Source organism: Acanthochromis polyacanthus, chromosome 5 (genome assembly GCF_021347895.1).
Source record: "Acanthochromis polyacanthus isolate Apoly-LR-REF ecotype Palm Island chromosome 5, KAUST_Apoly_ChrSc, whole genome shotgun sequence".
In the NCBI taxonomy this organism is placed as follows: domain Eukaryota; kingdom Metazoa; phylum Chordata; class Actinopteri; family Pomacentridae; genus Acanthochromis; species Acanthochromis polyacanthus.
The window spans coordinates 15,655,273-15,714,248 of NC_067117.1; the positions used below are offsets into that span (position 1 = coordinate 15,655,273).

Consider the following 58,976-nt stretch of genomic DNA (forward strand, 5'->3'; position numbering starts at 1 on the left):
TTAAAGAAGCATAAACAATTCGCTCTCTGATGGAATTATGAGGTGCAGCCAGACTCTGTATTGTAGAATGGTCTGTCTATGCGAGACGACCTATAAATTAACATCACTCACATTGAAACTCTTATCAAACAAGTCTGTTAGCGGCGGGTGAATCTTTTTGTTTTTTGCTGTGTACCAGCTTCTTAAAATCTGGTGGCAGAGCCAATAAAAAGTCCAAAACAAGAAAAGCACTAAGAGACCACAGTATTCCACCAAGGCTGCTCATTCTTTGTATCATTGATGACAGATGAAGTCTTTCATAAAAATAGCATTGCGCTGAGCCCAGGCATGTGTAATGCATGTGTACGAACTGAATCACGTGACCTAAATATGTAGCGGGCAGTTTGATGGGGCTCAGAAACACCCCCCACAAGTTAGTCAATTGTTCCTTGTATCATTTCCGACTGATAAATCTGCAATGGAGGATGTGATCATCAGCATGCAGCTGACGTGGCATTCACTTGTTGTCATGGTTACAGTGACTCCATGCCGCTATCTCACAATGGGAAATCTTTAACAAATCCCTAGATCCAGACTATAAGCTGCATCACTGCCAAAATCCAATGAGGTGGTTCTTGTGTCATTTCTGACTTTCCCTGAAAGTTTCATCCAAATCCGTTATACTGTTTAGTAATGTTGTGTACAGACGGATTCACAAACGTATGCCAATCGTCATATAACTCTGCTGCGTTCCTTGGCAAAGTAAAAATCTTCAGATGCTCAAGATTAAAAAAAACAATAAACAAAACATTTGCAGTTGAAAGGACGTGTTACAATTTACAGATTACAGAAAACAATCACATTGAAAAGTGTCTTTACTCTAATACAAAGCGAGACAAAGCGAGACACCGTATACATTTGTTTGTAGCAAGGTAACTCTCTTTTAATATCCTAAAATTTCTTTTGCCGTGGTACAAATTCAACAAAAATTCAGAATCACATGTATTAGTCATGTAGCCATGTATTAGTCAATTGAATTATCGTAATTGTTAAATGGTGAGACAGTCAGCAACCAGCCCTTCATCTTACTTTAATTCATGAACAGATTCAAGAAAACCATTACATTTTCATTCGACACATAGTACAGTCTTAATCCTGCATTAACCTTTTGCTTTTTGTAAGCAGCGATATTCACACATAATTTACAGATACAAACATATTAATCCATCCGATCATTTGGATTCGTGTTTCTGTCCCTCAGATAAATAAAAGTCTTACACTGGCAGTCTTTACCAACTCCTGAGTAGCTAGCTGTGTTTTTTTTCAGAGCTCTTAGGCTGAAAATCTCTGCCTGCTGCTGCTGAAAATAATTTTGATAAGGGCGGTGAAAGTGACTAATCACAGTAAAGTTGTGGGCTGTAAAATCACAGACATTTAGCCGAAAGATGCTCAAACGCTCCTTAAAGCTGTGATGAACTGCAGAGCTGGGTGATAATTCTCTGCGGGGTCATCACTTCAAGCTTCTTCTGCCACATTTTGTCCTGGGTTTTGATCCATTGATAATATAAAAATATAGCTTTAAATGAGAGGTTTTGCATTTATTGCCCGCTCATAACAGTCGCCATAAAGCTCTGTCATTTTATGTTTTTATTTCCTGCTAATGAGGTCTTCTCTCTGGGCTGCCATACGTCCCTCCAGACATTAACCAGGTGATCAAACAGATCTTTACGCTGTTAATCATGTGCTTTAATTTGGCTACAGTAACGAGGGTGTAGCGTTAATGAGGAAGCACTAATCTTCTCTGCTTGTGCAGCTTTGCTTGCGTTTTTTTCCCCCTCCTGACATCCCAAAGCATCAAGCATCAGGAGGTAAATTTTACAGTAGGTGGCCTCCTTTAAAATGCTGATCCACCGCAAATCCAAAACACTCCCAACCCCTCAGTCAACCCATTACGCAGTTCAATTTGTCACCCGGAGGAACATCCAAAGTGAAGTGCCGGGATAGCTGAGGTGATGAAATTAAATGTGGATGGCAGCGAGATGAACACAGACACACAAAATTTACAAACATGATACTGCAAGTCTCTTGTGTGCGAGCATGTTGATTCCTCCCCGCTGCCAGTTAAGGTGTAGATTCAGATCGGATATCCTAAATGTGCTTGCAAGTGTCATTTTGAAGAGGTAGGGCGGTATTAAATGGATGAGCAGGAGGCAGGGGCTGAGGTGAGATTGACGCATGGCGCAATGTCGAGTAAATGTCAGTCTAATTCTGATATGCTAAACGGCCTGACCTCTATTCTGCCTGGTGCATTACAAGTCATTTGCAGGATATGGAGAATAAATGTGCAGTTAAGGGCAGTCTATCAAAGCAATATGAAGAGTTTAATGACACTCAAGTGTGCAAAGTGCACTTGTGTAAATGAGTCAGGCTGTTTTAAAACGCCAAGTGTTTAATGCGAGCTGTAAAAGCAGTAACAGCGCCGTCCTGTCAGGCTTGGCAGAGTCCCTTTGTGACATTTCTAGGGATGTGCCCAAGTAAACTCATATCCCAGTTTAATTTAAGGCACACAGCTTCACTTTTATTTCATTTGCATAAACCAGACACACACGCACACAAAAACAGACGCACTAACACCGTCTGGCAGCATGCCATTTAGGGGTTAGGTTAAGGGACAGTGAGGAAGGACAGCAAACTGGAGCAGTAAGCACATTTCATCAGGAGATACAGTTACACACACACACACACACACACACACACACACACACACACACACACACACACACACACACACACACACACACACACACACACACACACACACACACACAAAGTCCTGTTACCATCACTGCAGAGGGCATTACGACATTTCCTGGTGACTTACCCCAACCATAACCACCACCTGCCTCATCCTCACCCTCATTCTAACCTTAAACCAACTACTCATACTGTAATTTAATGATTTAGTTGCTTTTGTTCACATCTGGGAGGTGAACTTCTCATAAAAGTGACCACATAAACAGTTTCATGTCCTCACATTGGGAGCAACAGAAGCACACACTCTCTCTCTCTCCTGCCTCTTCACCGTTCTCTCTCGCCGCCATAAATTTTTTTTTTACAAAAGCGCTCACCGTTACATCCTGCAGAGTAATGCAGGGCGATGCATTCCCCTCTCCCTCTGATCTATATGTGGCTCATCAATGTTTATGTACATCTCCACTCTCCTTGATATGTGGAGCAGTTTGGGCTGACGTAAAAAAAATCCCTCACCTGCAAACTAAACCACTGCTGGACAGTTTTTTAAAATCTCTGTTCACCTCATGTGTTGTATAAGTTGGCAAATGGTCTTTGATAGTTACAATGATTTATGTTTCTGTTTCTGTCATCGGAGGGAGATCGTAGAAGACAAGCTGCTCAATGATTTCTTTAGAAGGTCAATAAGTCATTAAAATACAAAAGTATACTGTCCATAAATTCTGACATTTACTAAGTCCATAACTGACAATTGATTTGTATGCAAATACTCAAGAAAAATCTGTTTTCCTGGGGTCTTCTTTATCAAAATCTGTTATGTTATATCTATTTTTTAGTTTTTATTTGACAAAAATAAAGGAATGAATCTCAGATGTTTGACTTTTGTCATGCAACTTGCTGCCTGAGTTCACTTGCCTAGCACCTAGTGGAGCTTCTTTTCAAACTAATTTTGCATTGATGTAGGAAATATTCACATATATTCATGAAAATGTTATTGTAAAAATGCTCCATTCCAAGTCAAACTAATCCATTCAAGTACAAAATTTAGGGAAGAATACAGAGGTACTATGAGCAGTAATCAAAAATAATGCTCCCTATACATCATTAACATGTAAGCACCGTTTTATTCTAGCCAGTCAGAACTGAGTGGATAAACTTCACTACTGCACAAGTTAGTCTTCTAAAATCACATCATGTATCACATCATTCTTTCAAATGATATTCACTCGTTTAAAATTTTGCTGATACTGTAGAGAACACTGTCTATCATGCTGGTCCAAAATCTAACACAGGCGTTCAGTTGGGTTCAGATCTGGTGACTGCGAAGGCCGCAACGTATGAGTCACATCATTTTCATTCTCATTAAACCATCCAGTGACCCCTTGTGCTCCTTGGATGGAGGCATTGTCATCCTGGAAGTACCCACTCCTAGAAATGTTTCATCACAGGATAAAGATGATCACTCAGGACAACTTGGTTTGCAGTGACTCATCCCTTTAAGGGGGGAAACAAGCCCAAACAATGTCAGCAAAATGCCCCCAACACCTTAACAGAGCAGCCAGAGCCCCCCACTGTAGGGTTCAGGTTTATTCTTTCATTTGTCACCCATCTGTGCTCTGTAGTGCCCTCATATGCTTCATATATTAAGTCCTGTCAGATAAATACTGTACAATACTTCATTCTGAAATATAGAAGTGTATGAAGACAATGAAAATACGAAACTCCCATTGCCTCAAGTACAAAACATAATTAAATGCATTTCCACCAATGAGACTGCCTGTTTATTTTTTCTCTTCCTTTCATTCTCCAACAAAAAATAAATCAATATATTTGACAGAGCTGTCAGTTAATGTCTCTGCTGCTGACTGTGCCCTTTGACCAAAACTTTCAATTAACTTGCAGGCTGAAGGCTTTCCTTTATTATGTAGCTAATGCAATTTTGTGTTTGGTGCTACATTTAGCACCCACCTACATCTGCATCATTAGAACACATAATTTGCCTAAATATCTGTGAAGGGATTATTGCATAATATCAAATAGGGGTTTATCAAACAATAACAGTCAACCCAAATAACACGTTTCTTTCTAGCTGTGCCAGTTGTCTTGTTTTTTCCTGCATTGTTTTTTCCTGATCTTTCCTTCCAACCCCAGTGTGCCAGCAGTCCTGGAGAGCACTGTCTGTTTTTGTTCATTCATTTTTCCACCTCAAGGATAAAAGCACCGACTACATCCCTCTTCCCTATTAGCCCTTGCACTTCAGTTCTGCCTTTGAAGATTTAATCAGTCAGATTGCCTTGATTAATCCTTTTTCATGTCCTTTCACAGTAAATAATTACAGAGTCTGATATGATCGCTTGCTGGATGGAGAGGACAGCATGCAGATTTCTGACAGAGCGGAGTCCCCAGGTATCTTCATTAGCCTGATTATTCTGATCCAAACACTCCATCAACCAGTTTACATGTAAATAGGTTAATTCTATTCCCACTCCTCACTCACTCTGCTGGCATGCTGTGTATAACAGGCGAGATCTCACCAAATGTTGCCTGTTTTGTTCTGTCTCTGCCTCCACAGTCATCATGCTGCAAATATGTGACACAATACTAACAAATATTTTGTTTGCACAATGTGAAGACTGTGAGAATTCCCAAATGACTGAGTCTCTGTTGCTCCTTATCTGCAGAAAAACCAAGCAGTAAAGGGTTGTTCCACTCTGTTTCCACTACAGTATTTTCAGAAGGTTTCATTTTGGTGCCACAGTTCCAGCAGGTTGTCTAATGTTGACACCTAGTGGACAAATTCTCTTCTCTCATCCAACCGATGATTTGATTTAAGCAAAACACTTCCACCACTTGATGGCAGTGCAGTTCTTCCCTTTTAGTTTCAAACTTTACCTCTAAGAAATGCATCTCATGGTAGCCAAAGCAGCAGGCAAATACATAACAAGATGCTGCTTCCTCCTTGAATTTCCGATGAATTCGGATACATTTTTCGGCGCATCAGATGCTCTGCCGTTGCTGCGTAGCTTCATCATCGTGTCGTGCAGCTCAGGAGATGAGGAGCTGACTGCCCCTCTCTGCTCAGGATTAGTGAATTAATGCAACCATTCAGACACTGAGCTCTGATCAGCTGCTTAATGCTGTTTTATCCCAAATAACACAGCCATCATACACGCACGATGTGTGCACTTTCACAGACACACACACACTGCACAAACAGAAGCATGCATGTATCAGACACACTTTATAATTTGTATAGCTGCAAATAAAATTCAGGCTGTAAAATGCCACAACTACATTTAGCCCAAGTTGATATTGATTTATGAATCAGTTGATAGTGAAAATGTTGAATGTGAAGGACATAACTGTAGAGAAATATTCTACTAGACTTACTCCCAAGCAGTTAATCTCAGTAATTTGGGCTTTTAATAGTTTCTTTTTGTTTGTCATATAACCGTATCACAGTTAATTCATTCGAAATCATGGAGTTACTGAAAAATGACAGACCAGTGAAATAAGGCATTTATAAGAAGTTCTGCTTTTATCTTTGAAAGTGTGTCATTGAGATTAAGCATCTGAAGGGTCATGGGTCAAAGAGGGTGGATGCAGCACTTTCTTTGTCATGGCCGCAGAAGTGCCCCCTTTTTTTTTACTTACAAAGACACTGGTCTATCAAGTGCACCATTTATCATATGGATAAACAGGGATTACCCAGCATGTTCAGTGTCAGATGTCCTGTCTGTGTCTCCCGCAAACCAGAGAGACGCCCTGTTTTTGTTGTTTCTTCCCCTTTTGCAAAGTTAGTAGCGCAAATGCTTCACAAACACACATACAGGCTTATACTAATCCTAGTGAAAACAAAGCGATATACAGTGTTCCTCTGAGCGTAGGTCAAGCGGGGGCTGTTCATCAGCGTGTTTATCAGGATTATGAGAGTTTCATCCATAATGTAACCTCTAACGTCATACTTACCACTCTCTGCTCTGAACGGAGAGCTGAACACTGACGATGACCACTGAAGTGTTGATGCAACTGGTGACCATGATTCTTTCAGACCATTCCCACCAGCGAGCCATGACCCACTGTGACCTTGTGACCCCTCCAACTGACCTCTCAGTGGGTGGCCTTTGGACTGACCAGCAAGGACGATGAGCTAACAGAAGTGGCTGCTCTAAGAACAGATCTGTGTATTATCTGTTTATCCTTATTCATTTTCCACATGTCCTTAGATTTCAAGCTCAATGATTCTCCATTGCTCACTGATCTGTAGATGCTTACAGCAAAAGCATGAAGTCATAGATATGGATTAGGTGTTCTGATTATGTCTCTTCTTCAATGTCAGTGTGTGTATATGAAGGGTCAGCAGCACACATGTACAAACATGTATTTATTACATATGTGAATGTTTAGTTGTGAACTGAGATGTCAGGGTGGGATTATGTCGACCCAGTGTCAGTGAAGAAGGAAGTCTGCACAGACGGGCAGCCACGTTAATCATAAATCTTTATCTTACAATCCTGCCTCACAGGTCCGCCCCTCGTTAAACTACGGCACAGGGATTAGTGCAGCTAAACCACTGAGATCCGGAGAGAAAAATGAGAAACAAAGTAGCGAGTAAACAGGATCACTGCTGATTGTGGTGCAGAACTGATGAAATCTATCTATCTATCTATCTATCTATCTATCTATCTATCTATCTATCTCAAAAAGTAAACACAAACACTGACTTGATTGAATTTTTGAAAAATTTTAATAACATCAATTTTCCAAAAGAAAGAAAAATCAAAAACTACAAATAAAACATCATATCCAATGCAAAGTTTTCACAATGTTAACCTGAGAAATATTATTTTTTGCTTCTTTGCCATCATCCCTCATGTAAACTCCTCAATTATTTTTCACTTGGTTTAAATTTTTCCATAAATTGAAACACATTCGTCTCTTCTCTCAACTCCCACAACAGATCAGCTACATTGTGCTCACAGATCTACCTCTGAGTGTGTTTTGAGTGCAAAATATTAGATGCAATACAACAAAAGGAAGCTGGACACAAAAGAAAGATAAGAGATTAACTATTGGTCTAAAGAGTAAACAAAGAGATGCTCTGACTACAAATATATACAAAAGGAAAACCGTCACATTGACACATCAGACCAAACTACAAATAGACTGTATTAAATTAATGAATAAATAAAAAATACTTTATGAAGAATATCTGATGTTGCCAAAGCTAAATTAGAAGTGCTTGTCTTACAGGACCAGGGCTCCCTGTTAAAAATGGTCAAAGTAACATTTCCTGGATAGGACCTGCAAGATCCTTTAATCATTTGGTTCATCAGTTTTGAAGAAAAATTATTGGTTTAAGTCAAGTATTCTCTAATATTAACAGTGTTGAGCAGTGCTAATCTACTGTGCAAATGCACCACGCATGTTTAAAAAAAGAACAGAAATTCTACAGTTCTTCTACTGGCAGTCTGTCTACTGAGGGAGATTGATCCACAAGACATCACTCAGTGTTCAGGACGGATCAAAGGCTGGCCTCAGTCATTCAGGTTTTATTGATGGTTTGAGGCTGAACTGACTATTCCGATCCTTCTTAGTCTCTGTAGACGGAGGTTATCTGTCGGGGGGGCATGTGTGGTGGATGATACGAGTCATATGGCCCCTCTAAGTGTACGTCATAGCCGGTCTGAGTCTGATACAGGACCTGATCAACAGGGGAGGGGGAGTAGTGGTGAGGTGGTGGGTAGTGGGGTGAAGGCTCCTGTTTGGGCACCAGGTTACTGCTGATGCTCAGAGGGGGAGTTGGGGGGCCGTCGTACGGAGGGGTTCCCACTCCTCCAGCATTGTACTCATTTGGCGAGTGATTCTCGTACGGTCCTCCTTTCATGGCCCTCAGGTGAAGCAGGTGAGCCGAATCAAAAGTACCGTATGGAGGGCTTGGCAGGCCTGGAGAGGAGTAGCTCACCATCCCTCCCAGAGGAGCAGGTGGAGGATGCACTCCATGTCTGTCTTCAGGCCTCATCCCAGCTCCAGGAGTCGGTCCCAGCTGTAAGCAGCCAGCCACCAGGTTGGTGGTGGGCTGTGACAGGCCTTTACACAGCGTCTCCATGAAAGCCCTGCTCTCCGTGGACAGCCCCCCCTCCAGAGCCTCGGACAGAGCGCAGATGTAGTTGCGAGCCAGTCGAAGTGTCTCGATCTTGGATAGTTTCTGTGTTTTGGAGTGGCAGGGCATGATGCTGCGCAGGTTCTCCAGTGCATCGTTTAGGCCGTGCATACGCGAGCGCTCCCTGGCATTGGCTTTAACACGGCGCGCACGGAAACGCTCCTGCCGGGCCTTGGTCATCCGCTTTTTCTTAGGGCCTCTACGTTTGGACTCATTTTCATCCTCCTGTCCTTCCTCTATTTCCTCCTCGTCTTCCTCTGCATCCTCGCTGCCCATTTCCCTGGTCTGCTGGGTCACTCCTCCTGCTCTGTAGCGGTGTGATGGGATGGAAGTGTCTCCATCGGGTGAACTCATGTCTCCATCCATCCACTGCAGAGGGCTGATGACCTCCTCTCCCTCCCCTTGTCTCACATAGGGCTTAATCATCATGGTAGTCTGAACGAGAAAACAAGACAACAAAAACACTCTTTATCACGCATGTGCTGTTGACAGGTTTACAGATTATACCTTCATTTTAGAATAAAAATGTTGGCACTGCTGGAGTCTTTTACACCTGGAAAACTACCATGATTTCAGATGACCCCATGTATTCCTCACACAAACTTCTCAATCTTCTGACATCTGGTAAAACATACTGAAGTACTCGAGCCAAACTGTGCTGTCAGACCTCTAAATATCTAGAGCCTAGTCTGTTATCCCCCCCTTCCTCTCCACCCCTCACCTCCCCTCTCTCTTCTTTTGCATTTATTAGCACTAAAACATTGCTAAAACATCATAAACAAACTCTCACTGTCTTTATCATAATGAATACACAGTGTCATAGCATGTTGTGTTTACAATTACAGCATTTTACTATAATACTTTTATATCTTTTGCACACTAGAATTACTTCACACTAGGCCTGTGTACTAGTCGGTGCTGCACGGTCCTTCGTTGTACCTCTTGTCCAGTTTTAACGGTGATACATCTTTGCACAAATGCACTTAATATCACCATGTTCAGCTCTTAGTTCTGTGCAGTCTTGTGTATTGCTGTTTTGTTCCATGAAGCACTGTGATCCTGAAGCGACACTGAGCTGCATACAGCTGAGATAACAATAAAACTACTACTTACTGCATAATATACTTTCAGCGCTTCAATCAGAACAGTAAATCCTTCCTATTGTTAATCTGTCTTTACTGCCGTTTGTGATCTCTGCATTTTGTTATTGCTCTGGACATTATGAAAAATATCATGCTGCGTATCTCGCTAGAGCTTAACTTGGTTTCATATTTTTGTGGAAACGTACCCAGTCTTTGTAATGGCTAAACTCTGTACAGCATTGTAATAGTCTAAGTGAATGATTGCCAGCTTCTTGCCATAATCAGATTATGCAGGTTTTGTCTCAAACAAAACCTTTTCTTCAATCATTACTGCACTTACAACCACAGAGGAAGAACAGTGATGGTGAGCACTGTGCATTGTATTTCCATTTTTGTGATACTTTACACTCCATAGAAACATATGAGATATTAAAATGTTGTGTATTTTTATTTTATTTTATTTTACTGAAACAACCTCTCCAACTTGCCCATGTTCAATAAAATGTGCTGCATAAAATAACAACATCCATGTTGAAATATTACTAGTAATCATCTAGGATGACTAAAATACGGTCAGTTCTGCATATTGAATACTTTTGCAGCTACATTTTACTGACAATACCTCTGCACCTTCACAGTTTTAATCGACGGCCTTTGTTTGTAATTTGCAGGTCTTTAGCCCACTTCTGCTTGAAGTTGTGTAGAAGGGATGCAGTCTAGTCAATGTGTAATGATATTAAGATTATCTAGCAAATCAAAATGTCAGCTTTACATTGATGTAAAACCCTGGAAATAATCAGGTAACTGGTCATAAGCCAGCGTATCTTTTCTTACTTGATATTAAGGTCTTAGTACTAGTGTTTGATGATGACAACCGAATTACTACCAACAATGCCACTGTTCTCCTTTAATTTGGTTGTTTTATTCAATTAAAGACCACACAAAGTTGGCAGGCAGTATTTAAGATTCATGATGTTTTTATATGACTAGACCAAAAGAATATCAAGGAGTTAGTGAAACAGGAGCATTTATGTCATGTGGGACATTCAGTTTGATGGAAATTGTTATTTACTTTTTAATCAAAATAATAGTTACAATAATACAAAGCAAATTTTGAGATCGTCTTTTACATGTCTGGTGAGTTAAAGAAGAGGTGAAATAAAGGGAGTTCATGATCACACTTTTGTAAATGCCTGCTCTATAAATGAACTAAATTGTAGCCATTTAGTACAAGCATTCATTCAGTAGTTAAAAACAGCAGTAATACCCTAATTATTTTGTGACCTGTGCCTGTCAGCAAACTGTAAACGCTTTCAGCACCGGACAGTTCCGTCCTGACACGCCACAGGTGCCTCCATTTGGCACAAAACGCGTCTTTATTACATTTATCATGAACACTGTGATGCTTATTTGTTTCTTCTTCTTTTTTATCTTCTTCTTTTTTCTTTATATAAGCATTATATGTTCTGCCCGTCTTCTTCCCCCCACCTCTCTGGGTAATCCCGGTCAACTTGTGAACTGGTAATGCCCCGCCAAGATAAAGTCACTGTCAGGACTTCAATCTGGGGCATGGCAGGATTTACTCCGTGGATGAAGCAGCGACCATGGGATTAAATGAAAGATCGACATCCCCCAGATCAGTCGCCTAACAGAGGGCTCAGATTGAATTGAAATAGACATTTTCAAAGGTACCAATACTCATGTCTCTCCACGAATTTCGTGCTTGAGCACCCCACCCCCACCCCCCACTGAAGGATAGTTTAAACATCCTTTACACATTTTTCATTAAATATATGCAGTGCCTGTGTGTGTTGTACCAGAAATCAGGTCTGCCTATCAAATATTAAACAAACAAGCATTCAAAATGGATAATAAACTGATTGGCACGCATGCGCTCAGAACCCAGTAGAATTGAGACATACCGGTGCTGACGCGTCCCGGGACAGTCTGGAGAAGTTTGACCGGTGATTTTTTTTTCTTTTTTTCCTCCACGGATCACAGTTTGGTCTCTTCAGTCCATCAAGCAGAGCTGGAGCTCCGTGCTGCCGGCCTGGTCCTTGGTGTGTGCGGGTCAGTGTGCGGGGCTCCGGGTTTTAACCTCCGCAGTGAAGCTCCTCCTCCGACCGACTCCTGGTGACGCGCTGCAGCTCCGCGCGTGGCCGGCCCGTGGCTCGAGCCCCCTCGTCGTGTGCGTGCGTGCGTGCGTGCGTGCGTGTGTGTCAGAGAGATGTGCATAAGCTCAGTCCAGACAGGCAGCAGAGGCCCGGGCTCTTTGTTGGCCGCCAAATCCGCAGCACGTTTGCATTGAGCGGTGGGGAGACGCGCTCAGTCGCCTGAGCCTAACTGTATGTGACAGCTTGAAGTTGCATGTGAGCAGGTGTTTGCGCCATCCCTTCTTCCAGCCATCCATCCCCTTCTACCGCCGAGATATGCTGCTGAACAAGTTCATGTCACCCAGGAGGCCGCTCTGACCAGAAGGGGAAACTTTGGTCACATGAAGTGTGTAGTTAAACGTGCAGCAGGGACTCGTTCCTCCCCCTCCTCCTCCCTGCAGGACGGAGGTGTTGGGCTTCTGGATTGTGAAGCTAAGCATCCATAACCCACATAGAATGTTTCTTGTTGGACACCCTGAATGAGTATCTTTAATTGTCAGCATTTTCTAATTGCTGTAGGTTAATTCTTAACCCTCCTGTTGTCTTCGTTTACAAGCAGCAAAAAATATTGTTTCCTTGTCTGAAAAAAAAATCCAAAAATTCAGCAAAAGAATTCCTTTTCTGACAATTTGCAAAAACCTTCAGGAAGAAAATTCCAATAATCCCTTAAAAATTTACCTTAAAAGTTTTATTTAAAATAAATCCCCTAAATATGGCAACAAAATTCTAGTAACTATTTTCAAAAAATTAATAAAAATCATCCAAAAAATTATAAAAATATCTAAAGTGATTACATGTATATCAGTAAAACTTCTAATATTTTCTTGAAGAGCATTGATTTTTTTCTGAATACGCTTTAAAAAATTTTACCTTTCTTTTATCCACACCAAAAAACGTTCAAAAATTCTCAAAAATATTGAAAATGTGGAAATTTTCACTGTGAAAATATGTTTTTTCCACATTTTCAAACGGGTCAATTTGACTCGCAGGATGACAAGATGGTTAAAAAAGTGATTCAGTCTATGGCAACTTAAGTGTCTCTCTTCTTCTTGGTTCTTGAAGACGTTTCACCGTCATCCAAGAGTTTTAACTGACTGATGGGATATCCTAGATATATACAGTATTGTCTATCAGAATCCAAATAGCTGCATTGATTCATCTACTTTTTGTTTTCTATTGAGGAATCTCAGGACTGCATTATAAGTATCTGATGAGTTGTAGACCCTCTTATCTTTACAGACGGCTGTTTCAGTTTAACAATGATGCCGTGCTTCTCTCCTCTCGTAAACTTTGTCTTCTCTTTTCAGAATGTGAACATTGTTTTCCTCAAATGATTGATAATCAACTATAATTAGCTCATAATTAAGAGCTATTTATTCTTAAAATTTCTGATCATTTCGTTTCAGCGAATCACTACCTTCTAGATCCACAAAACATCCTTTACAAATAAGATCCTCATGTTTTAACACTGTAAAATGTTAAATATTAGCCTTCGTTCATCTCAACGGTTCAGTACCAAACTTGTACATGGCTGTAAAACACATTGACTTCAGCCACATCTCTCCATCGAGAGATAAATCCATAAAATGTGACTGAAAGTTCTGAAACCGTTCCAGTAAGTTGATCTTGTGACATTTTTAGTTTTTCTTTTTCTTCAAACAAGGACAATGCTGGGGGGCATGGCTCAGTGGGTAGAGTGGCCGTCTTGTAACTAGAAGGTTGCCGGTTCAATCCTCGGGCTCATGTCGAGGTGTCCCTGAGCAAGACATCAAACCCCTAATTGCTCCTGGTGGGTCGTGGTTAGCACCTTGCATGGCAGCTTCCACCATCAGTGTGTGTGACGTATCATGTAAAGCGCTTTGGATAAAAGCGCTATATAAATACAACCATTAACAAACACGTCCTATTCTCACAATGACACACAAACACACGCTTAAGAACAGCTGACTGGACTGTTTACAACATTTATATGAGAAATTAACTGCCACCCCACACTGTAGGCACTTTATATTTAGTTTTACAATGTCATAATGTTATATCTGTATTGAGAATATCTTATTTATAGACAATCTTTATGTTTTAAGTCAGGGTGTGTTTTCAGAATTTCATTGTATTGCTGTCTTTTGCACTGCAGTATAATGACAATAAAGCTTCTAATTCTAAATTTACAATTATAAAGTAAGCCTAATCTAAATGGTTAAAAGTGTTACACCAATAAATGTGTACATGTTGTTGTTTACTAATCAATTTCAACCAAACCAAGACAGCTAAAATAGGGAATTCCACGCATTAATTTGTGGATGAATAAATGCAAAAGGTTTACAGAAGTTTAAATCAAAATGCCGCCACCCAAAAAAAACATAAAAAGTTATTTTAGGTCAGATTATGTCAAGTAAAAAAATGAAGACGTGTGTGTTGCTTTAATGACAGATTTGAGTGCATATGTAAATGGACACGTCTTCATAAGGATGTCTAAAAGGTGAACAACATGAAAATCTGTAGGAAACTGAAACAAACTGCCGTGATGACTGAAATGAGAACAGAGAGGGAGAATGAACGAGATGCAGGAACAGAGCTCCACATGCTCTAACAGAGAGGCTTAAGGTAGGTCACAGGGTAAACTGCCGACCCAAGCTATGTGCCTCTCACTTCCTCTTCATTCCCAAGCCGACCACCTTGCCCACTGCTCCTCCCCCTGCATCTTTTCCTGTCCTATTCCACACCTGCAGCCTGAGATGGGAATAGCAGAGTCGGGGCTCTTGCATCCCCAGAGTGGAGCCAGCAGGGGAATATGATAGCTGTGGCCTCGTGTCCCGGTTGCGTATGCTCACAGCACAGTTTTTAACAATTACATAGAATAAAATCCATTCATTAGTTTGCTTTAGAGGTGCAAGTTGCTTCCCATCTTTCTAAATGACACGTCTTTTTATGATAAAAGTGTTCTTGTTTTTTAGTTTATCATCATATTTTAAGTTTGGCCTACTTGCGGCATTTCATCTAATCTTTATGTTCCACAAGTAGTGCTCCAGTGTAACGCTGTATGTATGCCATGCCGTCCCCTGGTCCCTCCGTGTTGGCCACACATGATGAAGTCCTGCTACAGATGGTCTTCGCTTAAACACCTCTCTTATTTTAACAGTCTGTGGCTCAGATGCTCATCTATTCTCCACTGGCTGCTCAGCTCACTCAGCATGTTCACATGCTCAGAGGACAGTCCCCTCCTTACCTTTTCTAGGTATGTTTGTGAGACATAAATTTAGTTTATTAGAAAAAAATGAGGGACAGATAAAACTTCACTCCAGTTCACACACAAACATGACCTTCCTCTGAATCCCCAGTGTTTCAGCGTGTGACAGTGGGGGAAAGTGGGTTTTGTCCATCTGTCATAGTGGAAATCCTCGGAGAGATGCCAGCACCACAGCGTGAAGAGTGTGTTTGTGTACGTTAGTGTGTGTTAGTGTGTGCAGTCATATTTGTGGATCCATGAGCAGCAATCAGAAAGTTTTACTTCATATATTGCAGCAGCCTCTGATATAGATTCACTGCAGAAACAATCTAAGGTCACTTCAGAGGACTAAGATTGTATCTCTAACTCTGCATATGTCTGCATCCACTTCAAAATGTATGCCAGTGGTAAAAGCAATGGCAATACGGTCTTCAAATTGTTCCAAAAGCATACAAAAAAACACCAGAGAATGAACGTTGCTCTGTATTTCATGGTCCCCCATCAACTTTAGAAATGGCCAGCATCTAAGCCAAACTTGAACCTCCCTCCAGCCCAGCACCGACCCTGGGGAGACAGGGGTGATGTTGACCATGTGTCCTTCTACTAACCATCTCATTGATGGACCCCACTAGTGGGCAAAATAGACACCCCCTCCGCCTGAACCCCTAAACCCCCTTAACCCTTTCCTAAACCCTCTGTTGGCCCCCTGTTGTGCGTGCTCATTGGCTGACCGCCTTCAGGCGTCCCTTTTCCACGAGTCCATTGTCTGGCCCCATAAGCAGCTTTGTTTCTGCATGTGCAGCTGGGCTAGCCCGCTCAGCCATTAGCCCCAACACGCTAAAGGGAGAGCGGGATAATATAATTACAAAACAAAAGTCAGGTGGCTCATGAGATCTGCCAGGAGAAGCCCATTTGGGGGAGATGCGAGGACACGCTGGCGGGTGGCCAGCTATAATTTGATTATGAAGTTGTGTGAGTGACAAAAGAAACAATTGAATCTTTTTTTCCTTTTATTTGCCCCACTGTGATTTAATTTGATTCCATTGGGGCTTTAAAAAGAGGGCAGTGTGAAAAGAGAGAAGATTTACTCTTCTAATTTCTAGAATCAGCAGCTCAGAAAATGCAATATGCTCTGAAAAAATAGCAGGAGAAATTCCTCCCTGGGCTAACTTCATTGTCATGATGCTGCAAGCCTTTTGGCTGCATGTGAGCCCGAGTCAGATGAATCGCTTAAGGCTGGAGTTTTCCTGCGAACTGACTGGTCTTGTGCTCTTGTTTTGCATGAATGCACACAGACTGGTGGACAATGGGATCAGTGGCAGATCCATCTCCTGTAATACTTTCTTTAAACAGGGCAGCAAGTGTGTCCCCCTGTTCTGTCGGCAGACCCGAATTTATCCTGTTAGTCACCCTAGATGAGTGAAAGAGTAAAATCAACCCCCATCCCAGCTGGACACACACAGACACACACATAAGGATGCACCCATTCATAGAAGCACACACACACACACACACACACACACTTAACCCCACACTGGGGAGTTACACACACACAGTTTTATGGACAGCTGATAAGAGCAGGTTTAGCTGGTGGCTACTGTTCAGAGCAGGTCAAGCAGAACAAGATCTGTTAATGTCTTTTTGTTTCTATAGCTCATTCTGGGAAAAAAAAGAAGTGCTGCATTTTGTTTTTGTTTTTATGTTTTGTTTTGCTGTTACATAAGACAATAAGTAATTGTGTCAAAGGCACACATGCTCTTACGACTGAAGGGTTAGTGTCAGCATTGTGCCCTCTCGGGGTGTGTAAACGCCCATTTTTTGCCCCATTAGGCACAGCTTGATCGTGCCCCTGGGAGAGCACCGCATTCTCATGCTCTGCTCAGGAAGGTTTCACTGCAGACTAATCAACGGTCTGTTTTAACATTTCATTTATGCCACTGAAGGGCCGGAGAGCGCACATCAGAAAGAAACCAATATTAGAAGATAAATCAGTTTCCCTCATTTGCTCTGGATTGCTTTAATGCAGCATGAAGGTAATAAAGAAGCTTGTGTGATACATTTATGTTATCTCATGCATTTTATTTGACTGAAAATAGTGCTCAAATTTAGGAGTACTTCTCACTCAGAGAAGTGTCTCTGTTGGGAATCAATTTGATTATTTTAAAACATTTTTATATCAGAAGTGTAATGAAATACTGGCACACTTTCAGTTTCAGGGGGTTGCAGGAAAGGCAGAGCCGATGTACTTCTTTCCATTACCATAGCTAGAGTTATCCCACGTGTAGGTCTGGATAATGAGCTCCTTTCCTGCCAGGCTCAGACGACACCTGAGGGGGATGTGCAAAAGAAATCAGAACAGATGCACATACAAGAGGACATTACAGGAGATGCAGGTTTACTGACTGTTTTCCAGGCCGGGCGATGTAGCACAAGCTGTAGATGGCAAAGTCGAATTCAGGGCTGCAACCAATGACTGCAGAGCCGACCTGCTTGAAGTAGCCTTCCCACATGAACTGCATCCCCAGGATATCAGGATATGAGGTCCACTGAGAGCAAGAGAAAGAAAAATGAAGGCAGTGCTGCACATATCACATAATAAATCAGTGTGATGCATCAGGCTTGCTGTGGATGCGTACAGGCCCATTGAAGCTGTGGCTGTAGTAGTTCAACTCTCCCCTTTTCTCAAGAAGATAAAACTGGATCCAGTTGTGGAAACCAGACACCTTTCCTCCCTTGATCTCTCCTGTTACAGAAGCTACGTGTGAATAATCATAAAGAAGACATCTGTGGTGTTTAGGAGAAATCTACTCTGTCCGAACCTGCAAAGATGTGTTCAAAGCCGCTGGAGTCCAACTTGCCGTTGTTGCGGGAGTACAGACCAAACCACATTGTCTTCAGATCCTGAAGAAACTCTTCCTCTGATGCATAAACCCCTTAAAAAAAGAGAATAACATCCACTGCAAACATGACTGGAATGGCCTTTGTATGAGCAGGATGTGTCAAGACGACCTGTTACGAAAGGATCTAATTACCTTTAGTGTAGAGGAAAGTAAACAACTCTCTCCCCACCTCAGTTCTGGACATAGTTTCTTTGACGAAAGTTTCCTGCTCAGTCAGCTGCCGAGAGCTGAAGTTCTCCGTCGTTCCAGTCATCCTGTGGTAGTTGTCCAGCACAGCCAGCAGAGCAGCGTATGTGGGCTTGGAGAAGAGAGCGTTCTCGTTCACGTAGCTGAACAAGCTGGAAGCACAAACCAATATACAGAAAAATGGATGAATGACATTAGATCAAGAATGAGAGTCAGAGAAAATGATGTGCTGTTAAAATTGTCTCCTTACGGCATAGAAGAGAGATCTTTCTCTAAGCTGGTCTGAGAGTCAGACACCAGAGTCTGAGGGTTGATGGACAACTGTGAAGCTGAAGCCTTGTTGGAGTCCAGAGCATAAAGAGCCTCAGAGACAGACTTGAGCTCAGCATCAGTGATCGTACCAGCGCCTCCTCCACTGGAACCTGTAGGACACCACAAACACACACATAGATAATGCCTGACATCACTGTTAATCTAGTAATACATCTGCTTCTGTGGGCGAAATGTGGCATCACCAGTAACAAAGCACATTTATTTAAGTCCAAATGAGGGTTATATTCATTTCCACTGCTGTTTAGAGGAGAAAACACAACTCCACTGCATGTATTTTGCAACTATTAGCTGCTTGTTATTTGCACATTTCATTTCACATAAGTTGAAAGCATAAAACATGGAAAATAAATTAAAATGTCATGTGAAAAACTAGGATATGATAGATTCTTACTTTTGCTTTGAACATCAGTACAGTACATGAAATAGTTCTACTGACCTAATCCTCAATTATTCATCACAGTCAACATGCTGTTTACATCAGTAAAAATCATGTAGAACACTAATTTACTATTAAAAGAATCTAAATGCTGGACATAGCTCAACATGGAGGCAACAGATGAAGTTAAGACAAGAACAAACAGAACCCGTTTTTCTTGCTTCAGTATGTTACCTCACACAACAGTGACACCTGCTGGTCATAAAATTAAATTTTAAAAAAGACCGAGAGAGGCTGAGCCACACAAGTCGATAGTAGTGGAGGAAGAAACATTCAGATCCTTTAATCAAGAAAAAGCACCCATATTTATATATATATATATATATATTAAAAAAACTACCTAGAGTTTTAAACGTAAACATTCTTATTTAGCAGACAAGCAACCCCTTTTATTGATTACTAGTTACTATTCACAAAACTAGTATGTTGTGACAAACTGAACTGTTAATACTAATGTGTCAATGTATAAAAGGCCTTTTAGTGTTGTAAAGTTGGTGCATTTACTCTTTAAAACTTTACATATGGTACACTGTGCCTGTCTCATCATATCATCGTCAAAGATCCAAGAAAAACTTGTTTTTCTATACAGAAATAAACTGACTACACTTTCCATGTTTGATCATGATGCAGTTCATAGATCAGCTTGTAAAGAAAACACATCAAAAGCTTGTCTCAGTTCTTAATTCTACTACTTGATCTGCTACAATTTCACAATTAACCACTGCCTTCTGCATTCTATAATCAAGTGGTTTGTTGTAATTTACGCTGGTTTAAATTGATTTCCAAAAAGGTTCTTGGATATTAACGCTCTTCTTTAAATCTGTTACATCAAACATTTGTGACCAAGTACAACGCTTGGAACGACCTGATTGAGGAGATAAGGCTCGCCGAATCACTAACTTCTTTTAAATTGCTTCTTAAAACACTCTAAAGATTTGTTCGCGTTTTGTTTTAGTTTCTTCCTGCCCCCTGTTTCCCCTTCAAGTGTCTTCTGGCCAGATTGTTATTGTGATGTCAAAGGGCAGAGCATCCCCAAACACACCAACTAGTGGATGTAAAACACACTCCAGGCCTGAAGGGTCAACATCAGCAGAGGAGTGGAACTAAAAAACGGCAACCAGTGCTTCCACAGGGAAACAATTTGCTTGGGCATCGTCTCATCCAGCATGCTTTAAAATGTTTGGTGATCAGTTCAATCAGTCTTCCTTTGATTGTGGTCATCATATGAAGTAAGACACAGCTGCTGTTTGGACCGTGAGGACGCAACTGGTAGGACTAATAAAGAGAACTTGAAATGTTTATTTTGTATAAAGAAATTGAGGTTTCATTTAATTAATTTGGTTCACACTCAAGACTATTAAGTTGAAAGTCAATTTGTAGTTTTTTAGTAAATGTGTAAATATAATTTCTTTGATTTAAAGAACACATGATGTTTGAAAATACAAATGTCTTTTTTTTTAAATTCATATTGAAGGTTATCAGCCTGTCAACTCTCATTCTACTTTTAAACCAAAATCAGAAATAAAACAAAGAAAGAAAGAAGACCGAGTTGTCCCTTTGTGACCATCATGGCCAAACAGGCTTTTTACAAGTTTGAGCAAAGCTGTGTCGAAACACATACCGAACTTGACAGTTATTGTCAATAAGAAATTGCTCTTGATGTTGTTCCTGGTAAAGTAACGATTAAATGAAAAGAGAAAAAGGTTTGATTGTTAAAGCCAGTCAGGAGTGGGTTGCAAGTTAAATCTGAGTGGTTATAAGAGGAATAAGAGATGGTCAGCATTTCTTTTTCAAAACTAAATGTTTCATTGGCATTTGACGTACTCTAAAATCATATTTTCTCATGTACAATAAAAAAGAACTGTGATTGAAAGTTGAGAATATAATGGAGTCAAAACTACACTAACTGCCTTTTAAATGCTCATCTTAAAGAAGCAGAGAATGAAAATGCTAAGTATGCATGATCAAAATGTATGCTTAATTACAAATCAAACCACAGCTACATAAACTGGAAGTTATTTTTTAACAACTACAGATGAAGAATTAAAGCTTTTGCAGCACTGAGTTTTCACACGTCTGTTGCAGATTGTTTAGTCGGGACGTCCAGCGTGTGAAAGTGACCATGTGTCATAAACAGAAGCTGACAGCTGATCAAAAGCAAACAGAAGCCGACAGCAGTGAGATATTGTGATGCACGTGAGCCGGAGCGACCAGCAGCTAACACGTGTTGAGTCTTACTGTCACAGAGGTCTGTGTAGTCATTGCAGCAGTTGTTGTACTGGGGACACTTGGAATTGCAGTGACACTCGTTCTGAGAGTTGTAGTTCTCATTACATCTGCCTTTACAGGATAAGGCTGAATCTAGAAGAAAAGGAAGTAGAGAAAGGCTACAATTTCCCTATTTGTGTTTTGACAGCTATTTTGTCCCTTACCTTTACATTCTGCATAGTAGTCCGAACAACAGTCTCCGTAGCGTTCACAGGACGGGTTGCATTGGCAGGAGAAGCCGCTGTCTGTTCCATAACCACAGCGACCCCGACATGAGTCCAAGCTGTCTGGAAACCAACGGCACAGACTCAAATCAGGCAGCAGTCCATTCGTATCCGGGTTTTACCTACATTATATTAAAGATGCAAAGATTGTATGACAATAGAGTTAACAAAAAAGTCTCTTACTGCTGTTTCCCTGACAGAACAGGGTCACGCAGAGCACGAGGACGGCAGCAAGCTTCATCTTGACTCGGCAGCAACCTGAAAAACTGGCTGTTATCACGGCCTTTCCTTTTTATAGCAACTTTGAGCTGACCAATCTAAATACAACACTCCCACTGACCCGGCCCATGAGTCAGGATGCCAGTCACCTTCATCAACATCATATCTGCTGGAAGAAAAAAACCCTGTAAAATGTGTGAAAACTGGTGTGGAAGCCCTGCTGGGTCTTTTTAGTCGTCATAAACAGGTGTTCTTTGGATACTTCAGGTTCACAGTGCAGGGCTCCTTGCATGGTAGAAAATGGTCTCAACACCACAAAATAAAATACTCTTACAAAAATGATCCGAAGCACACTGTAAGATTATTGTGCTATTGAAATGTCATTCCTTAAAATAACAATATATTTCTTCTTTGCACACTGATAGAGAATTTTCCTCCAGCTGAGCTCATTTAGCACAAGTGTAAGGCGCTACTAAAAAATGATCCTGTCACCGCTGTTGGTTTGCAATGTGTTGGATAATTTAAATGCATATTGAAATTTTAAAAAAGGGCATTTTAAGTTTTCAAACACCCCTCAGTGCGACTTGGAGAATTTTTGTAGGAGATTTACATTTCAATTTTTGGTGCTGAGACCATATAAAATCATGCAAGGAGCTTCCAAAATGGAACAAACTCTGTTGACTCCACTGTTTGATTTATTTATGGGTCTATAAAACATGTACAATTTCTTGACAACCTCTGAATAAAGCAGGAACTTTGAAACTCTTGATCTCTTGTCTGTGAACCTGCACACCTGCTTAGAACAGAGGCGGCGCTTTAATGTATTGAGATAAAACAGTGCAATTTTATAAGGTATTTTTGTGTTTTTACAACTAAAAAAACATGCAAATTCTATTACATTTAAATGTCTTTGTCATGGCTGATTGCTTTCTGCAGTGAAGAAACCAAATCTAGTATAACAACAAACTATTTAAAATTCAGTCATGCATTTTTTAGGACTCTTTCCTTTGCCAGATGTTGTATTTCGCAGGGTTGATGATAACCTGGATGACCCAGAATAGCTCACACCCCTCAGTGTCCCTGATCATGTTGAGACTACATGTCCTGTGTAACTGCAAATAGTATTTGTTGAAGAAATTTACCCCAAATCCTCATTTGAAGCACACAGGAATCTTTATTAGCATATGGTGGGCTTAGCAACACAGAGACTGTAAAGGTATGCTGACCCAGAACACTTGCTGAGTAAAATGTGCTATACAGTTGGGAGGAAACAGTATGTAAATCCAAAAAGAATAGAGGTCAGTTTGCATTTAGTTGCTAATTAATGACAAATGGTGTTGGAGTCGATGGGTCTGGTAGACAACAAAGGTAAGAGAATGATGAATAACAGTTGGTAATGGAATGAAGGAGTGCCACTAGAAGGTATCGGTAGCAAAAGATGTACAATTTTGTTCATAATATATAACAATAATAACGAAGGGGTGTAGAACAGCAAACATAGTTTATGCACAGGTTTGTAGAAATAAAAGACCGTGTTGAAATAATTAATGGTTTTAACTGAAAGTTTTTCTAAAATAGATCTATTCATTTCACATAACAAGAGGTTCTGAGTCTTTCTTGGGATTTGAATTACAATGTAGTATTTTCCTACCCCAAATTACACAGTAGATTAACAGGAAAAGTGAGACAGACAGAAAAACACTCTAACCAGTTATGTGAGCATTTTCAGGTTTAACTGGGTGGTCATTGTAATGATGTGACTTTAAATTGTGAAATTCCACAACAGTAGTAACAGTTTACCAGCTGTCTTTGTTTAAGTTTCAGTATATGTCTGAAATAAGTTTTTTAATGTAATGAAACTGCTGTCCATACCTGCAGTCACGTGTTAAAGCTAGTTGATCAAAAATGTTGGGATATTATTTCACTTATTGTAAAAGTCTGAACTGCTTACTTAAGTTAAAAACAATCACAAGTCACATCAAACTTTTTATTCTCTTCTCTTGAACTATTTAAATGCTCAATCACCCAATTTACGAGTAAAACATTAAATAAAATTCATGATTATTTTTACATTTAATTGTAGCTGTAAATAATATAAATAAGACTAATTTCAAATTTGATGACATGTATTTAGTCTGTACTCACAAATAGCGTTTACTGAGCGTAGAGGAAAGAGGAATGACTTTGGTGATTTTATTCATTTTACAGTGAAACCTTTGAAAAAGGTCTAGTTATCAGGTTAAAATCTAAACACTGCTGGATTGGACTGAGTCACAATAACCCCCCAATGTTAAAACATGTGTTAATTATTTTTCTTTCAAGAACAAAAAAACAAACAAACTGCAGAACAGTCACATCCCATGTAAACGATAAATTAAAATAGTCAATCTTCAGTCAATGCAGTTATCCTCCTGAACTACAGGCGGCGCTCAGCTCTGGAAAGTACCTTCGCATAAACAGTTTAGTCCCTGTGCGGCTTCCGTCCACAGCGTGGATTTCAATGACATTCTGGGCTTTCATAAGACACTTCAGTTCTCCAGCGTGCGAACATGTCGTTAACCTTTTTATTCAGAACAGTTACTAGAGACGTAGCAAAGGTGAGCAAATGAAGCTTCGTTTTATATTACTTTTAATCCAAAAACCGAACTGTCACGAGTTGATTTGAGTGTTAGCTGTTAGCTTCCTCAACTTCTGATTTGCTGTCCAGTGTTAATGGGCCAGTGCCTTGTTAATTCATTCTCGTCTCATGTTCATTGAGCGTCATTATAGCGGTAAATCTTTTGCTTAAAAATAGCATTTCGTGTGACAAGTGTTTGTTAAATCTGAGAAGCTAAAGACAGAGGAAATGTGATCAACTGCGGTTTAAAGTTTAAACTGTTTGTCCATCATCTGTCATCTTCAGGTCAGCTTCTACCAGCATGTACAGGCTTTACACACAGGATGTCAGCTCCTGGCGGCAGAGAAAGCCCTGCTGATGAAACTACGGAAAAGCACCGGCTACACTTTTATTAACTGCAAGAAAGCTCTGGAGAAATTTGATAATGACATCGTCCAGGTAAGTTACTGTCCTAATCTAATAATATGTCCAACAATGCATGTATATCTTTGGAAGCTCTGAGACTGCTATTGATGTAATGTTTCAAATGTCCAGGCAGAGTCGTGGCTCCATGAGCAGGCCCAGAAGGAGGGCTGGAACAAAGCAAACAAGCTGGAGGGTCGTAAAGCCAAAGAGGGTCTTATCGGCTTGTTTGTAGGAGATACAGCTGCAGTAATGGTGGAGGTGAGGCCACCTGCCATCATTTCAGGTGATCTGTCTGCAGTTTGTGAGTTGTGTTGACCTTCCCTGATATCACCTGCCTTTATTCTTGTCTGTCTGATGCAGGTGAACTGTGAGACAGACTTTGTTGCTCGCAATGAGAAGTTCCAGCAGCTGGTGAAGGACGTGACGTTTGCTACTTTGGCTCACCATCAGAATAAAACTCAGAACCAAGCAGGATATGTGAAGGTAAAGACACACACTGAGAACAGGAGGTAGAAAACAATCTGATTTAATTTCATCTAAATATGTATTTAAGAGCACCTTACTGTCCCATATGTGAGGAACAAAATGCACTTTAAAATTACAATGTTCTTTTTAATGTTGTTTTGTCTTTTTGTGTGTAACTGTGTGTCTAGCTTGGGTGTCCTTTATAAGCTACTTGTATGCCCTTTTTAATTGCCCCTTGGGGACAAATAAAGTTAATTGAACATGTAATTAGCCGCTTAAAGTGACAGGATATTATCAATCTTTTGACAGTTTTCTATTCGAGTAAATCGAATTTAATCTTTTTTAATTTGCACCTTTTATTATTTTTGATTACAATGACCATGACATATTCATAAAGCTGGATTATGAAGAGGTTGTTGTGCATAATTTATCAGCTTCTATTTGCACTTCAAAATCATTATAGCTTGCTTAATATGTAACAAATTATTTTAAAGAGACCTGAACATAGTGGAAAACTGCATTTTGCATCAGTGATCTTTTTTTTCTTTGCTAAAGAAATTTTAAAGTAGTTAAACTGAAATTTATGCCAAATTAAAGTTAAAACTTTAACACTTAAAATATTCAATTTACCTACAACCACATTTACTGTGCTATAATGCATTAACTTCTGGTTTAAATTCTGCTCATATATCCTGACTGCGGTTGGGGTTGTTTAAGTGTTACTCACAGTTGCTGTGTATGGCTAACATTGTACTAATTCAGGTCAAAAATGTAGTTTATGAATAAAAGGAAGATTCTTAAAGTATTGCAAAGTGGAATTGCACATAACTTGCGGTGTATGATGCCACGTTCATGTTATTCTCTCTGTAGGAGATCTGACTGTTGACTGCTGATGGGAAATAATATACACACGTGGACAAAATTGTTGGTACCCCTCAGTTAAAGAAGGAAAAAACCCACAATTCTCACTGAAATCACTTGAAACTCACAAAAGTAACAATAAATAAAAATTTATTGAAAATTAAATAATCAAAAACAGCCATTACTTTTGAATTGTTGATTAACATAATTATTTAAAAAAACAAACTAATGAAACAGGCCTGGACAAAAATGATGGTACCTCTATAAAAGATTGAAAACTATTTGACCAGAGTGACATGATTAACTCAGGTGTGTCATTTAATTGACATCACAGGTGTTTCCAAACTCATAATCAGTCAGTCTGCCTATTTAAAGGGAGACAAGTAGTCACCCTGCTGTTTGGTGAAAAGGTGTGTACCACACTGAACATGGACAACAGAAAGCGAAGGAGAGAATTGTCCCAGGACATCCGAAAAAAAATGATAGACAAACATCTTAAAGGTAAAGGCTATAAGACCATCTCTAAACAGCTTGAAGTTCCTGTGACAACAGTGGCTCATATTATTCAGAAGTTCAAGACCCACGGGACAGTAGCCAACCTCCATGGACGTGGCCGCAAGAGGAAAATTGATGACAAATTGAAGAGACGGATCGTTGGAATTGTATCCAAAGAGCCCAGAGCAACCTCCAAAGAAATTAAAGGTGAACTCCAAGGCCAAGGTACATCAGTGTCAGATCGCACCATTCGTCGTTGTTTGAGCCAAAGTGGACTTCATGGGAGACGACCAAGGAGGACACCACTGCTGAAAAAAACTCATAAAAAAGCCAGACTGGAATTTGCAAAAATGCATGTTGACAAGCCACAAAGCTTCTGGGAGAATGTCCTTTGGACAGATGAGACCAAACTGGAGCTTTTTGGTAAGGCACATCAACTCTATGTTCATAGACTCAAAAACCAAGCATACGAAGAAAAGAACACTGTCCCTACGGTGAAACATGGAGGAGGCTCAGTAATGTTTTGGGGCTGCTTTGCTGCATCTGGCACAGGGTGTCTTGAAAGTGTGCAAGGTACGATGAAATCTGAAGACTATCAAGGCATTCTGGAGAGAAATGTGCTGCCTAGTGTCAGAAAGCTTGGTCTCAGTCGCAGGTCATGGGTCTTCCAACAGGACAACGATCCAAAACACACAGCCAAAAACACCCAAGAATGGCTGAGAGAAAAGCGTTGGACTATTCTAAAGTGGCCTTCTATGAGCCCAGATCTGAATCCCATTGAACATATGTGGAAGGAGCTGAAACATGCCATTTGGAGAAGACACCCATCAAACCTGAGACAACTGGAGCTGTTTGCTCATGAGGAGTGGGCCAAAATACCTGTTGACAGCTGCAGAACGCTCATTGACAAATACAGAAATCGTTTAATTGCAGTGATTGCCTCAAAAGGTTGTGCAACAAAATATTAAGTTATGGGTACCATCATTTTTGTCCAGCCCTATTTCATTAGTTTGTTTTTTTTAAATAATTATGTTAATCAACAATTCAAAAGCGATGGCTGATTTTGATTATTTAATTTTCAATAAATTTTTATTTATTGTTACTTTTGTGAGTTTCAAGTGATTTCAGTGAGAATTGTGGGTTCTTCCTTCTTTAACTGAGGGGTACCAACAATTTTGTCCACGTGTGTACAACTATTTATGTAGGATGCCAGACTGCACCAACCCTTTTAACGTTACTGTGCTTTTACTTTAACATTCTTGCCTCTGTTTTCAGAGTGTCCTGGTAGGTGATGACTTGAGCAAACTCCGTGTGGGTGAAGGAGCTTCACTGGCTGACCAGGTGGCTCTCACAATTGGTCAGTAAGATTGTGTGTTTTTTTTCCTCTTAAGTTTAAGTGCTCAGTTTTCTTTTAAAATGCTGCTGTTTTACTTTGAAACACACATCCTCCATGCATGTATTGAGTGTACGCATTTTGCTTGTATTCTATATAATAATCAACAAGCATTTTTAAAGTTACTTGTTTAAATCACTAAAGTCTATTTAAATCCTTTTACCTACAGTTTGTTTCTGCTGCTAGTGCGAAGACATTATGTTTTAGAGTTTTCTTGTGATTATCGTGAACGTGATATCTCTTGAATACTTTGATTGGCTTTCTCCAAGTTTGGCGCAGAAGGTGTATACTAATTATGACAAATGTCTAATAGGATAAAATGATAAAGTAATGGAGTTTTATATCGAAAAGGTTGAAAGCCATCTTCACTGTGAGCTCACGATGTTCTGCAGAAACACTCCTGGACATTATTTAACATCTTGAGATTGTGAGTTTGGAGAGACTGTGACTGTATTTCACATTTGTTTGGATAGACATTTGACACCAATCTTGGGTGTCACCAATTTAGCAAAAGGCCACTGTAAACGCACTCATCAGCAGCAAACAGCTGTCAATCACAGTTAGTGATTACCTGCTGAATGTAGAGCAACCTTTAGCCGCTAAACAGTCGGATATTGACTGATACGTGCTGGCTGGACTCTTTAGTTTCCTAGAAACGCTGCAGGAATGATTCTGTTGCTCTGGAAGTGCTGCATTTGTAAACAGGCAACTGTTTGCTGATAAGTTTGCATATTATCTTACATGTTAGTTCTAACATTGTAAGTGAATGAAACATGATTTAATTTAATAAAATTCTGAATTTTTTATACATAATTGTCAGTTTGTAAGCTAACAACAAAACAGTTTTTATAGCTCATTGGATGCAGCAGGAAATGTCACTACTAACTTTATATAGATTTTTTTAAAAAGTCAGTTAAAATGAATCATGCTGATTTGACACCAATTGTTTATCACCTAAGGAATGAAGCATCAGTTGTTGGTTAAACAGGTTTCTGTCTTTGTTCTCAGGGCGCCTCGGTGAGAACATGTCGGTGAAGCGGGCGGTGACAGTCGGGGTTCCTGCTGAGTGGCACATCGGTTCGTACATTCACGGCAGTGTGAGCGGTCAGACTGAAGTGTCCATGGGTCGTTACGGTGCCCTGGTCGTATTTCAGGGTGGAAAAGAGGAAGAGCGGGAAACCTTAGGCCGTAAGCTGGGACAGCATATAGTGGGAGAGGCTCCTCTGTCTGTGGGCAACATGGACGACCTGCCCTGTGGTGAAAGTGAGACACGCCTGCTGCCCCAGACGTTCCTAGCAGACCCCAGCAGGACGGTGGCTCAGTTCCTCAGGGGCAACCAGGCTCGAGTGCTAGACTTTGTCCGATTTCAGTGTGGTGAAGCACCGAGTGAAGAGGCACAATGAAGGAAGAGAAATGTTTTATCCAATTGAATTGATCAAGTGTCTATATTTCATATAAGGATAAAATGCAAGTACTTGTTTGTCATCTAACATTCAGACAGTCACACAGAGTCATCATGAATTGAAAACAGAATACGTGGACCTCCCAGCAATGGTGTCTGCTGAAACGAAATTCTCTGTCCAAAAATAAAATGTTTGTCCTGAAAATGTTTTTTCAGTTTACTACAATGCGATACAGATTGTAAGGTTCACTCTTTTCAACGAATACTTCACATTGTGAATGAAAACAAAATGCTACATAGTGTTACATTAATTATATTGTAACACTATGATGACAGCATTTTTTTTTCATTCTTTTCAGATTCATATATAAATATATGAATCTGAAAGGAAGAAAATACAGTAACATGATGATGCTTGACTTCTGCCCAACTTTATAGGGGAATTAACCTAACTAAATTAAATGTTAAGGAGAGTATTACTAATTATTGAAATGAACCTGACCGATTTAGAAAAATGAAAACTCAACAAATCCAAGGATTACCTGGATCTTCTGTGACCAAACTGGGATTTTATATTTATTTTTATGTGTATTATTATTTTTGTTAGTAATGAAAGAGAGGTCTGGGTGAGCATCTAGCTGGGTGTCCTGAGCAAAACGAGGACATTTGCCCTCTGAAAGTGTTTTACTTGTGCTTATCTTGTGTAGTTTAAATTAAAAATATCTTACGTGCTTTGTCAGCAGTTTCAAAAAGGATAATTTAAGCAACCACTCCAGCTTTCAATCAATTTAGAATTGCATAAGAAGACTTATTATAGGAGCTCTAATGTGCTTCTTCATGGCATTTTTGCCTTCATAAGCAAATAACAATAACTAAAAAAAAAACAACTAAGCCCTTTGTACCCACAAGCAAATGGTCAGGCTGAAAAGGGAGTACAAATCGTCAAGAGACTGCTGAAGAAAGCCAAAGATGGTAAGACTGACCCTTACCTTGCTTTACAAAGTTACAGAGCTGCACCTCTGGAGTGTGGAGCATCACCTGCTGAGCTACTCATGTGTCGTAAACTCCGCACCACACTTCCACAAGTACAACCAGGACGTAACATCATCTGGATGGACAACAAAAAGAGGCTCAAACTCAAACAGAAAATGGCGTATGACAGAGCTACAAAACATCTAGAACCGCTTTATGAAAAGGACACTGTAAGGATCGAAGGACCTGATTGCTGGGACAGGAAAGCAACTGTACTCAGTGAAGTTGGACCTCGATCTTACATTGTGGAAACCGAGAATGGACAAAAAGTGAGGAGAAACAGGAGGAGTCTGCTAAAGACTCAAGAGGACACTAACAAACATTCTGCAGAGGCTGAACCTGAAAAACGAAATGATACACCAGTTGCACACCAAACGGAACCTCAGACAACTTCTGAAATGACTGAACCTGTCAGAAAATCTGCAAGAGCTAGAAAATCACCTGACAGACTTATTGAAAATGTTTAATGTTTGTTAGCTAAAAGTAAAGTACCTTGTTATTTGTTAGGCATTTTGGTAATAGGTATGCAAATTTTGCACTTTGCAATTGTTTGTTTAAAAAAAGAAAGAAAAATATGAAGTTGTAAAACAAAGAAAATGGAATGAGTTTAAAAACAAAATGTTATAAAATATGTGTTGTTAAAACTTTGGAAGGGAGATGTAATGATAGCAGTACTATCAAGTATCCACTAGTAGGCAGTATAGCCTTAAGTGTGTTATGAATTGTGAACAGCAGCACAAATGTTCATGCATGACTTCTTGAATAACAGAAGGCAGAACATTATAGGTTCAAGACCTGCCACTGGCCTTTTTCTGTGTCAGGATTTTCAAAAAAAAAAAAACTTAAGAAGGGTCTAGTCTTGAACCAACAACCTACAGATCCATAGGCAAACCCTTATCTCACTGAACTACAGATCCAACTAAAACAATTAATTTCGTCGTCCCTTTGACATCGTAGTTTCCGTTCCTAATAAAGTGACCCCATGGGTGGAGTCAAGGCGGAGTCAGGGCGGAGAGTAGGAGGGGCGGTGGGTGGTTGCCTCCCCCCTCTTCCTCCCACCTCCCCCCAGCGCCCACCACACCTTCCCCTCCCCGATGAGTTTTTCGAAAATCCGAGTCTCGATGGGTTTCCCGAGTTTCTGGAGTTTCCACCAGGTCAGAGGCAGAACAAGTTGTCATGAAGAGGTTTTGAAGTCGGCGAGGATGGAGTAACTTTTTACAGCGACTGGAAGGAAGACGACTAGAAGAGCACGTCTTTAACCAGCATCCATAAAATCCATGGAGTCGGCTCCAGAGAAATGAAGGAAGGTTAACTTTTATCAACCTCCATCCAGATGTTCAACTTGATATCTTTACTAGCACCACAAACCTTTAGTATCACACTTTATTATCATTTAATAGGACTTTAATGGAATCCACCAGCAGATTTAGTTTTTGTTGGAAAATGTATTTTTGTCGTCATGGGACTGCAGGATTTAAAACTGTTCCTTCTATTTGGCCTCATGTTTATTAGTTTTAGTGGAGAAAGTTATTTTGTCAATTAGTCTCTTAAAAACCAAATAATAAATTTGATTAGTCAAGAGATTTAAATTTCTTACTTTGTCATATTTTAAATGTGACACAAAAAAACTAAAATAAAGCATCTTGAGACAATTTGACCTGTAATCGGCATTATACAAATAATATTTAATTTAAATTGTATGTATCTTGTAATGTTAGAGGAATTCAGCCATATATGTTGGAAAATACATTTTCTTTGTCCATTAATCTGTTGATTGTTTTCTCCAGTAATTCATTTCTTGTTTTGGTTTATAAAATGTTAAACTCAAATATATTCAGTTTACTGTCATAAAAACCAAAAAGATTCACATTCATGATGCAAGAATCAGACAGTTTTTCACTTTTTATCTTAATTTAGTCAGAAAGATAGTTGATGTGTGAATTGTTGCAACTTGTGAACCGTAAAAGGTTTTAATCTTTGGGGCCGAGCATCAAAAAACATTTAGAAACCAACATCAACAAACTCAACAAGCTTTTGAAAGGGAAATCCAACTTTTGCATGACAATGTCTAATAAAAGGACATTTATTTCCAACGTAAATGTGTGATATTCATCCTCCGAAGCTTCTCTTTACATCATCTTCCACCTGGACTGGTTTGGTCGGGAGCATGTGCAGCAAACATTTGAAAAACTGCACCTTAACATCAATGAATGACACTGAAGTTTAATCCCTACATAAATGAGACTGAGTCTGGATGTGCTGCTCTGTCATTAACTCCTAAGTTTAGGGAAAGTTCAAACAAAAAGAGGACAGTTCAGATAAGACTTGAGAATGAGTTTAATTTCAACAAACATCTCAGACTTTCTGAATTTCAGCACCTCTAGCACGATATTTTAACAACCAGCAACTCAACAGATCCAGAAGTTGCAGAGAGTTAGCTTCAGCTGAGCCAAAGAACATGTGGGACACTAACCTAGCAAACATTTTAGACTTTTCTCTGTGAATTCTGAGAAATAAGTTACCATTTAATGACAGAGCTACACATCTGAACTCAGTCTCATTAAAACAGACTCTAATTCAGTGTCATCCATCCATATTAAAGTGCAGTTACCCAAAATGTTTGCTGCATGAGCTCCAACAAAACCTGTCCAGGTAGAAGGCCACTTTGACAAACAGGAAGTGGAAGATTCCAAGCAGATTTATAGAAGGGGGAACCGGACTGTACTAAGTGTGGTCGAGTATAGAGGGGTGTTTTGTAGGTTTTTAAGGCTGATAATGATCACTAGTGAGACATTTGGAGGAGATATTCATTTGCAGTAAATGAAAGTATTTAAAATCTTGGAGTTAAACTTAGAAGAACACAAACTCTAACAGAAAATGTTGTTGGTACGTTTTTGTTTTGTTTACAGATGTTAAGTTAAAGGAGTTTTATTCGTGATGTATAACCAATCAAATCACTCCAGAAGACAGAGCGACCACAGGTAGATAAAGGTTCAGAGCCAAAGTAGCGCCATTTATAAATTTATTACCGTAATTCAGGAAAAAATAAAATACTGATAATCAGTAAATCAGTCAGCCCACAATTACTACAATTCTACAATGTATGTCTCTTTCTTTGACTTGTTATTTGTACAATACACAATGTATATGATGGCGTTCTTTGAACCAAAGGCTATACAATGATGTTTTCTCAGAGACATACTATGCTACTCTGTTCTGGCCCTGGGCCGCTGCACTCCTCCTCTGTTGTTTTCTGGATTGTACTCAGCTGCATGCCTTCGTCCACCCAGCCTCCGTTGACTCGTCCCGCCTGCCGTCTCTGGAGCTGAAGCTGGACTGGATCAGACCGAAGTACCGTCCAATCACGATACCAGCTGCCTCTCAAAAGGCTCCTTCATCTGGCGGCACTTCTTCTGAGGAGAAGCTGAGCTTCAGCAGAACTTTGGAGATGTGTTCCAGTGGTTGGTGGATGCGTGGGGAGATAGAGAGGGACCTTTGAATTGTTCAGAAAGGAAAACAAGGAACCCGTTGGTAGTTTTAGCTTAGGGTGCTACTGTGGTGTGTTTTGGGGTTTTAAGAGGTGAAAAGGATTTTTTTTTCATATTGATGATCTTTTACTTTGTTCCTGGTTGGAATGCCCATCAATGTTACGTGAAGTTCACTTTTAGTTCTGTTTATTTATTTTTATTTTACTAACACCCATTTGATTTTAACCCCCTCACATGTTGTGTTGTTGTAAACTTTCTCTTTCAAATAAATACTTGTCTAACCCTCGAGAAAACCAGCGTTTGGACTGTTTTTGTGTTGCTCCTCACCTACTTCAGACAGCCGGGACAGAACAACGTTTTGTGGACCAAAGGCTATACTCTGATGCTTTTTGGACGACATGCCATACTGTGGACATTTTTAGAGCGACATGCTATACTTTCACGTTTTTTGGACGAGATGCTGTACTATAACGTTTTTTGGGCGGCATGCTATACTATGATGTTTTTAGAGTGACATGCTATACTATGACATTTTTTGGACAACATGCTATACTATAACATTTTTTGGGCGGCATGCTATAGACCCTTTAATGACCCACGTCACAAATGATGTCACAGCTTTAGCTGGAGGCAAAAGAGAAACCCGCGGCCGTGACCGAAAGGCGAAAGACTGAGGGACTAGGCTCTATCAACTTTTCTAAAATGTCGTCCTGCTGTGTTTTTGGATGCCAGAATAGGAGGAATGACATTGGCGAACGCAAATTAAAGTTTTATAGGATTCCACCGCACTCGTGCTCAGAGGGATAGAAGACAGTTGTGGTTAAATGCACTGAGGCGAAAAGACTGGACAGAGACGATCAGCTGCAGTCAATTCCAGCCATTTTCAGTACAAAAAATCGCTAATATTGTATTTGTAAATAAAAAATATGACGAGAAATACAGGGAATATTGGACGCGCATCGCGAGGTGCATTTCCTTGAAAACGACCGATTCGTGGATTTTATACCGACTTCAAGACATGTTTTGGACAAAATAGTTTACTGACTTGTGTCGTCTGGATGTCCAAGGTTGGATTATGGCCGTTTTTTGAGGAATATTTTCATCTGTGTGTAATAATGAACCTGGAAATGTGAGTCGCGCTGTGTACGTTGAAGCCGTGTATAGAGAACGGATGGATGGATATTCGTTGTTTGTCGGACAAATGTGTTTATATTACCCGCTGTGGTAATCACATCTGAAAGTGGTTTATACCGGCGGATTCATGAGAATCTAAGCTTTCCATCGGCGTATAGTGTTTATATAATCGCGTTTGCAGCCTTCGGACATTCTTTAAATTCCTATGCAAATTAGTAAGTGCACCGCCGGCGGTACACTGAAGTTTTACGGGTTAAAAATGCTCGAGTTTGCAGCGCAAATTCCCAGCGCAAACTAAATACTCCCAGTCCCGCTTGACTTCTCACTCCGCTTTTGCCTCCAGCATAAGCCCCGCCCACAAAAAACGTCACAATGTTTGTAAACAAATAAAGGGTCTATACTATGACATTTTTTGGGCGACATGCTATACTATGACGTTTTTTGGACGACATGCTATACTATGACATTTTTTGAACGACATGCTATACTATGGCGTTTTTAGAGCAACATGCTATACTATGACGCTTGTTGGGCGATAGGCTATACTATGATGTTTTTTGAATGACCTGCTATACTATGATGTTGTTAGACTGACCTGCTATGCTATGATGTTTTTAGGGCAACATGCTATACTATGACATTTTTTGGGCGACATGCTATACTATGATGTTTTTTGGACGACATGCTACATTATGACGTTTTTAGAGTGACATGTTATACTATGACGTTTTTAGAGCGACATGCTATACTATGACATTTGTTGTGTGACATGCTATACTATGACATTTTTTGGGCGACGTGGTATACTATGACGTTTGTTGGACCAAAGGCTATACTATGACGTTTTTTGGACGACATGCTATACTATGATGTTTTTTGGATGACAGGCTATACTGTGATGATTTTTGGACGACATGCTAAACTATGGCATGATTTGGACGACATGCTATACTATGATGTTTTTTGGATGACATGCTATACTATGTCGTGTTTAGAGTGACATGCTATACGATGTTTTTTGGGCGACATGCTATACTGCGACGTTTTTGGGACCAAAGGCTATACTATAATGTTTTTGGACAACATGCTATACTATGATGTTTTTAGAGCGACATGTTATACTATGACGCTTTTTGGACGACGTGCTATATTATGATGTTTTTGGATGACATGGTACACTATGACGTTTTTAGAGTGACACGCTATACTATGACGTTTTTAGAGTGACACGCTATACTATGACGTTTTTTGGACAGCATGCTACACTATGACGTTTATTGAATGAGTCATTTTCTCTAGAAACCTGTGTGGATCCTCCTCTGCGCTCAGGCTCCTGCAAAATATTCCAGTAATGCGGCTCTGAATTCGAGGCCTGTGATTGGCTGTTGCTAATAAATCTCGGGTGGCAGCATCACCAAAAAAACCGGAACTCGCTGAAGTCCTCAGAGCTCAGCGAAGATTCAAGCGTCTCAGCTGTCTGTCATCTAAATACCAAAACCAGACATGGTAAGTCAAGGTGTTCTGCCACAGTGTTTTAATGAAACAGCTACTTTTTGAAAGGTTCACGGTAAATTTCTTCATTGTAAGATTTTGAAGCTGTCTAACGCAGGTAACGTTAAGCTAACAGTAGCTTTGTGTCTGTGCTGGCCTGCTTCTCTCATCCCAGCTTTACCGTCGAGCCTTTAGCTCCAAGCCTTTTCTTGCCTATAATCACGCTTTAATAAGGACGACGCAAGTTATTAATCACACTGATACATTCTTTCTTTTTTTTCGGCTGCTTTATCTCCATCGTACTCCCTCTTCCTTTTCTTTGCTTCGTCCAGTCTGACTTCTCAGAGGATCAGATCATGGGTGAGTTAACGCTGATATATGCTTAATTGCGTTACTGATTCGTGCCATACCAGCACAGCAATGCAACTAGCACATATTTGAAATAGCTTTGTAAATTCTGACCCTGTAGCTCGACAGTTATCCCTACAAACCCCTGGATCCCTGCAGGTAAATGAACATAGCGATCACAGACTGAGCCTTAATATTTTCTACCAGTGTGAATTTCACTTTGTGTGTTGAGTCCTATAATCATCACGAGTGCTACAGAGTGCTGTACTAACCTGCAAAACAGTCATTTGGTGAAGCATGTTGATATGTTATCATGACAGGATACCTACCACTGCTGCAGTGTTTGGAGCTGCTCCTGCTATGCTCTTGTGTTAACTGCATGTTTTTACTGTAAAATGACAGATCTGCTGTCCTACCACACAAACAAATGTGTTCAATAAATATTACAGTAGTACGATTATTCAGGTTTCAAAACCCTTTGGTGGTTAGTGTATGTGTTTGCTTGTGTTGTGAAAATGTGTCTATAATGTTTTGTTATCCCGATGTACTGTGCACCTGAACCTCAAGTCTGCCTCTCTGTCTCCCTGTCAGAGTTCAAGGAGGCCTTCCTGTTGTTTGACCGAACAGGTGAGGGGAAGATCACCTACAGCCAGTGTGGTGACGTGATGCGAGCCCTGGGACAGAACCCAGTCAATGCCGAAGTGCTCAAAGTCCTCGGAAATCCCAAGTTAGAAGGCAAGCCGCTGATTCATTCGTCACACAATGCGAAACTTTTCTCTCATTTACTAATTTTTCCAACAAGATAGCTGTGAGGATGAATGTAGATAAAGACAGACAACACCAGAACCAGAATGCACAGGATTGTAGAACAGGTGTGTTTATCTGCAAACAATCTGTTAACATCTTATCTTTGGTGTAGTGTCTGTTCTGTAAGAGGATAATTTAATGTTGGTAAATGTGCTATGATGCCCCTAATTACCAAATGGGCCTGGAAAGGATTTGCTGTACTGAAAACTGCATTTGATTATTTTTGTGGTGGGTAAGGCTGGGGTTGAAGAGTTGAAATTCTAAATCCAGCACAAGCTTCCTGGCACCCAGGCGAGTCTCTTCCATGTGATTTCTGGTTGACCATAAAATAAAGCGACTTCCGTCTTATGTTCTTATTTGTTCCCTGCAGAAATGAACCACAAGATGCTGGATTTTGAACAGTTCCTGCCAATGCTTCAGGCCATTGCTAAGAACAAGGACCAGGGCTCCTTTGAAGACATCGTGGAGGGCCTACGTGTCTTTGACAAGGAGGGAAATGGCACAGTGATGGGAGCAGAGCTGCGTCACGTCCTCACCACACTAGGTGAGGCCTGAAAGTGCAAAGACCGCTTGTCCTCATCTGGTAATCACAGCTTATCTGTCTGTTTGCTCATCATGCTTCAGGCTGTTTTCCATACCAACAAGTCTGGTGTCTCCTTTGTTTGATAACCTGTTTGTCTTGTGTTTTAAAATGCTTTGTTTTCTTTTGTCCTCCAGGTGAGAAAATGACAGAAGAAGAGGTGGAGACTCTTTTAGCGGGACATGAAGACGCCAACGGCTGCATTAACTATGAAGGTAAACGAGCAACAAAACCAGATTGTATCTCATACTCAGCAGTGTCACATGAAAAGATGTGGAAAACAACACTACTGCCGGTGATGATTAAAACAACAGTAGTCCTTGTGTTTTGGTGTCACATGCTCAGTGTTCCTGTCTCTCAGCTTTTGTTCATCGTCTCTGGTTAAGCAGAGGGTTTGAGCAAATCTGTAAAAAAAACATCCCTCTCTGCTGTTGATGCCCTGCCTCAGTGTTGAGGCGTCTTTCAGCCACCTGGAGGACAAACAAACAGTTCAGAAACTCATCGCTGCACTGAGACTCTTTTTGAGGAGATAGTGAATGAAGGACAAGTCCCACAATTATATATTGGCCCGGATACTGAGCTACAATGGAGAATTTTCTTTCCTGTGTAAAAGTTCTGCTGTAAAAATGATATTTATATTTCTGTTTTGGACTTAAAGTCATAAATTAGCTTATAAAAAAAAAAGAAAATTAAATGATCTAAAATGCTGCTGATAAATATTTAAAAGTATATATTACCCACGTTCAGTTGCTTTACACTGCTGCCAGCTCTGTTTCCTTGCTACAGTTTCTATTCTATTCTGTTTCCAAAACTGTGATGTCCTGTTCTAGGTAGATACTCGTAGCATTTTCCAGGTTCCTTTCCTGCTGTCATGGCTGTTTATGTCATGTTCTGTCATACCCGCTGACAGCTGCTGCGTCTGTGCTCATCTGACAAGCTTCATGCTGATGTTGTTTTCCTGTCGTCTCCTTACAGAACTCGTCCGGATGGTGATGAGTGGTTGAGGGTTCCAGAAACACACTTCCAGCTTTAACTTTATTCCTGAATATTTTTTTGTATTTGCTTGTGTTGTTTTGCCCTTCCATCCATGTCGTCCTACCTCCAACAAGTCTGTGTTTTGTTGCTGTAGACTCCTGATATTTTTTTTTTTAAGTGCCTTTTCTGTCTAATGTGAAGAGACCGTTTCATCTAACTTTCCAAACATTATTCAGCCTCGCAGGCACAATCAGCAGTAGTTCCCCCTGTCAGTCTTGTCAACAGTTTGTTTTTCTTTTGGATGGATATGATAATGTGACATGTTACACTGAATAATATTGAATAAAAATCCTGGTTTACAAAGCATCATTTGGCCCACGAGTCTGTCGTGAAATATCTCTGAACAGGTTGTCAGCGTTGTATCTATTCAGTCACATTTTAGCTTATAATATTAAAAAAAATACATTTTATTATAGAAATATTGGGTAGATGTCAGTATAATATCGCACTGATTATATTTAAATAAATGCAGAATATTTGAAACATCAGCAGCAAGTAAATACAATTTGTGAATTATTGGGAAACTCCATTAAAATATTCAGGAAATATGAAAAAATAAAAGTTAACTCTTACCAAACTCTATTAGAATCTGGAAGCTATTTATTTTTAATAAACCATCTGAAAAAAGTGTTAATTGAAATGTGCGATATGTAAATAAATATGACATTAATTACAAGAATTAGTGTGTGTACTGTATTGGCATCATCATTGGCATTAGCCCAAAATTAAGGCTGAGAGGCAGGTAATACCTGTCTGGTTAAAAGTTTAGTTTTGCTTGAAAAGATTTCATGAAGATACATTTGACATGCTTCAAATGCATAGGTTGATAGAGTTTTCCAATTGTTCCCAGTGGGTGTAAACATTTGAATAGTTTTCTGTTGTAGAGGATCGGTCTTGATGTGATCCAGACCATCTGTACATCTATTGGTTGAAACTTTCAAGAGAAACTAGTAATTCTTCTTGATATAAAAAGACTTAAAATACTATTTTAAGTCAAACTATTTTATTTCAAATCTGAAATTGTTAAATTGAAACTTAAAATTGCAAATATACACTGTATTGCCAAAAGTATTCACTCACCTGTCTTGACTCGCATATGAACATAAGTGACATCCCATTCCTAATCCATGGGGTTCAATATGACGTCGGTCCACCCTTTGCAGCGCATTTGTGAGGTCACACACTGATGTTGGACAGAAGGCCTGGCTCTCAGTCTCTGCTCTAATTCATCCCAAAGGTGTTCTGTCGGGTTGAGGTTTAGGACTCTGTGCAGTCAAGTTCATCCACACCACATTCTGTCACCCATGTCTTTATGGACCTTGCTTTGTGCACAGTCATGTTGGAAGAGGAAGGGGCCAGCTCCAACTGTTCCCACCAAACTTTACACTTGGCACAATGCAGTCCGACAAGTATCGTTCTCCTGGCAACCACCAAACCCAGACTTGTCCATCAGGTTGCCAGATAGAGAAGCGTGATTGGTCACTCCAGAGAATGCGTCTCCACTGCTCTAGAGTCCAGTGGCGGCGTGCTTTACACCACTGCATCCCACGCTTTGCATTGCACTTGGTGATGTATGGCTTGGATGCAGCTGCTCGGCCATGGAAACCCATTCTATGAAGCTTTCTGCTGAAGCACTGTTCTTGAGCTAGTCTGAAGGCCACGTGAAGTTTGAAGGTCTGTAGTGATTGACTCTGCAGAAAGTTGGCCACCTCTTGGCACTATGTGCCTCAGCATCCACCGACCCCGCTCCATCAGTTTACGTGGCCTACTACTTGGTGTCTGAGTTGCTGTCGTTCTCACACACTTCCACTTTCTTATAATACAGCTGACAGTTGACTGTGGAATATTTAGGAGCGAGGAAATGTCATAACTGGATTTGTTGCACAGGTGGCATCCTATCACAGTTCCACGCTGGAATTCACTGAGCTCCTGAAAGCAACCAATTCTTTCATAAATGTTTGCAAAAGCAGTCTGCATAATTAGGTGATTGATTTGATACACCTGTGGCCATGGAAGTGATTAGAACACCAGATTCTGATCATTTGGATGGGTGAGCAAATACTTTTGACAATATATAATGTATGTCTAGAATTTGATAGTTAATGACAATTAGTAGAAATGTATTTGAAGTAATTTTACAGATTTACAAAGTTTTCAAAATAAAATTGTTGAACAAATGTTTTTTTTAATCTGTGTGTTTTATCTATATAGCTAGAAAATGTAACTATTTTAATAATGTTTTTTAAAGGTAGCATTTCTTTCCTATTGTGAAGCATCAAAATGACCCCATTTGTGTTGCCAGTCAAAAAACGCTCAACACAATGACTCCTCTTCACATCTTTATTTTTTCCCCAAACATTTTGTAATTAAAACCTGTTTTGTTTTGACATTTTTTTTAATACAAACTGCCAGAGTAACTGTCAGCACTAATGCGATGATTTACCGAGGAAAAAATTGATTTCTACTGTATAATGATCAACGCAATTGCTGCTACCTTCAGCATAGTGAAAAACATACAGAAACTGAACAGACACTTATTTCATATCACAAAATCCACACAATGTAATAATAACACAGATAAAAGAAGTCCATTTAGGCTCACAGCTGTGGTGAGGACTGCAATACTGGCTTGACGGACATTAACTGTAAAGTTTCACCATCTGACTGGAGTATATTTCATGACACCGACGTGACGTGCCGTGTGCAGAATGATGCATGTTTTTTCTTCTCTCTCTTTTTTTTTTAAAATTCTTCAAACTCAGTGAACACACAACAGATGGCACTGAAAAGAAAAACTGAAGGGTAATATGGTTTACAGGTCTCAATGGCATGCGTTCACATACACACATGCTCACAGCCACACCTCGGACAGGTCCAGCAGAAATGTCCGAATCATACACAACGGTGGAGAGGGTAAATATAGGCTACAAAGGTAATAATACAGTTACAATGTTGACATATCAAAGAAAGAGGATGGAAAAACAGACAGTAAAAAATATAAAAATTGATAGGATAAAAAGTGAGGATATTGTTGCAGATATTAAGGACACAATTCTCCATTGTCAGCTGTTTAAGGTGCTCCCTTGTTTTTTGTTTTTTTTTGACAGCGTTAACATTTCTTCCATCTTTAACGTGAAATGCACCGGCGAAGAAACAAGCTGCTAAAAATCCTTCTCTATTCCCAAGTAACCGTAATAAAACTCACCGAGTAAACGTGAGATAAGCATGACTATAAAAACATTTTGGTTTGGCAATCAACACAAAATCAGATTCTGAATAAACACGTATGTGGTCGCTAATAGAAGTACAGTATTATTCCCAGACTTTCTTTTCAGTCATTCCTTTCGAACAAAACTACATTCCTCACAAAACTGCAGCTCGGATGCTTTGAGCTCATCCGCGCTTGCAAGACATGAAGCTCCACACTGTCGCGGGTTTCAGTAAGTGCTGTTGAAAAGTGTGGGACATGAACATGTTAAGACATTTAAAAGGAGGTCTTTCCAGGACCTCAAGCTGTCAGTACTTTCAGATAGTTCTCATATTATCATTACAGGGTAACAAATGGTGTGTTTGTAACAGAAAATCCAGTTTACAGTACGCTTTTTCTCAAACTGCATCCAAACTAAGTTCATTTAATTTCAAACTGGCTTCATTAACTTTCATCTTTTTCATTCATTACAGACTTTTCATTGGTTTTAGACATGTGACCTTCAGGCCAGACCCTGTAGAGTGACCGTTTGTCCATGTAACACAAATAAAAACAGAGGAAAAACTAAGATTCCCAATCAAGTCTTCAAAGCCTTCAGTATGAAAAAGTACTTAAGACAACAAAAGGACGATATTATAAGTGCTAAAGTTCAATTTCATGGATGCTTCAAGTCTTTCGATGAGACCTCGGGAAACATATTAAAAGTGCTTTTTTTTCTTACATATATTTTAGTACCTGGAGTACGAGAGGGGGACTGGAGAGGTTATGAAGCACGAGACTTCACAAGCTGTGACAAACTGTTGCAGGAAAATAAATGCAACAATTTCCAAAACACTGAAAACACAAGATGAGTCTTTTCTCTTCTTCTCCTTGAGTGCCAGCATGTCGGTGAGACCTCCTAAGTTTATCAGTTCTCTGGTGTTAAGCTGAAAATGATGACGTGAGATGCTGCTGTCCAGTCGACCACACAGGATGAATTCTCTTCAATCGTCGATTAAGTTGGAAAAGGACTTCTCTTTGTAACAGATAGTCAACGTAGAGGTGGACTGATTTAGATGTTTTTTTTCTTTCTCACATCAAATTGTTTTTTGGGGGAAAAAAATACTGAAAATGTAAAATGTGTTCTCTTCCTTCAATTGATGACTTCTTCATTTCAGATGATACAGGCAGGATTCAAGTGGTCAGAGTCATTCGGATTCTCAGGCAATTCATTTTTTCTCACTGGGGAGGAGGAACTGGAGCCGAAGGGTGGAGCGTCTCCCCGGGGAGAGGGGCGCTGGGCTCTGTGAGGGGTCAAACAGGAGAACAAATGTTGAAAATCTCAACAATTTGGAGGTGCCGGTGTCTGACAATACAATGCTCACTTCCCAGTCACAGCCCCCTTTGGTTCTGAGTTTGGAGCAAGGAACAACCAACAAACCACAATCAGAGGACGCCAGAGACCGACAGTGGAGATGTGAGGGCTGCAGGAGATCTCTAATGGAGGCAGAAGTCCCAGAGTGAACGCCTCTTAAAGTGTCAACAAGAATTCTGAACTGAATGAGTAGTTTCAAGTGTAAAGAGATCATCAGCTGCATTACATGAGACCTCTCTGCAGACCTGGACAAGAGCTTAGCAGCTGAAATTAGTTTAGATTGAAATGACATTGAAATATTGAAATTAACTCATGAATTGAATTATTAATACAGCTCCACTGTAAATAATGTAATTGTTTTACAGACTTTGTGACAAATGAACTAATAAATAGGAAGGTGGTCTTGAGGGTAACCTGGAAGCGACAAACTTCCAGTGTGGCCTTGTTTTGAAAAATGAGTGACTATCTCTCTTGTGGGTGTGTGATAAACGACACTGCCATCACGTAGCTGCAGCCACGGTGAGGTACATGTTGACAGAGGTGACCGGGTAACTGTTATCAGCCATGAAGAGCCTGGATAGGCTCATATTTCAGTGTAACAGTTGTCCAAACGTTGTGTGTGATGTTCGCTGCCCCAGAAAATAAAAAAGGGCTCTGTTCATGCAGTGTCACAATGATAAATATCTGGTCTGGTGTTCTACAGAGTTCTGACTACATTGCAATGATATCCGAGGTGAAGCAATGCTTAAAAACAATGCAGTATTCTTTGTTAGGTCTATCATTATAATAAATTGTTCAAAGTCCATTCTTTATAAATGCAAAGAGCTGTTACACTGGGAACTATTTCTTGATCCACTGCATTTAAACATCAATTCTGCTATTTATGAAGCGGCATGAGACAATTAGACTCGACAGTTTGCTGCCACTGTCCAGCTAATTAATAAGAAACACTAAGGAATCACTAGAGTCTGGATGGGATCAAATAAAAGCATGAATTCTCATTTCTATCTCATCCTGAGTTACCTGAATTTAGATTCAGTTCTCAAGTGGAAAAGTGTTGGTCCAGGATTAGTGCCTGGTCAAAAGTCACACCACTATTTCTCACTTAAGCCATGTCAGCTTTGTCTTATCAGAATTCAGATGGAGAAAATTTGCATTTAGATAGTCAAATAAAATACAGTTTTGTCCTATGAAAAGAAGTGCAGTTATAATTGGATCATCTCTACAATAGTGACAAGCCATAGCTTTACACTCCCGATTATGTCTCCATGGAGATGCATCTACAAGGAAAACAAGACTGAGAAAAAAAGGAATGCGGAAAAAACAACTACGTGGCACTGCTGAGGTGCAGAGGAGGAGACATGTTTGGTGACAGGAAGTCCTATTGAAGGGCTGCAGGGTGAACACAGAGTCACACACCTAATGCCCAAGTCTGTCAGTCAGCTTACTGAGGCCACACCGACATCCAACACAAAGCATCCTCCTGCATCACCATTCATTACTATGCTATTTGAGACAAATACTGATATAATGCTAACATTACAGCCACATCACCTGTGTTACATTAGCAATGCTAGATTCATATTATGTGACCTATTATAAATGTTTTGTTATTTGATTTTTATGTTGTCTGTTGTCAAAATGTTTGGTCTGGTGATATGTGCACCAGTGACAAAAGCAATATAAAAGCAAATAAAACAAATATGATAGAGGTGGAACTGACTGCTAAACATTCTGTCTTTATCTCATCAGTAACTACTATTAAAGCTGCTATTTCACTTAAATGTTGAACTCACCGTGGAGTACAGGTGTAGTGCTGGAGCTGGAGTGAGCAGCCGGGGCCTGGCCTGGGGGACAGGGGGGTGAGGTGTGAGCACCCTGGGGAGGCTGGGACTCAGAGGGCGGGGCAGAGGAGGCTGGTGGTGCAGGGCTGGGGGCCGGCTGCGGCGCTGGTGTGCTGGGAGCTGGCTGGCTTGCAGCTACCCCTTGGGCTGGCGGGCCTGAGGCTGCCTGGTTGGAATGAGGACCCCCGGCCTGGCTGTGCTGCTGGTGCTGAATCTGCTGGAAGTGCTGCTGGCGAGCCCTCATCTCAGCGTACTTCAGCTGCTCCATGTGGAAGGACTGACGGTCAGCCAGCAGCTGCTGTCGCTGATACTCCAGCTGCACACACAGACAGAACAGGAACAAGTCCAGTGATTTGACAAAACTACACACTATCCACTTTGCATATAACATATCCCTAAATCCCCTCACTCACAGCCTCCCGCTCTCTGTCCATGATGGTTTCCAGTTCTTCGAAGTGCCGCAATTTAATCTCAAGCTTCTTCATTTGGGTCTCAACCAACAGAGCCACCAGAGATTTGATCTTCCTCTCTTCTACTGCAGCCAGATGCTGTAGAGAAAGTGAAGGGGAATCTTGGATTAGATAAAATACATATTTTTAAAAACAGGTTATTAAAGCTACAAAAATTTAAGATTATAATATATTTAACTTCACCTTGGCTTTGACAGCAGCAGCTGCTAGAGCGGAGGCAGCAGCAGTTGCCAGGTTTCCTTCTCCAACATCACGCTCCACCTTAGCCTTCCTTTCTCCCTCACTCTCCCCCTCTCTTTGTCCCTCCTCTGCTCCCTCTTTTCCATCCTTCTCCTTCTCCCCATCACCTAACAGAAGAAAAGTTGAATTTATTTCATATTTGACCACAATTTTATGTTTTCGACATCTCTTAGGCAAACCTTTCGTACCCATTTCAGACTCTGTTTTGTCTGCTTCTCTCTCTCCTTCCGGTTCTCTTCCTCTTTCCTCTTCCTTCTTTCCATTCTCCGCCTGCTTCTCCTCCTCCTCAATTGGTCCATCTTTGCTGTCCTGTGTGGGAAACAAAGCATAATAAACTTTAGAACAGTTGATCAGCAGAACTTGCAAGCAAGAAATATATATTTCTTTGTACATTACATTGACATTGTATAACAGTGAACATGCATCATACCTTGGCCTCTCTCTTCTCCTCACTTGATTGGCTGTCACTCTTACTTTCATCACTGCTTTCATCTAGAGAGAAGACAAGTCAGATTCTTTTTTTTGTCTTTTTTTCTTAATCTTGTTCATTTCCCCCTTGAAAAAAGAAAAAGAAAAAAAACTAAAGAAAGAAACCCTGAAAAAACGAGGACCTGTCCAACGCTGCTTGCAGCTTTAATTTTTTTTTCCTTTTTATGAACGTGTGTTTTAACTGTGTGTTTAAAGATATTTCCTCTGTTGCAATTGTGCATAGTCAATGTATATGTATATATGTACATTTCTGTCCTACCAGGTCTTTCTCCCTCCTCCAGGCCAGTGCCTGCGATGCCGCTGCCCTCCAGGCCATACAGGGGATCCTGTCTGCCGCTGACCCTCGCTGCTTCCTCCACTCGCCGCACATGAGCCTCAACAAGCGCTGCAGGAACCTCCTCCTTCATACGAGAAAATTCCTCTGGGAGGCAGAGAGAGATCATGGATATTAATGTGGTGCAAATAATCAGGATTGTGGTGTTAATAAATACAGTCATTTGTAGATACAACCCATTTTACTGATACAAGACTTGGTAAAGTTTTGTTGAACATGCCTTGTAATATTGACAAATGTTCAACCATCTGATCCTAAAAAAACGGTCAGGAGGCTTGAAAGGCACGCTATCTTTAAAATATAATGAATAATATATTTTATTATTCTGTCCGAAAAATTGGCCAAATCTAAGCTAAGATTTATATAATTATAAAATTTGCATTCCTAGCATGCCCTGTGAGACAATATCAAAAGTTTACGGGAAACAACGCACTTCACATTAGCTCACTGTGCCGTTAGCAGCTGTTGAGGTGGCTGTAATTAACATGACGAGAACATTTTCTTTCTCTGTACAGCACAAAAACGTCAAAATAAGCTACTTCTCACCAAGCGCAGATTTAGCTGCAGCCGAAGCCACACGAGGGTCGACTACGGAGGCGAGGAAGGCCACGGTGCTCATGACAGGGTTTCCAGCTTGACTGAAAGGTATCGGCTGGTAGGCCAGTGGGCCCAGAGTCGAAGAGGTGTCCTCCAAGTACGGGTCCTCAATGGGCAGCCGCAGAAAGTGTAGGATGCACTCATCTTGTGTACGGCTGCCCACATGTTCAGACACCTTGTTCCAGTCATCCTTGTACATCTCCAAGCCCTGAGGGGAGTTTAAGAAACACTTAGCTTTACCGTTTCATGTTGTCATTTCCCCCGTACAATGTTATTATGGCTGGTTTTCAGTTTATGTTGGCTGTTTCATTGTCATGGTGGTGATTTTAAAGACTAACTGTACCTCAAGTAGTAGTAGTGTCTCTTGCTCCGTCCAATCCCTCATGGAACTTGCTGCATTCTTGCTCTGCACACAATAATATCAATACCACTTTGTTAATATAATTCACTGACAGTTATTCATTCCAAATTACAGGAAAAAAACATTCTGTCACCATCCTCTTGGACTTTTTACCTTTGCAGTGCCAGTCTTCTTGCTGTACATGTCAGTCCGCAGCCCAAAGTTTTGCAGATCTGCCGGCTTCTCCTTCACTTTATCTGGGAATGACATCATCTGCTGGGTGGCAGGGGTCTGCAAGGCCACAGTGAAACAGGGGCAGATGTGAAACAACCTGGAATTTAAGTGCCTGTGTCTATCTGTGTATTTATGTGAGTTTGCACGGACCTGGGACGTCTTGGGCTGCAGGGGCACAAGACTGGAAGGAGTGTCTGCCAGGACATGGAAGTGAGAGGTGGGTGGGGGACCCATGGGTGTGGGACGGCTCTCAGAGTCCACCTGGTAGTTGATGAGTCCCCATTGCTCCAGAAAGGCGTGGACTCTGTGGAAGAGGAAGCACACAGTATTCTTTACTGACAGCAGGTTGTCTGAAATAAGCAGTTGTGCACTTACTGTTACTCTGGACTGGTTAGAAAAATTCACACCAATCGTCCACCTACCTCATGATCGCACACACATCTCCTGCCAGGTTCCTACGGCAGGCGGTGGAGGTCAGATACTCCTGAGGGTTCAGTCGGTAGGTGTCAATCATGAAGTTCCTGTAGGCCAGATAACTGAAAGAGAGAAGGATAGAAACAGCTGAGATATGACAACACTTTCTGTTCATATGTGATTTTCTATTTAAAACACCTGGAATAAATTCATTTCATATTGCAAAAACTTACATCTCAGGGGTTTTAGATTTGTTCTTTCCATTAAAGAACTCTGGCAGGGCTCTGCGTTCAATGGCATGAACACTGGAGAGAAAACAGAAATATTTATAAGGTCTGTCTTTACTTTTGATATTCTGTCTCCACAAACATGTCCATTCATATATAATATAGAGCTGAGCCTACACCAACGTTAATGGATTTTCATTCTCAATGGATGCCATCCAGATGAGCATTTTAGCACTTATTCAGAAATAATCTTTGAAAAATTGAGGAGGACGTCCTCTGTTTATTTTGATTTCTTTTGGCTGGATGACCATGAAAAACTAGAGTTATGGTTTAGAAGAGGAATCTTTTTCATGGCAGAATTTCCTTGCAAGGCCTGGGATAAAACGCAACATATTTTGTTTAAAGATTGAGCAGCAGAATATTGTGTTGTTTTGAATGTACTGTTGCAATGCTGGTATACTGGTGTCTTGTAAACCCATGAGGGTTGGGCACACTTTCGTGCATCACACGAAAATAAAGAAATCAATCAATCAATCAATCATACTGATGGCTAAGACTTAATCATGAACCAAATGTGTGCGTCTGTGTCATTGTCTCCAAAAGCCTTCCTTTTTGCCCATCTAGACTAAAATGCAGCGTTTCCAAAATTCTCCTGTTTAGGGGTCAGTAACACTACAATAACAAAAGTTTTGCACTTAATACAAACATGTATATGTGTGGACTGGCCAAGTCAAGCAAAATTGCCCTTTAAAAGTTTTTTCATCCTCTGAATTTTATAAATATAATTATAGTTATTATTACCCAGACATTTCTGAAAATCAAACTAGCTTTATTCTTACCTGTTGTAGTCAAACCAGGCAGCGTAGCTCGGTATAATGATGTGGTGGGTTTGCTCAGTCACATTGTCCTCATGAAGGTCGGAACCTTTCACTGGTTCCCCCTTTACACTCGGAGATCCTTCCTCCTCTTCCTGATTTAACACACACATTCAAACTCAGTATCACAATTACTACCGACACTATGGCATGCGTCTTAGCACTTCTCAAGACTGCTTTACCTTTCCAGTTGTTTCCATGGACTCATCTTCTTGCTCGTCTGTTCAAATCACACAGAGGAAAGGTAGGTGAATAAACACTAAACTGACAATAGATTAATAAACAGGGGATCCGTAATATAGCAATAAATTGACATCTCATTGCTGGATCTTGTTGAAAACACACTGGAACATTAATAGCCTTTCCGATGTTTTATCTGCTGTTACAAGTGGTAATGTACATAAGTAGAAACGTGCATATTAAGAGTCTCACCCATATCTGTCCCTCCCTTCACCGGAGTTGAATCAGAATCTTTCTTAGTGTTGTCTGGAGGGGGACAGATAGAAAAAGTTCAGTATAATGTCAGTTATCAATGCAAATAAATGAATGATTCCAAAAATGACATAATTTAAAAATGAACTTAGCTTGTGCTTTGTTTATTTTATTCATATTTTGCATTTACTTGTCTTTGCTGGGTTTCCCTCTTCAGATGCTGCAACGGGTGATGCTTCATCCAGGTCCTTAGACAGATCCTCCTGCTCCTCCTCCCTCTGGCCCCGTTTAGACTTGGTGTACGGGGTCGTTGGTCTGTCAGCACACATACAAAGGACACAGTTTAATATGGCATTATTTCTCCGATACCACTGCTTTTACTGAGTCTATGTGTAGTTTGGCATCATGCATTAAGCCACATCTGGCCACACACCCTTTTTTGGTGTTCTTCTTCTTGCTCTCCTGAGGCGGAGGGGTTGGGGAAGGAGACGGTGAGCGCTTCCTCTTCTTGGCGCTGCCGGGCTTCTTGTCCCTCCTCTCATCGGGTGTGGTGACCTCGTCTGTCAGGGTCTTGGCAGAGATTCTCTTCCTCTTAGGACAGCCCTCTCCCACCTCATAGTCCTCCTCGTTCATCCACTCATTGTACTGGTCTAGGTCTAAATCCACTTTGCATGGACCTGTCAACAAAGACCAAATGGCATTTTCAGTAAGCATGTCAACCACCAGGAAAAAAAGTCATCGTCTGACATCCCAGTTTAACCAGGCAGAGACAAACTATAGATCTAAGGTCACTTTTCAATGTCAGTGTGGTTGAATTTACTCTTTTGTATGACTGGAAAGGTTGTATTTAGGCAACTGCAGCTGCATTAAAAAGAAAACAAGTGCATTTGTGTTTAATATATATTTTAATGATCAATGCTGAAACAAATACAAACCTACTCACACCTTCTGTGAACTCTGCCATTTATATCTATGTCGATATATACAACTTGTATCTACCTCATTGCCATATTGCACCTACTTGTTCATTTGTATTTGCACTAGAATGTTCTAAGTTGGGTTTTTTGTCTTTTTTATTCTTATATTATTTGCGCTACATTTGTACATTTATTTATCAATATTTCTTTTCTTACATCATTGTTGCACTGTCTGCTCTCCGTGCCTTTTTTAATTGACCTCTGGGGACAAATAAAGTTTTCTGAATCTGAATTAAATGCAGTATATTACCTCCATGTAGAGTACATGCCTTTGTTTTTTTTGTACTTAAGAGAATCCAGGAGACACATATTTGACAAATACATTTATAAGAAGAGATTTGTCTTGTAATAAAGCCAGCACAGAATGAAGACAGACTGGCAGAAACATGTCATGACTGTGGTCTGAGAGAGAGAGACGTGATAATAAGCCAGTTTACTAATTACTGTGTGGCTGCGGCTCTAAATATCTGAATGCTTCACTGCTCTTTCTATGATGTCCTAGAGAGCAGTGAACGCCTCGAGCGAGTGCCGTTCTGAATATACAATAAGAGATACAGACACTGCTTTGAATTTATGGCTCCGCTAAGTACCAGAGGAGGCTCTGTTACTCAAAGTGCCAATTTGCTACAGCACGCCATTACTGAATGTTTTGCAGTGAGACGACAAAATAAAAGCAGTAACAACGTCCAACTAGAGAGCTACCAGCTCAGTGTACTCAAACGCATTAAATTAACTTCAGTCATTAAAGACACATGCTGTGCAGACAAACACAACCTGTATTTTAAATTCTAGTCAAATCAGAAAAGATTAAAAAAAACACACATGCACAAGGCCTCTATAACTTTATATCTGAGGTAATGCCACACTGAGCAAAAGGGGTATTCTGGATTTTGATATTTTTCTCATTGGAAGTTTCATGTAGCCTCAGGAAAGAAGTGGAGTGTGCAGGTACAAGATATGCCTGTGATGTGGTTGAACAATGTGCAATGTCTTTAACTAAACTTTGGGAATTTGATACAGAATAAACACATTTTATATTGTTTAAGTTAAGACAGAAAGTAAAAATGGACACGTATTGTATATTGATACATAACAGAACAAGAAACAAAACACATACCTTCCTGGGCTTTTCTGGGCTGGGAGGATCCTCCACTGCAGCCTCAATTTCACTGGCTGGGATCCAGGTGTCATAGCTGAACAGGGAGGAGAGGGTCAAAGGTCGAGTCAGGAGCAAAAATATATGTGCGGGCTTAAGAAACCATAACAGGATGAGCAATCTGTAGCTTTAAATCTCTGAACTCCAAATTCCACCAGCAGAATTGAAAGGCATGTTATCATTAACATAAATGCCAAAATGACAACACTATCAGAGCCAGAAATTGTAAAAACAGGAAGTATTTTTAACTTTCTGACAGTCCTTGATCTACTCTACTACTACTAATACTACTATATGTGGTGTGCCACTGTGTTTTACATTTCATCAAAATCACTCTATTGTACTTGTCTCATGTAAAATTTGCCAAAAACAAGCCACTTGCAGCAACTAAATTCTGTAAAAAATAAAAAGTCTGTGCTCCTTGATGCCACTGAGAAGCCATTAGTGACTCTGCTGTGACCAACAGTCATATGACAGAAATTTAAGGACTATTCAGCTGAAGTGGGCGGAACAGCAGACTGCTCTTACACAGAGCAGACAGAAAACAAAATAAAAATGTAAAATATCTGAAATATGTAGGGTCACCATTGCTTTTATGTTGGTGAAAAATGTTGTACACGTTGATTAAAGTTTATTTTTTCCATTTTTAGAAAAAGACATCCAAAGAAATTCAATTTTTTGCTCATGATTCATGGTATTCTGACTGCTAAACTGCAATAAAAGACATTTTTGAGTTCTCTCGACTTCGAGGCTCACAGGTCATGAAGCAGATATAATGAACACTCGGCGGACTGTCTTTTATTTTCACAATAAGATGAGGCAACAGTCTCCACCTTAGCGTAAAATGCTAAATGTTCTTCGTATCTCCATGTTGCTGTTGAGTCTTTGAGCATCAAGTCAGAACAAACCTGTCAGGAAAATATCCCCAGTGGAGCAGCACTTGCTTATCTCTCTTCATCACAGGACGCACCCACTCCTCTGGACCAGAGAAATTGTTTTATATTAGTACAGATCCTGCTCATTCATAACAAACATAACAGCTAGCAACACAAGGCCTCACCTTCCTCCAGACTGGTGGGAATGGGCACAACAACATGGGAGCTGGACGCCTTGTCCTCAGTCACTGAGCCCTGCAAAAGATGAAGTCCATAAATACGATTCATGCTCTAAAACAACAACTGTTCAACTTTACTTCAATGGGGGCAACACAAGTAAGCATGGTTTAAGTTTTAAAACAAACTGTAACTAATAGTGCTTGGAGTAACATTTCTGTCTCTACTAATGACAACACACCTGATGTCTTTTGATGATGTCTTTCAGTTTCCCGAGCAGTTTTGGCTCTATGTCAGGGCTCAGGTAGATGACAGGTCTAGTCAGGCAATTGTTCTGGAAGAAATGCAGCAGATATATAGATTAATTAAAGTAATGCATGTACAAGAACTAATTCAAACATGCAGAGAAAACAAGTATATTTCGTTGCATATAAGCTCCATTAAAACAAGAACTCTGTCTGTCTCTGCAGATGAGGAGATCAGGATGATCTTGTAAAACTGCAGCACTGATTAAGGAGGATTACTGTGGCCACATGACCTTGAGTCCTTCATTATTTCTATCTGTAATGCTCAGGCATCCTGGCTTTTAGATGTTTCACAAATACAACGTAACCAGAGGAGACATGACACCTTTTAAAAATAGTGTTTTCTGTGCAGTCATTTAGATTTAGTGCCTGCAGTAGGAAAAAAGCAATAAAAATGGATTTAATTCAGTGTTCAAACAATGCAAATTATAACAAAACATGTATAGATAAATGCACTGACGTAAACTCACCTGCACTAAAGACTTCTCAATCGTCATGAACATCTCCACATTTCGGTCCATCCTCGACGGATTCTGGAAGTCAAACCTGCGCCTACCAGGAAATTAGACTGGAGTTACACACGAAACGGAAACATAGCCAAAATCCAACTGAGCACTGCAACTTTAAGCGCTAACACTATAATTATGAGCTCCCCTATTATCAAAACTATGAATAAAATCAGCTAGAAAGAAAGCCTTACCATCCTTGGTCACTCTTGAACTTGTAGGCAGCAGCCAGGATGTGGCAGAGAGCCCCTCCTGACTTGAAGTCCAGAAAACACTTCATCTGCAGATATGAAACACAGCAGTTTGAGAATGTCTCTCTGGGGTTAAACTGATGTCTATGATTGTGAATTAGAATGCTAGAAGGTGAGAAAAAGGACGTACAGGTAACTTGGTAAGAGGAGGATTGCTGACATGTCGACCAAACACCTCCTCCTGGAACTGGAGCAGCTGGACCACCAGGCTGGACAGAGACTTGTTGGTGGGGGGCTCAGCCTGGATGTACTGAGGGGAGAACAGAGGGATGGTCAGACCACATATAAAAAAAAGAAAAAGAAAAATACTACAGCGAGCTGTTAGCTGGTGTGAAGATTTTAATGTTTTCGGTTTTATCACTGAGTGTAATACTGCGCCGTAATGCGCTATGTAATGAAGGGATATATTCAGGGATATGGTTCATTTCGTCATAACTGTTGGTGTATTTTTATTAAAGAAATCATACATATTGTTAAATCTACGTGTCCTAACGCCAGCACACTGCTCAGTGTTATTCAACACCAGCCATGGCTTCAGTGAGCGCGGCGCGCCACAGAGCCAACATCTGGATCTGAGCTGTTACCGTTAGCTGATTAGCTAACTAGCTAGCTAGCTGGCTGGCCGGCTAAAGTCACCTCTTTTACAAAAACCCACCAGCTCTAGTCAGACTATGTGCTGCTTTTGCATCGGTTTAGCCAAAATAACGTGCAGGGATACCGCCATTAGCGGCTGCATCTGATGCAGCTGTTGGCTCAGCATCCTTTTGTATCCCGGCTTGGGTGAATCAAACAGCTGGACGCTGAGCGGCACCCTCCCTCCTCTCTTTGTCACTGCCGCTGCCCAATAGGTAAGAGCCCGCATTACAGGCTGAAAACGGGAGCTCAGGGTTTATGGTTACAAAACATGCGCTCAGTACCTTTTTGTAATTCTTTCCCAGCCAGACGCGGACATTATCAAACTGAGAAACGGTATCAGACGCTTCGAAATATTTTACATTCGGGCCGCCGTCTTTCTTCCGCACCGCCATCTTTGCCTGCAGACAACTAGTCGACGCTGCCTGCCCCCAGCGGTCACACCGAGGTACTGCAGTCTCTGTAATGACAGGCAGCGGACAGCAGGGGACGGAGTGCTGCAGCTAATGTTTCCATTCTGCAGGCCTGCAAAGCTCATGTTCTTTGAATAAAAAGCAAATAATACTGATAACTTTATCTACACTGTACCTTAAAAAGCAGAGCCTACAAAGTACTTTATGGACAGGTTAAAAAGAGACTCTCAGATAGATGATTAAACAACAGAAGACCAGTCAGGCCAAGCAGAAAGAAAGTGGAGAAGCACAATTAAACAAGGTAAACAATATGATTTACAACATGCAAGGTACTGAATTTTAATATAAATGAATCAATACAACAAAAAGCCTCTAGACTATAAGAAAATATAGGGGGAAAACCAAAGACACAAGAATCAAAAATAATAATAAATGAAATAAAGTAAAAGAGGGTAAGATTAATTGCATCACTCTAAAACAAGTCTATAAAAATTACTTTTAAGAATTTTTTTTAAGTCACTTATTATGTAGCCTTGTATCCTCAAGTTGGTCATTTCAAAGCTGAGGGGCCCTAATGGCAAAAGCTTGGTCACTGTCAGATTTAAGCTTTGACTTTGGAACAGGTAGAAGGGCCTCACATGAGGATCTAAAGCTGCAAATAGGCTCATATAGGGTCAGCATTTCTGATACGTAGCTCGGTGCTAGACCCTGAAAAGCCTTAAATGTGATCAATAAAATCTCAAAACCAGTTCTAAAATTAACAAGGAGCCAGTGGAGGGAAGCCAGCATCGGTGTGATGTGATGCCGTCTGCTAGAATTAGACAGAAGTTGAGCTGCTGAATCACTTTGGTTTAATCACTTGGCTGGTCTGTCTGTGTCTTTGCACACTCAGAACTACTTTCCAAATCAACAGGTAGCTTAAGGCACTGTATCAAGTGTTGCCAGCACATGTTCTAAGAGAAAGTAAAAATAAGAATTAGAAAACATTAAGTATGATGCTGCCGCCATGAGTGGAGTTCGGTCCTTCACTTTGTGCTTCCACGCTGTAACTGATTAAGAGTTTGATTACGCCTCAAGCAGGCTACACACGTAGGCAGAATGTATAATCCCCCAAATAAAACTCTTACCTGTGAATTTGTCAGAAAAAGGGAATTAAGAAAAATAATAGCAATTATTTTTTAATTGGAAATGAATGACGTCCTTACCAGTGAATTGAGTCCTGCAGCAGAACCTGTGTGAGTGAGCTGATGAGACACTTGGAAAAAAAAGGACAGGCGAGGAGGCTTTGTGGAGGCATAAGTGAATGGAATAAGATCCATATAATGAATGCACTTTTTTTAAAAAGTGTTTTTGATTCAGTAACAACAAGGAGACATGTTGATTTTACCAAAAAATATACTTTTTTCTAATCTGTTTGACAGTCGTTCAAATGAATCCAGTATTGTTCACTAGGCCTTCTATCAGTCCATTATTTTGATATAAACTGTGAAAGCACTTGATTGCATAGTTTGCACAATATTTCTTATTATTTCACAGCTAGTTTAATTGACACTCTGGTCTAAGTGCTATTTATTATGTGTTTCTGTTTTTTAAAAATTCCATCATTAGCCTGGTCATAAATACAGTTAGTATGTAAGGGTGAAAAATATATGATTGACCATAATGAAGAACCTTTTTATGATGAAAATGTTGCTGTTGAAAACAGTGACTCTTTACATGAAGATTGGAACCTCTCTAAGGGGTTCAGGATGATTGAAATTATAAGAAACAAGAACAAATACACAGAAATATATTTTTTGGACTGATTTTTATGTGCTTGTGTGTGTGCTGGATAATGTTTTTTTTTTTTTTACATCAGGCCTTCTAAAATACTCAAAAGAAACACTCTGAGAAATAAAATCATGGTTGAAAAGATGCACAATTAATTGGTATATACAGCATAACATGAACAGTTGCAACTGCGCAGAGCTTTATTTAAAAAAAGGTCATATTGGAAAAAGTTAAGGGTCATCAGAAAGCTCAGGTCAGATGGTACCTGCTGTTCTCTAATGTGCAAAATGTTTCCAATCATCATCTGATTTCTGCTTGTGAAGTACTTGTTTTTGTATAAATATGTATGAATAATGCATTTAATTAATTTGCAATTAGTGCAATAGATTAAGGGAACGGCAGACCTAACTAAAAAAATGCTGTTTCACTGATGTTTGATGTTTAATGTGCGACCAAAAATATGACAAGATAATCCTCTCAACGTAACCTGCAATGTTGTGGAAGTGTTGCAGCAAAAATCAAATATGGATAAAATATGGATCCCTGCAAGATACAGAAAGAAAATAACTACCTGAACACAAACAGCCCCTGGTTTGTGAGACTCTTAATGAAATATTTTATAGGATCATAGAACTATTTTTCAGTTGTTCATACCCTCATAATAAGTGGATCCAGAAGAGCCTTTGGAAAAAAAATGGACTTTGGTCTAAAAGTCACGAGAAATTCAGCAGATATGAAAGTACAAAAATTACTGAGCAAAAGATACATCAGACTGTTACCATGTCTCTGACCTTTTTACTGGTTAGACGGAGGCTGAAATTAACCTTCATTAACGAAGAATGTGAGTATGTGTGTGTGTGTGTGTGTGTGTGTGTGTGTGTGTGTGTGTGTGTGTGTGTGTGTGTGTGTGTGTGTGTGTGTGTGTGTCTTACATGACCCAGACTATTTTGTGAAAGTCCAGAGACAACACTGGGAAGAGTAGTGCTCCTTGAACTAGTATTCCTCAGACTCTTGGTGTGTTTGTATTTGCTCATGAGCGTGTGTGTGCATATCTGTGTGACGGCGTGCATGCGTGTGTGCATGTGTGTTTGTGTGTGTGTGTGTGTGGCGTGCCCGTCTGTATTGAAGGAGAGAGAGTGAAGCCTATTGATTATTTTAATCCTCCTATTTGTGAGTCTGTGATCCTCTCGGCTCAGCCCTCCACAGGGGGATTGCTAATGGGGCTGAACGCTTCCCTCCTCTCCTCAGCCCTCTCTCCCTGTCCAATTAACTTAACACTGGAATGTGCAAGGAGGGAGCACTGGGACTCAGAGGGGGGGAGACACTGCTGAGATACAACCCCCACCGACTCCCCCCCCAACTCACCTCGCTGTCCAGCATCT

General features: G+C 40.3%; 5 protein-coding genes across 6 annotated transcripts; 2 read left to right on the top strand and 3 right to left on the bottom strand.

Annotated features, from left to right (window-relative positions):
- Positions 1-7,458: 7,458 nt before the first annotated feature.
- Positions 7,459-12,069, bottom strand: LOC110949155 (neurogenic differentiation factor 4-like). The gene is made up of 2 exons (XM_022191049.2): positions 11,898-12,069; positions 7,459-9,328 (listed from the first exon to the last, which is right to left on the bottom strand). The coding sequence occupies exon 2, from the start codon at positions 9,320-9,322 to the stop codon at positions 8,324-8,326; it is 999 nt and encodes a 332-aa protein (XP_022046741.1). The 5' UTR covers positions 9,323-9,328; positions 11,898-12,069; the 3' UTR covers positions 7,459-8,323.
- A 5,339-nt stretch (positions 12,070-17,408) lies between these two features.
- On the bottom strand, positions 17,409-22,027 carry endou (endonuclease, polyU-specific). Of its 2 annotated transcripts, XM_022191050.2 has the most exons (9): positions 21,885-22,027; positions 21,642-21,764; positions 21,448-21,570; positions 18,691-18,862; positions 18,387-18,592; positions 18,174-18,287; positions 17,991-18,097; positions 17,758-17,900; positions 17,409-17,681 (listed from the first exon to the last, which is right to left on the bottom strand). In XM_022191050.2, exons 1-9 carry the CDS (start codon positions 21,940-21,942, stop codon positions 17,567-17,569), a joined length of 1,161 nt encoding a protein of 386 aa, XP_022046742.1. In that variant the 5' UTR covers positions 21,943-22,027; the 3' UTR covers positions 17,409-17,566. The 2 variants fall into 2 exon arrangements, with proteins under 2 accessions (XP_022046742.1, XP_022046743.1); XM_022191051.2 differs by lacking the exon at positions 21,448-21,570.
- A 2,349-nt stretch (positions 22,028-24,376) lies between these two features.
- tsfm (Ts translation elongation factor, mitochondrial) lies at positions 24,377-29,763 on the top strand. Its single transcript, XM_022191052.2, has 6 exons — positions 24,377-24,517; positions 24,823-24,975; positions 25,072-25,200; positions 25,303-25,425; positions 28,039-28,120; positions 29,165-29,763. Exons 1-6 carry the CDS (start codon positions 24,470-24,472, stop codon positions 29,557-29,559), a joined length of 930 nt encoding a protein of 309 aa, XP_022046744.1. The 5' UTR covers positions 24,377-24,469; the 3' UTR covers positions 29,560-29,763.
- A 6,802-nt stretch (positions 29,764-36,565) lies between these two features.
- myl6 (myosin, light chain 6, alkali, smooth muscle and non-muscle) lies at positions 36,566-39,779 on the top strand. Its single transcript, XM_022203901.2, has 6 exons — positions 36,566-36,718; positions 37,036-37,063; positions 37,643-37,786; positions 38,229-38,402; positions 38,576-38,653; positions 39,414-39,779. The coding sequence occupies exons 1-6, from the start codon at positions 36,716-36,718 to the stop codon at positions 39,440-39,442; spliced, it is 456 nt and encodes a 151-aa protein (XP_022059593.1). The 5' UTR covers positions 36,566-36,715; the 3' UTR covers positions 39,443-39,779.
- A 2,020-nt stretch (positions 39,780-41,799) lies between these two features.
- Positions 41,800-55,832, bottom strand: smarcc2 (SWI/SNF related, matrix associated, actin dependent regulator of chromatin, subfamily c, member 2). Its single transcript, XM_022203902.2, is given in 26 exon segments — positions 41,800-43,964; positions 45,832-46,195; positions 46,293-46,427; positions 46,533-46,696; positions 46,778-46,898; positions 47,020-47,081; positions 47,338-47,499; positions 47,959-48,217; positions 48,353-48,415; positions 48,524-48,887; positions 49,006-49,119; positions 49,231-49,302; positions 50,064-50,194; positions 50,282-50,319; positions 50,532-50,585; positions 50,722-50,846; positions 50,965-51,193; positions 51,196-51,208; positions 52,626-52,701; positions 53,573-53,642; positions 53,725-53,794; positions 53,958-54,050; positions 54,492-54,573; positions 54,722-54,807; positions 54,909-55,028; positions 55,696-55,832. Coding segments are annotated over 26 exon segments (3,243 nt in total). The 5' UTR covers positions 55,807-55,832; the 3' UTR covers positions 41,800-43,899.
- Positions 55,833-58,976: the final 3,144 nt, after the last annotated feature.

What these genes read in the sequence shown, in the direction of transcription:
- myl6 (XM_022203901.2), top strand. An exon ending in CTCAGAGGATCAGATCATGG is followed by an intron (nt 37,064 to 37,642) that starts GTGAGTTAACGC and finishes TCTCCCTGTCAG; the next exon opens with AGTTCAAGGAGGCCTTCCTG. An exon ending in TCACGTCCTCACCACACTAG is followed by an intron (nt 38,403 to 38,575) that starts GTGAGGCCTGAA and finishes TTTGTCCTCCAG; the next exon opens with GTGAGAAAATGACAGAAGAA.
- LOC110949155 (XM_022191049.2), bottom strand. Translation starts at nt 9,322, where the DNA reads ATGATGATTAAGCCCTATGTGAGACAAGGGGAGGGAGAGGAGGTCATC.
- endou (XM_022191050.2), bottom strand. Translation starts at nt 21,942, where the DNA reads ATGAAGCTTGCTGCCGTCCTCGTGCTCTGCGTGACCCTGTTCTGTCAG. An exon ending in CTACTATGCAGAATGTAAAG is followed by an intron (nt 21,571 to 21,641) that starts GTAAGGGACAAA and finishes CTTTTCTTCTAG; the next exon opens with ATTCAGCCTTATCCTGTAAA. An exon ending in GCCACAGCTTCAATGGGCCT is followed by an intron (nt 17,901 to 17,990) that starts GTACGCATCCAC and finishes TCTTGCTCTCAG; the next exon opens with TGGACCTCATATCCTGATAT.
- tsfm (XM_022191052.2), top strand. Translation starts at nt 24,470, where the DNA reads ATGTCGTTAACCTTTTTATTCAGAACAGTTACTAGAGACGTAGCAAAG. An exon ending in TTACTAGAGACGTAGCAAAG is followed by an intron (nt 24,518 to 24,822) that starts GTGAGCAAATGA and finishes TGTCATCTTCAG; the next exon opens with GTCAGCTTCTACCAGCATGT. An exon ending in ACCAAGCAGGATATGTGAAG is followed by an intron (nt 25,426 to 28,038) that starts GTAAAGACACAC and finishes CTCTGTTTTCAG; the next exon opens with AGTGTCCTGGTAGGTGATGA.